A 69,093-nucleotide genomic window follows, 5' to 3' on the forward strand; every position below is an offset into this window, starting at 1 on the left:
TAATCGAAACTCAACAAATCCAAACTTGAATCGAGAATCAAGTATAACTAGTATGCAATTTGAGTATGAGATTTTCCAATATTTCTCAAATTTCGTATTCATTTCTGTGTATTGCTTAGTGTGCATTTTAGTTCATGTCTCATACACAAGGTAGATTTCCTTGACATCGAGAACTGCTTTGTACATTCAATTTTTGTCCATGGTTTGATTTTTACAGATTACATGTATAGATTTAGTGGTAAAGAGGTTAGCAAACTGCTCTACAGAAGCCAGTACGAGTGGGCAAAATATGTGGACTTAAAATTTTAATTATTTTTAAATCCGTCTAACAACAAACGCTTTCTCCATATCTCAGTTACCAATGGAGGCGAAGGTTCAAATGACCACGATGGCCTGCTAACTCAGTCGGTAATGTAACATTACGACATCTCCAATAAGCGAAAAGCATATTATGCATTCAATATTTTTCAAGATATTTTGCCATATGTACAATGAAGATAATTGTTCTTAAGAAATGCAGAAATTCAGATGGTACTTCGACATAATTGAATGATTTTTTTCTTAGAAAGTTTCTCTTCTAAAAAGTGGTGTTCATGAGCAGGCTGAATTAGATTTTTCACCATAAATTATGTTAAGTGATGGTTTAATATGCTTGCAAAAATGTCCGCTGTAGATAGAAAACTAGAGCCAGTTATCATTTTTCTTAGTTTCCCCTTCCAGCATGTAGGCTGAGAGCCACTAGCAGTTTTTCTTCAATGTGATTAGCCAAATGAATTTGGGCATCATGATTATCTTTAACATGTCAAGTGTGTTTTGGTCATAAAATTTTGTTTTGGCGATTCTATTGGTTACCAGATAAACTTATGATTTGATAATGAACATGAAGTTTGCAGAAAATGGGAAGAAAAAGAGGTCACGGCCTACGGTCTACGCGCCGCTACACATGCGTTTTCAACGTAAGCCTGACCAGGACCTCCACTACGCATCGCATCAGGTTATCATGAGCTTGCTTGTTATATGTCAGTAGTTCTTAGATCCTGTGATTGCTGCTGCTCTAAGTTTGAGTCTCTAATTCTCCAATATCTTTGATCATTTGGCAGCAACGAACACTGCCTTGGTGCCCAGCTGTCGGTGTTTTACCGTCGGGTTCTCCGAGGGGTATCCCGAGGAGAGTGATTATGAGTAGGGACTTGCCGAGATCAGAACACGATGGTGCAAGAAACATAAGAATTTAGACAGGTTCAGGCCGCCGGAGCGTAATACCCTACGTCGTGTGTGGTGGTTTGTATTTACTTAGGTGTTGTTCGATGTGTCTCGTCCCTTTTGAGGGAGTCCCTGATCGCCCTTATATAATCTGGGGGAACAGGGTTACATGAAAAGTCCTAGTCGAGTTCTGTTAGGATCCTAGTCCGAGGGGTTTGGCTGGTTTCCGAGTACGTCGACTAGTTCTACTCCAATTCAGGTAGATACAAAAAAGGTAGGGCATATCCATGTGCTACTCCCTACTCTAGAATATTCCGTGCCCGTGGGCAGTCTCACTGTCCCGGGTCTGACAGGGTGTAACTATTCGCGATGAATCTAATGACGATAATTAATTCATGATTTGCTACAGTGATGCTACGGTAACCATACTCTAACCGTGCGTTAAATGCCTTATTAGATTGGTCTCGTGAATTTACCAGGAGTCCTGAAGGTGGTTTTGTAATTAGACTTTATTTAATACTCTAAATTGGTGGTCAAAGGTGCAAAAAGTTTTCGCGAAATTTTTTCACCCCAAACCAAACAAGGCACATAATTCTTCTTTATGTTGAAAAGTTTATAATGCCAATGATCGTGCCATGGAGGTGGAGGATAGAGTAGATTTAGAGGGGGGAGGGGCGGTGCCATGGAGAAGTTGGGTGGGAGGGCCGGGGGAAGAAACGGAGGAGGAAGAAGAGGTGATTGTTTATTAAGATGAGTCGCGCCACGCCACACGGCGCGACTCCTTGAAGAGTCGCGCCCTGCCGGATGGCACGACTCTTTTAAGAGTCACGCCAAAGCATGTGGCGCGACTCAGCCTTACCAGATCAGCTGAGTTGCCAGCGTGGCAGGTTGGTCACGCCAAAGCATGTGGCGCGACCCTTCAGTGAGTCGCGCCACAAGTTTTGGCGTGACCAAAAGGACTAGTTCTTGGAAATTTAGATCCATGTAGGTTATTATTAAAATTTTAGATTAAAAAGAATTAAAATTTAAAAAAAATCCACGGAGAGGGCCGCCCAGCCGGAAAACCTTAGAATAATTCACAGCCCTTTGTCGGTGGACGACTCCAGCACTGACCTCGCCGGGCACACTACACACATTACATACTCCCTCTGTTTTAAATTATAAGTCATTCCAAGAATTTTGGAGAGTCAAAATTTTTCAAATTTGATTAAATTTATATGATAAGATAATAATATTTATGATATCAATTAAGTATTATTAGATTTTTTATTGGCTATATTTTCATAGTGCACCTATTTGATGTCATAAATCTTTATATTTCTCTTTATAATTTTGGTCAAATTTTGAGATGATTTGACTCTCCAAGATTCTTAGAATGACTTATAATTTGGAACGGAGATATACTATATACAGGCATATGTTTTGCATGCACATGATGCAAAGCGTACTTACGGCCGGGTATACCTAGAGGTGGTAATGGGACATGGCCCTAGTGGTCTCTTCACAGCCCAACAAGACCCTTAAATTATTTAGTTCAAAATTGTATAAAATTAGAGTCCAGTCCTTAGATTTTCTAGTTCAAAATCTTGGACCCTTTACCACCTCTAGGTATATCAGGCGGCCGAGAATCAAAATCAGCTGGCAGATCCCACCAGGACAAGCGAACGAACCACCGCCGCCGATCGCCGGGACCGGAAGTAGCATCATTTTCTGTCGCTGTTGCATTGGGCACGGACACCGTTTCCCAATCCGGCCGTGCGTCTCGACACTGTGCCGCTGGTGCATGCGCGTTCGGTGCCGACCAACCCCCCGGCGGCCCCGCCCGGCACGTCACGTCGGCTTCGGACGACGCCGATCGAGTATTCGAGGGAACGGTCGCGCCGCGCGGACCGGCCTTTCGCTGGAGAGATCAAGAGCGCGATAAGGCTGGGCGGCTGGGTGGTGGGCAGGGCAACAGACTGACCGATCGCCCGTCTCCCTCTTCCTGCGCGCCGGGCGGCGACCGGTCGATCGAGCTGGAAAGCCAGCGCTGGCTGGGGCTTGTGTGGCTGGCTCGTGGGACCGGGGGAGGTATACCAGCTACGCCAGCGCCCAGCTCAGCCCAGCCACCAGCCCAGCCGAATCAGCGCATCCGAACAGGGCGAATGGCACACACGCTGTGCCGTCCCAATAATTGTGCTGGTGCAGGTGCGGCTGGTGGAAACGGTAGGCTTGCCCGCAGCGCGCTTGTGGCATTAGCTTGTGGGGTCTTTATATTATATAGAAATTAGACCCTCGAAAAAGTTGTGGGAGAGCTAGGCGCAGCCCGTGTATTATATGGCACTATGCTCATGTGCTGGTTCAGCAAAGGAGATCGCCGTATCTTCCTGCCTGGGAGCACATATATTACTGTAGCACACTGTAGTATTTTTTGTTTGTTTGTGATAAATATTGTTCTACCATGACCTAACTAGGCTCAAAAGATTCGTCTCGCAATGTACATCAAAACTATGCAATTAGTTTTTTTATTTAACTACATTTAGTACTCCATGCATGAGTTATTTACTATATTTAATATTTCGATGTGATAGGAGATGTGATGGATGTGATGGAAAGTTTAGAAATTTGGTGGGAACTAAACACACCCCCTGCTCCGCGAACGCTCTGGCGGACTGGCGTTCTTGGCTGCTCCAGAACGCCCGATTCGAGCTCTCTCGGATGGTGGTGCGGCCTGCGGGCCCTGTTGGATTAGCGCGCTACTCGTTTTACCAAAAAAAATCTTGCATGTATGGAGTACTAAACGAAGTTTATCCGTAAAATTTTTTTTACGGATGAACATAACTTTTCGCGATGAATTTAATGACAGTAATTAATCGATAATTGGCTATAGTAATGCTACAGTAACTAACCTCGGATCGTGCGGTTAAAAATCTCATTAAAAAATCTCATTAAATTCGTCTCGCGAGATAGCACAAAATTATAGAATTAGTTTTAAAAATTGACTTTATTTAATACCTGTTATTATTGGTCAAAATTTGTGCTACTCCCTGGCTAGCACAGGCAAACCAAACGGGGCCGCGGATGCCGAGCACCCTAGCAGGCTAGCGCACGCACAGCAGGTGAAAAGAGAAAGATTCGACCACTGCTGGCTAGCGCAAGTGGTGGAGGGTCCAGCGCAGTACTGTATACCGCGTGCCGTAGCTGGAGCGCAAACCTGCTTCTTCTGATCGACACCCTCTCGTCAGTTGGGGTGGGGGGGGGGGCATGTCAGAGGAATGCCAATTTCTCGTTCGCATTTCTGAGAGAAGCACAAATTCATGAACATTTCTGGCATAAAGCAGTTTACATAATGGTAAAAAATGGGACAGCACCATATTTTGGTACGTCAAAATTGATAAGCTCAAATGTAAGAGCATCTCCAAGAGTTTGGCAAATTCAGTTGCCATTTTTGATTTTTGGCAAAAATATTAAAAATACTCCTCCAACAGTTTGTCAAAAGACTTGGCAATTTTTGGCAACTTGGAAAAAACCAGCCTCCAGCGCGTAAATATAAGCGCGCGGCGCGCGGTTGGCATCGTGGTTTCTAGTCAGGTGGGAGGGTGAAAAAAGAAATAAATAACAGAGAAGGGTTCCTGATTTAAGTTTTCAAGAGGTAGAAGAGCATAAATATAATTTTGTTTCTCTCTCAGGGTTCCTGATGTAAGTTAGATCTGGATTTGGCAAGTGAATTATGCCAAACTGTTGGAGATAAGTTTTTTTTTTACTTGGCATATCTTTTTAAAAATTGGCAAAACACAAAATATGACAAGTAAAATATGGCAAACTCTTGGAGATGCTATAATCATCCAACATTTTTTAGCGGCTGCGTAAACGAGTCAATCCTTCAAGCAACAAAACAAACCCGTTGCACACGTGCGCCTTAGCAGGGCGATATGTTGCAGTGGTCTAAGTGTGCAGTTGGAACAATTGAGAATCTGACAACCACCTCAGCAAGACTGGGGAGCAAAGCGAAGGAATAATGACAACTCATGCAACAACAAACCCCCACCCCCAACACGTTAAGCACGCTAGTGGCACCATCATCCTGTAATCCCCATAGGGAACAAAAACTGAAGAGAAGCAAAAACTCCTCGTTGGCACAACTATGTATTTGGTTCACTTTATCCTAGAACTATTCTCCACCCTGGCAAAAAAAAAAAAGCAACCGCATTTCTGATGATCTTCAATATGGAGTGCTTGACATCTGAGAAGAAAAAGGCAGCAGTCAGACGACCACAGTTCTATCTGGTACCGATATTAAGTACAGTTACATGAAAATACCACCATGACAGATTGACTGAAAAAGTTTTTTTTTGCTTTGGGAACCTGCAAACATACTCAAATAACTTTATGCTAAGCAACATTAGCATATGTTGTACTTCTAAAGTGGGCACAGTTTATGCGTGCCACTGAATTACAGATAAACAGAGATATTCCACATGTAAAGGACGTATTAATGAGCACAGATAAGTATCAGATGGCAATGTACCTTACTATGGCTTTGGCTCACTGATGAATGTGCCCGCACTCTTGAACCAGCGTATGAGGTCGCGGTGCTCCTTTACATAAAGCCAAGCTTGTAGAAAAGGGAAGAGCTTCTCATTTATCCCACGGGCTTCAATGTAATGATGGAGTGCATCACGAACCTTCTCATCCAACTCTCTGTCCATTTCAAAAAAGTACAAAGTATTCCTTAAATCCTTCGTTGGCAGCCATGTATTTGTGTACTATTGAACAAACTTAGCACCACTACAAGAGCCAGATTTAGCAATCAAAAGTTAGATGGACGGCGTAAAGAAGAATTACACTGGAGTACTGGACCATCAATATTACATGTGACTTTTATGTGTTGCGCATTTCATACATGGTGCTAAGGAGGCACATGCATTTATCTGCTCCAAATCTTTATGGCATCAGTAACTTCACCAATTGGCCCATCAACAAACATTTCTGCCAACTAATCAGAGCAGTCACAACCACAAGACTCTTGTTTGTGGCAACTAAATATGCATTGCATAAATTGCTATTTTAGGAAAAAGGATTCATTTTATTTAAATACTCCAGAAATGCTGGAGTCTGGAGAGTGCCTTGCTACTGATGTGACTAGTGATTGGAAAATGTAATTGGCGACGAAAGAAAAATCAGATCCAGGGCATGCTAGTACGCCTTCAATTCTTCTATATTCAAAAGGGCCAAAATGAATTTACTCAGGGAAGAATATGTAGGTACTGCAGCCCAAATATATCTTTTCACCACCTTTAGGATATGAGTTACTCTTAGAGGTTATGTTAGGATCCTTCTATAAGTTCCAAATGTTCTATCTGAATTGTCAACTAATACCAGTTACAATGGGGGAATTCAGGATATGATACACAAATCCAACTGCAATTCAGAATTTGTGATAGAATGTCTCATTCACATGCAGGCCCTGAACCCCACATGTCATTGAGCCATAAAATCATAAAATTTTGAATTGCCAGTGAACAGTGCCATTTTATAAATCTTTCTCAAAATCCGTTGTTGTAGAAGTAACTAGGCAAATATGCCCGTGTGTTGCTACGGACAAAGTTGGTATAAGTAACAGGTTGTCCGTGCGTTAATTTGTAGGGATCTACGTAATCGAGTCGTGGATGGAGAGCTAGTCCAACTCATATATGGGATGGACTAAGGTCCACCTGTCAATGACACAAGCGGACCAAACCAAAAATTTAGGTTGAAACATTATGTGCTTTAGAAATAGGTATATACTAGAAAGGCTGGCGCGGCACGCCGCGCCATAACCTGTAGCCCAGTAATTGGTACGAAGGCTGGGAATGTTTTTCGCGAAATTTTAGGCTATGGATTAATTTATAGAAACTTTAGTGTATTATTACTTAGTTAGAATGTAGGGGCCGCGGGTTGATCGTCATGATTTTGGGAGCCTTTTTTGCAAAGTCTATGGAGCATGGATTAATTGCTGTAAAAAATGCATGGATCGTGGGTTGGTTGTCATAAAGTTACCTGAGAGGTAGTTGGATCGAGAGAGTTCTCGTAAAGTTGCTGAAGAGGTGGCTTGAATAAATGGTATTTATGAATTAACTGAGTGTGGGCTGGACTATATATTAATTTTGATAAAGTTCAAGGAGTTTTTTATAAAATTAAGTGTAGGCTGAAATTAACTGAGTGTGGGCTGGACTATATAAATGAGTTGAGTATAATTGACAATAAATTTACTATGTTTTTTTCCAAAGGTAGGGATTATCTGGTATATTCTATTATAAGCAGTGTTATAGCCCATTATGCAGTGTGTAAATGTGTGAGGCGATTTAACCCGTCAACGATATACATTAAGCGGGTTGGTTCTGTAGAAGTCTTGGTGTGTTTTCTGTGGATTTGTTGTTCGTGGAGTGTAAATTGATTTCACCAAAGCTCATAGGGTTTTATGTGGAGCGACGTAGATAGAGTGCAAGTTGATTTTATCAGATTTCAGAGGTTTTTTTTTTAAACTGTAGTAGGCCAAACATATAATTGGTTCCGTGGGCCCCACATATGGTGGGACCCACTTTTGGGTCTCGTGAGTCCACAGTGGGGCCCACTTGTGGGTCCTGTGGGTGCACAGTGGGGCCCCCTTGTGGGACCCACATTGTTGGGTCCTACGGGCCCACGGTGGGGCCCATAACCCACTTGTGGGTCCCGTGAGTCTACAGTGGGGCCCACTTGTGGGTCCACAGTGGGGCCTATTTGTGGGACCCACATTGTTGGGTCCTACGGGCCCACGGTGGGGCCCATAACCCACTTGTGGGTCCCGTGAGTCCACAGTGGGGCCCACTTGTGGGACCCACATTGTTTGAGCCTACGGGGCCCACGGTGGGGCCCATAACCCACTTGTGGGTCCGATGAGTCTACAGTGGGGCCCACTTGTGGGTCACGTGGGTCCACAGTGGGGCCCACTTGTGGGACCCACATTGTTGGGTCCTACGGGGCCCACGGTGGGGCCCATATGTGGGACCCATATGTTGGATCAATCTGAGCCATTCACGCGCGATCCGACGACCGAAATATTTCAGCCTATGTGGCGCAATGTGGGGGCAGAAATCCCCCCTTTTTTAAAAAAACTGTAGTAGGCCAAACATATAATTGGTTCCGTGGGCCCCACATATGGTGGGACCCACTTTTGGGTCTCGTGAGTCCACAGTGGGGCCCATTTGTGGGACCCACATTGTTGGGTCCTACGGGGCCCACGGTGGGGCCATAACCCACTTGTGGGTCCCGTGAGTCCACAGTGGGGCCCACTTGTGGGACCCACATTGTTTGGTCCTACGGGGCCCACGGTGGGGCCCATAACCCACTTGTGGGTCCCATGAGTCTATAGTGGGGCCCACTTGTGGGTCACGTGGGTCTATAGTGGGGCCCACTTGTGGGTCACGTGGGTCCACAGTGGGGCCCACTTGAGGGACCCACATTGTTGGGTCCTACGGGGCCCACGGTGGGGCCCATATGTGGGACCCATATGTTGGATCAATCTGAGCCATTCACGCGCGATCCGACGGCCGAAATATTTCAGCCTACGTGGCGCAATGTGGGGGCAGAAATCCCCCCCCCTTTTAGGTCTTTTAAAGATTGTTAGAAGCTCAATTCTAACTCTCATTGAGCTGAGAGGATGACAATGAACTTGGGGCGATTTTCTGGGTTTTTCTTCATTCACAAACTCAAAGCCATGCCTTCCAACGGGAGGGGTGGCCACGCTTTTATACAAGGGCTGCAGGGCAGCCAAAACACACACCAAGGACTAGTCTAAGATGCTGTCCTCTAGGTCCTAACTGTTGTCCTCTAGATGCTAAAGCTAGTCTAAGATGCAAATGTGCTGCAGCTGCAGCAACCACCACGCAGCAAGGACCATGCAAGGTCTGAGATGCTGGTCAAAAGAAAAACTGAAACCTGTCCTAGGTGGAGACCCACAAAGACCGAGATGACATAGACTTATTCCTTCATATATAATCAACCAGTGCAAACTGCAATGTCAACATACATTTCACAATATTCTGCACATTGCATAAAGACACTGCACGTGCACTTATAAGCATTACCATTTCCCTTAAGACATCAATAACTTCACCAAGAGCCTCATCAGTCATTGCATTACATTTAGAGCAATAGTAGAAGCAGTGAAACAGCCATTATTATATAAACACAATGTTCTTAGCTATCATATCTAAAATATCTGTAGAGTTGCAACTTGCTGCAGGTACTTCATTTAGCATAAGGATTTATTGCCTTTAGTTTCACCCGACAAGTAAAGTTGCCTACAAACATTTGCGATTGGGAGTTGTCTCAATTCATGGTCTAGCAAGTATTCACTGAAAAGTGGAATTGACAAGAAGCAGAATGAACATACCCATGGTGACCTTAAATCCTTCACACTTAGTGAGAAACAGCCACTAGAGTCATATCATATTTTAAAGTACTGGCAAATTTTAAATGGACCACATTTGGACAGGGGATATGCAATCTTTCTTCCAATCAATTTTGAAACTTAAAAAAGCATCAATACTAAAGCCACTGGCTAGTGGCTACCTGAATTGTCTACTGGAGTATCGATTATGGTCCATCTTAAGATTAAAACTATAATATTCGAGCTCAAGCCTTAGCTAGATATCAGAGAAATTGCTCTTGAGTCAATTCTGATTGCCACAAACAAGCTACAGTGACTAAACATAATTTGTCCTTAGCCCCAACCATTCTGTTATCTAAATTTTCACCGCCTGTATGGCATCATAGTTCACCCCCTCCTAATTAATCCTACTCGAGAAGTAAATTAAATTCCTAAAAAAAAAATCAATGCCCGGACATCTTGTACACTCGTGTATAAAAATTAAAGAAACGTCTAAATTTCTCATGCATTAGGAAGAACAACTCACTGGAAGATGCGCCCCCGGTACTCTGCACCACCCTTCGAAGCCATATTTCCCTCCCACGACTTGGCGTCCTTCGACCTGAGGCAGACCGAATGGATCCCAACGGCGTCCGGGTACAGCCCGCAAAGGAACTGCAGCGACTTGCCTGCCCCGGGATTGGAGATGTCGACGTGGAGTAAGAGCTGGCTGATGGACGCGCTCATACCGCCGTCCCAGCCGGCGGCGTCGGCGTCGGCGTCGGAGTCGGAGTCGGCGTCGGCGTCGGCGTCGGGGGGCAGTATGTTGGCGAGCCTTGCGACGGAGATGGAGATCTCCTCCCCCGCGTCGCCGTACTCGCGGCGAAGCACGGGGCCCGATGCCTGGTCCAGGGAGCCCTTGACGATGGTGAAGGGCTTGGGCGGGCTGGTCTTTGGCGGCGGCGCCATCTTGGAGACCTCGAGGTAGTGCTCCTTGAGCGAGCGGAGGAGGATGGAGTTCACGGCGGAGGAGGAGGCCGCCGCCGTGGCCGCTGCAGTGGAGTAGGGGGACGCCGAGGTGGAGGCCGCCCGGCGGTAGAGGGCGGCCGCGGTGGGGGCGGCGCGGCGGAGCATCTTGGTGAGCAAGGCGGGGAGCAGCGAGGGTTTAGGGGTTGGGGGGAAGGGATGGGGATCAATCACATTAACAGGTTCGTTCTCGTCCGGAGAATGTAATTAAAGTTTGCTAAAAAAATGTAATTAAAGTTGATAATAACATGGTATTAACACCTAAGGTCATTCTCAATAGAAATTTCATAAAGAGTTTCATAATATTAAATATTATAAACTTTGCTGACATGGCAAGAAAAGAGAAAAATAGAATTTCATGGGACGCGAGGATAGTTTCATCATTATAAAATTCATCTGACACAGTTATTTAGTTTCCAGTGTAGGTAACTGTGCTTATGAAACTTCCACTAATACTGGCCTAACCCTGGTGGTAACAGCGGAGATGTTGATAGGGTGTCCGGGTTTCACAATTTTACTAGGGCCTTGTCTAGTTGGCTTCAAAATTTCATAATTTTATAAGATTTTACATCACATCGAATATTTCAACACATGCATGAATTATTAAATATAGTTAAATAAAATAACTAATTACACAGTTTGTCTATAATTTGCGAGACAAAATTTTTGAGCCTAATTAACTTATGACGGAATAATAATTACTAAATACAAACAAAAAAATGCTATAGTACTTTACTTTCAAAAATTTACGCATCTAAACAGAGTCTAGATCGTACTCGTAGGTATGACATGTGAGTCCCATTGCAACGAAATGTGTTTTCCCCTGTATATTTACCTGTATTAAAATTTTCATGTACCCCAGGGTTAACCATTTCGTTTTCCGGTCAAATCCCGGTGTTTACCGGAAACGAAATTTCGTTCCGAAATTTCGGTAAATTTCGGCGAATTTCGGTGAATTTCGGTCGAAATTTATTGAATTTTGAATTTGAAAACGAAATTTTCCGAAAAATACCGAAATTTCGAATCCCGGTAACTAGCGGAAACGGAAAATTTTCCGAAATTTCAGCGAAATTTCGCCGAAATTGTTAACCCTGATGTACCCACGCTCCTAGGACGCGGCGCCGGCGGAGTCGGAGACGCTCCGCTCGAGCTCCGCTGAGCAGCGGCGTTCAGGAGCTTGTCTACGACCTGTGTTTGAGAAACACCAAACCCAAATATATAGATCGGAATTAGGGTGGTTTCGGAAAAATAGCGTGACCAAATAGCGTCTCTTGGGCCGGATTGGAAAAAAAATTCAACAAATAAAATTTAATTAAGTGATAAGAAGAAATAGATTTTATTCGAGTGATGTTTAAAATTCTAATTTTTACTTGATTGAAAGCGTTCGCCCAGTAAAGTGCACGCGTTGTCCAGACAAACAAGACCCTTCCACATCCTTCTAGAGCCACCCAGCAGCCCACGCCGCCGATTGATGATTCTAAAAAAAAAGCATGCCACCGATTTCCTCCGCACGCTGGCTGGCTTGGTGGATTGCTCCCCAAGACAAGCCCCCCAAAGCCGCGGGGTCTTTTTCATTTTTATATTTAAAAATAAAAAAATCAAAAATATATGTCGGTTTGGAAAAATTACGGAAATGGGGATGTCGCCTCGATGGGCGACAGGGACATATATGTAAAGAGCGTAGCTGATAGGGATCTATATGTAAAAAAAATAATTACATAATGGTAGATGGAGCCGGTCGCCCGTTCAAAGGGCGACAGGGTACCGGGTGATGGGGGTGCAGCGTCGTGCTACTGTGACGAGCTGAGACAGGTGTTGTCACATCTGCCGCTCCAATCCATCCATCCATCAGAGGCCGCTGCTGCGTGACCTCGTGATCTTTTTTACTGCGTGGCAGGGGCAGCAGAGCAGACGCCGGGACTTTCCTGTGACCTGTGACCGTTGGAGACGGCTCTGTTTGTTTTTCTCTAGCATAGCATACCACACAATTCTCGAGAAAAGAATCTTATATGTATGGAGCACTAAACGAAGTTTATTTGTAAAACCTTTTCACGGATGGATATAACTTTTCACGACGAATCTAATGATAGTAATTAATCGATGATTGGCTACAGTGATGCTACAGTAACCATCCTCTAATCGTGCGGTCAAAGGCCTCATTAAATTCGTCTCGCGAAGTAGTAAAGAATTGTGGAGTTAATTTTGTAAATTACTTTTATTTAATACCCCTAATTATTGATCAAAATTTTATGCTATTTGTGCTGCTCTCGTCCAAACAGGGCCGAGATGAAGGCGCCTTGCATTACACACATGCTGCGGTAATAATAATAATAGAAAAAAAAACGGGTTGTGGTGAGTGGTGTGGAGCCAGCCTGCCCGTGGACTTTACCTAGGCGTCCGTGAGCGGCAGCTCGGACGGCCGTATGGTCACTGCTGCAGCGTTGCTCCACTAACGTACTGTACTTGTTCCTCTCTTTTGCCAATGTCCCTTTCCCTTCTCCTCCAGCAGAAACGGGGTTAAAAAGCTTCATCGTTGTTGGGCAGCCTTAGCAATAATCAATCTCCGGCTGCAAATCCCCGGTCCTTCCTTGTCTCTACTCCTATAATGTGGGAGTGGTTCGTGCGTCGGCTAAGCCGCGCGGCAGTGCGAGCCGGACGAAGCCGCCGCGGCACGCGAGGCACGAGTGCACGACCCGCAGCCCTCGCCACAGCGCCCCCGCCCACGCACCCAACCGTCTGTCCCAGCACGTCCCTACCTCCACGCTGCCGTCCGCCCGGCCGCCGGCAATCGCATCGGCGTGCGCACCCGTCCGTCACGCCACCCCAAGTCGGCCGTCTCCCCCTGTCGCCGCCTTGCCCCACCTGGTCACGGTGCCTAGTCGCCGCAGGCGCGAAGCCCCGCCGCCACCGATCGACACTCCGCCCGGCTGCTGCCTCCATCGGTCGCGTAGGAACTTCGCGACTCCTACACTGGTGACTGGCGACCACTCTGTGGTGCACCTCCCTTGGATCCAGGTACGCCTCGGCCTCCCCCAGATCCCCCCTCTCCTCTTTCCTTTCCTCCCTTTCCCGGCGAGCGCGGCCGACAACCACTCTAGGGTGCGCCTCCCTCGGATCCCCCTCTTCCTCTTCCCCCTCCCTCTCCTTCCCGGCGAGCGTGGGGCAGCGGCCGGCCTGGCCTCGGGTGGGCGAGCGTGGCCTCGTGCCGGCGGCGGCGATGGGGTTGCGGCGAGCGTGGGCTGGGGCAGGCTGCGGCGAGCGTGGCCGAGAGCGGGCCGGTGGTCGGCCTCGGGCAAGCGTCACGCCGCACCGGCAGCGATGGGGCGCGGCCAGCCCAGCCTCGTGTCGGCGACGGCAAGCAAAGGCCTAGTACACTTTAACTAGCTTCTTTTTTTTTTGAAAGGTTACACTTTAACTAGCTAGGATCTATTTAGTTCACAGAAAATTTTGGGGCAAAAATTTTTAGCAATAGAATTTTGCTATTTAGGTACTCCCAAATAGCAAGATTCCATTGCTAAATTTTTTTACATTATTATTATTATTATTATTATTATTACCGCTCACTGACGCCTAGGTAAAGTCCACGGGCAGGCTGGCTCCACACCACTCACCACAACCCGTTTTTTTCCATTATTATTATTACCGCAGCCTGTGTGTAATGCAAGACACTTTCATCTCGTCTCCACCGGTCACAGGGAAGTCCCAGCGCCTGCTCTGCTGCCCCCTGCCACGCAGTAAAAAAGATCACGAGGCCACGCAGCAGCAGCCTCTGATGGATGGATGGATTGGAGCGGCAGATGTGACAACACCTGTCCCAGCTCGCCAAAGTAGCACGACACTGCACCCCCCATCACCCGTTACCCTGGCGCCCTTTGAACGGGCGACCGGCAGGGGCCGAAACAGGGGGCTGGCCCCTAATGATCCCGTAGCACTATTATAGTACTATTATCAAAAATGAAATTTACGGCAGCCTGCGGCAAGACTGTTGGCCCCTCAATCACTGCTTGGCCCCTCCAATGATCAAATCCTGGCTCCGCCCCTGACGACCGGCTCCACCCGTCAACATGTAATTATTTTTCCTAGGTCCCTGTCACCCACGCTCTTTGTATATAGATCCCTATCGCTCCTTGGGTGGCCGACAGACCCCGCAATTTTTCCAAACCGGCATATATTTTTGAAATTTTTAATTTTTAAATATAAAAATGAAAAAAAGGCAAAGCCGCGACCAGAAATAAACCGCAGCGGCCCAAACCCAGGCAGACTCCGATTCCCAATTCCGATTCGCCCCCATGGGTTGGCGTTGGCACGACGACGCCGGCGACAGCGGCTGGGGCCTCGCCGGCGGCGGGGACGAGGGGGCGCAGTGCGCGACGCGACGGGTGGTGCAGTCCCGCTGCCACACGGAGGAGGTCGAGCCCGGCCGATTCGTCCGCAAGTGCGAGAAGACGGAGCAGCTCCTCCGCGACTGCGTCGGCAGGTGTGTAAGCCGAGGGCGCGCTTCCCCTCGATCCGTTCTGGTCTCCCTGCAAGATACGCGTCTTCGGTTTTATTATGTGTTGGTAGTGTTGATGTCCCGTTGTCTTGGTGGTTTAATCGGTGGCGATTGTGATCCTGCGGTATCACCGCACCGTGTGAATTGATTTGCGTGAGATGCTAGACCTGATGAGGCGATGCGTGGATCAGGAGATGATCGACACCATTAAGAAAGCAAAATTATGTGCCTGCAGTACGGTTGCGGTAGTCCTGCTATGTTGTGAAATTTATTGGTACTTCTCGTTGTATGTAATGGAAGTATGGAACTAGCATCTTTTAGGCTTACATACAACTGGGGATGTCTATGCCTGCAGTTTTAGGTGCCAACTCGTATGTGTTATAGGTTAAAGTTTTAGTGCTAGTGGCTAGTTTTGTTGTGCTCTACTTCCATTTCCTAGTAGGTTCTGTTGTTACTATAACTTTTGAGAGTTGTAAATTGTTGTTGCTAACTTAATGCTTGCATATTTCTTCCTGTATGTGTTATGAGCTGTTTTGAATTTTACAGTGCTCTATTTTATGTCTGCTCTAATTAGCGAAAGTTAGGAACTGCCTGAACTATTGTTGTACACGCTTCTGTGGTATATCAGCAGGGGCGGTCAATGCTGTTTTAATTCACCAAAGATATAAACATCTCTTGGGAAAGACATAAGTGCAGTATAATATTGAAAATCACCTCAAGTTAGCTTGTCTTCAGATTTTTGCACTTTGCCTTTTATCCAAGACAAAACAGTGACTTGAAGTTTCCTTTATTGCTCTTTCATGAAGGACTATTTCCATTTCCTATTTTGTATGGCATTACAAACTTCTTTGTATCATTTTCCCAATTTTGTTATTTGCATACAACAACAACATAACCTTTTTTCCCAAGCAAGTTGGGGTAGACTAGAGATGAAACCCGAAAGAAATAAGTTTAAGGTTCAGGCACATTGATAGCTAGTCTCCAAGCGCTCCTATCCAAAGCTATCTCTTTAGAGATATTCCAATCCTTAAGGTCTATCTTGACCGACTCATCCCACGTCAGTTTAGGTCTACCTCTACCCCTCTTTACATTATCGACCCGCTCAAGAACCTCATTACGTACCGGCGCCTCAGGAGGCCTTCGTTGGACATGTCCAAACCATCTCAACCGATGCTGGGTAAGTTTCTCCTCAATTGGTGCCACCCCGACCCTATCCCGAATAACTTCGTTCCGGACTCTATCCCACCTTGTGTGCCCGCAAAACCACCGCAACATCCGCATCTCTGCTACACTCAGTTGCTGGACATGCCGTCTTTTTGTAGGCCAACATTCAGCACCGTATAATATCGCCGGACGAATTGCTGTCCTATAGAATTTGTCTTTTAGCTTTTGTGGCACCCTCTTGTCACAAAGGATGCCAGAAGCTTGCCGCCATTTCAACCAGCCAGCTGAAATTCTATGCCTAACATCTTCATCAATGTCGCCATTCTTTTGTAGCACCGATCCTAAATACCGAAAAGTATCCTTCTGGACCACCACTTGCCCATCTAGACTAACGTCTCCCCCCTCATGCCTAGTCGCGCTGAAATCGCACATCATGTACTCGGTCTTGGTCCTACTAAGTCTGAACCCTTTCGACTCTAACGTGCGTCTACACAGCTCTAACTTCCTATTAACCCCTGCCCTACTCTCGTCAACTAGCACCACATCATCAGCAAAGAGCATACACCAAGGGATCTCACCTTGTATATCCCTTGTGACCTCATCCATCACTAAAGCAAATAAATAAGGGCTCAATGCTGACCCCTGGTGTAGGCCTATGCTAATAGGAAAGTCAGTGGTGTTGCCATCACATGTCCGGACAAACGTCGTCGCATCCTTGTACATATCCTTAATGAGGGTAATGTACTTAGTTGGGACTTTGTGCATGTTATCCACAAATTTCTTACCCCCTGGAATGCTTTATCTTTTTTTTAGGCCCTCTGAACTGGTGGAATCCAAAACTGAGAACACCGAAGAAGATGTCACAGAAGAAATGAAGAATGGTTCACTTTCTCTTGGCTTTCCAACAAATGAGCCCTTTGCATTCCCAGGACTTCGCAGTGACATCGAAGCCCTTGAGAAAGGGTTGTTTGGGAGCCTTGGCAGCGTCCTAAATGAAGCCGAGCGGATGACCAACGATTTCTTCAAATCTTTTGGTTTTCCCTCAACCCAAGACAGGCAACCAAGCCCATTTCCAGGACAGCCTGCAGAGAGGCATATTGAGGAAGGTACTACAAAGAAGGCGAAGGAGGGTGACTACTCAGAATTCAGCAGCCAGATTTCAGATGTGTAAGCAGCTGCAGTTAGCTGGCATGTGTCTTCAGAGCTGAAACCTGTGAAGTGAGAGCTATGCTTGACAATCTTAGGTTCCTAATATGTTTCTCTCTGGAACAAATCGCGTACTTGGGAGTGGCAGGTGCAGTTTAGACTCGCTTAATATGAAGCAATTTACCTGACTCTGTCAGGACTAGTTCTTCTGGTATGGTCAGTTTGCAAGGCCATTTTGTACAGCACTATTTGCAGAACAAGTTTGCATTCTCGCGCGCAGGCTGTGTTTTGAGCTGAAGGTTATCATGAATTTTCCTACTTCACGTATATGATGTATTACTGCTACCCACCCAGCCCTCTGGAGCCCCCCCCCCCCCCCCCCCCGGCCCCGAACGTCGTTAGCTTTATCGGCTGGGGATTCACTACAACTGGATCCTGAAGAAGCTTTCCACTTATGGTTATGATGCCGCTCGCTCAGTTTTTACAAAAACACGAAATCCCCTGTAAACAGTTTGATCACAAAGAGAAGCGCATCATCGCTGAACTGCAACTGGTAATATGTCCGCAGGCCGTAAATGAGCCCCCTTTCGAATAATCGAATTCCTCTCTACCTGAACATATTTGCTGACAGAGAGGGGTTTATTTTTATATCTGTACAATGTCCGGTCCTTCGGATGTAAAACAGCACAGAATGTCAGCTAACTGGAGCTCCGCCCCGCTACAACCGCTTAGAGTATCCAGAACCAGCACACTACTTGCAGAGTATCAACCCTGCGTGAGAAATGTAGAAAGTCAGAATAGATGCTGAAAAACTTTTCAAAAAAGAATAGATGCTGAAAGAATATGTGCTGCGACCCCAACTTCAGTTTCAGATTTATTCCCGTTGTGCTGTGTGCTGATCAAAAGGCTGTGAAACAAGGGAACATGAGAAACCTGCTCCTCTGCAGACACGGCACTCGGCGACCCCATTCTCCACCTTCATTTTTCCATCGTTGCAGAACACACACTTCGTGCCCCCTTGGTTAGCAACACAGAAGAAGTTATTAAATACGTCATACATACATGTGCAAAAGATTATAAGCATGTAACTATAAAGTGCTGTTGCTGGACTACATCTACATTTAATCAATAATGCAAAAAGGGATCATTTGTCTCAGTAAAATCTTTTAAAAAAAGCCTATAATGTTTGAAATGTTCAAACATGTCTTTTCTATCCAACAGTAAAGCGATGATGTTGTAAATGTGCATTGGCAACTAGCCCGAACATTAGCTACATTCTTGTAATGGCATCAAACTAACCATTTCCATGACCATTTTGCTAGCCACAATCTAGCAATGTATGCAAAAGAATTACATGTAAACTGATTATTTCCACCAATTTGTAAAGGGCATCGAAAGTACTAAGAAAACAACCAAGAAAGCACCGATCCCATTTGAACTATATAATCATCTAGACATTGTGTTATTAGCAGACTAAACCGAATAACTCACAAGTTGGGTCATTCCCATAAGCAAGTGTCTATATAAGTATGTCAGGCTGTCAGTGAAAAATTTGATGGAGCAAAGGTGAACCCCCAATTAGACAATGTGGCATAAGGAACTTACTAGCCACAAATAGGACTATATATCCTAACATGCATCATGGAACAGGCATGCACCACATTAGCATCCATCCCTCTGTTTTGCTCACATTCCAGACGAGTTACCACCCATCAGCAAACGGAAAAGCTACTGTTTGCTGTAGGATTCGGAACAATCATACAGCAATGCGTTATGCGTATCAATGGGCTAATTACTAGACTAGCACCCACCCATTCACCCCGACCAGCGAAACAAGAACATGATGGAGGAGAAGGCGAGAAGCTGTAAAAATACCATTTCCAGCACACCGGTCGCACGGCACCGGGTCCCCCTGCAACGAGGCAGCAAAGAACATCACAACCGGAGGCCATCAGCCTGCCATCCAGCAAGAAGAAAGAAATGCCTGCAGCGGAGACCTTGAGGCCGAGTACGAGGGAGAGGGAGACCGCGGATATGACGGCGGCTATGATGATCGTCTGCGTGTCGATGGGCCTGAGCAGGTCGCCGCCGTAGCCGTAGGATGCCGCGGCGAGGGCCCGCGGCTGCGGAGGAGGAGCGACTGGGGACGCGAGCGGGACTGGCGATACACCTCCTTGGTGCCGCTTGGAGGGGAACGGCGTAGCGGGAGAGGCGGCGCGGCGGCGGAAGGAAGCTGAGCGGCTGGGCAGAGAAGGGCAGCCATGGGCTGGGAGAAGAGCGGGAGGACGATACGGTGGCGTGGCAGCGTTAGGAGGGCTTTGCTCGGATAATTTTTGTATTCCAATCCCTGGCTTTCCACCGTTTTCGAACAATTCAAATCACTACGTGATGGGAGAGATAGGGCCGACTTCGGAAAAGCAATAGGTCGACACAAAATCATACTCTCTTTTACTTTTTTTGCCAAGCCTTTGAAAATCATTATTACTCACGGATAATAATTTAACATTTCATGTAACATTGAAATACCATTTGGGTTCCAGAAAATTTCTCATGGTTAATTGTACGATTTCAATGTCCCTTACAATCCAACTAGCATGTTATTAGTTTCCTTTAGTTTTCCCCCTTCGCGTTCTTTCCCCTTGCTACAGTCGAGAGCAAGCGGAAGGGCGACAGCGGCGCGGAATCGCTTTCCGGCTGCGATTTCGCCAGCCCTCTTCCTCTCCGGCGGCCAGCTTGGCGCCGGAGAGGGAGGGTGGCCGGGAAATCAGGGCTCGGATGTATATAGACTAGATAGATTAGTGTCTAGGTCTAGGGTTTGCCGGAGGAAAGGTGCGAGTGCTTCCATTCGCATACGGATGAAGGCGGCGGCGCTTTCTTCTCGTCAGCCAGTTTTCCTCTCGCTGGCTGCCGGACACGGCGGCACGCCGAGGTGGATCTTCTTCCTTCCGATTGTTGTAGGCGTTGCCGGCACGACGGAGAGGATTTTGTACCTCCAGGATATTCCGGATATTCCGGGTGAGTTAAACCGCTCGGATCTTTCCTGGGTGGTTGCTCGGAGCCCTTCCGTCGGTGTGTGGTTGGATCTCCTCGTCTGAGGTCTCTTCCTTGGAGTTCTTGTTGGCGCTGCCTTCGCCGGGCTTGGGGTGGAGAGGTCTCTTCCTTGGAGTTCTTGTTGGCGCTGCCTTCGCCGGGCTTGGGGTGGAGCTCTGGTCTTCAGGGATGGTGGTGGAGGGCGGTGTCTGGGACCGGAGCAATGGAGCCGACGTCTGTGGTTATGTATCGCGAATTTCTTGCAGCTTACCAACGTTGGAGTCCGCTCTTTGGTTCGGCACGGCGGCGAAGCTTGGGTGCCGGCAAGATTTGGGGAAGAGAAACAGTAGTGGTCAGGACCTTGATGTAATTTTTGTGTTTCTCAAGGACCTTTTTGCAAGAAAGGATTGTACTGTGTCTTTGCTTTAATATAAGTTGCAATCCTTCCCGCAAAAAAAAAAGCATGTTCACATAGTATGGGAATGTAACACTGTAATCCGTTTAAGATCATCAACATGACAACATCAGCCAAGCTCCCTACGTCCCAGTAGAATAAAATTCCGTGCACAAACAGAATGGCATTATTCTTCCAACAAAGGGGGAGTTGGGCAGGTCCGACCACCCTTGGCCTCTGCATCTAGAGATCAGAACCTTCCTCTGGATTAACAGTTTTGACAAACGTGACTACATAGCAATAGTACCAACAAACGATGCAAACCTGTTTATCTAGATAAATTCATCTACTCATTAAATATTGTGTAATATGAACTGGTCAGAACAATTCAAACGACAGCCAGCCACAACTCTAAAATTCATTAATTCTACTGTAACTAGGTACCACTAGATAGATAAAAAAGGTAACAGCCAGAAGAGTGACATAGGATAAAAACAACAGACAACATCCAATCAATTGTATTTAGACCTGAAACAGGTTCCATCTTCCATTAGGCTAATGTTAACAGCTCCCCACAGCACTGCAGGGGAACGCAAAAAAAACATGGTAATCGACCCCGCTTCCAGAAACTTCCTACAAGGAAAAGTTGCTATAAGAGCCCTGTACATCCACCCAATGAAAATTCTTTTGATAAACTGGCCACAGATCTAATGCAAAGCCTCAACCCTGTACATGACCAAAAACATAAAGCTACTGCTTTTGGAACAAGACAGCGCACCCATATCCAGTTCATCTGCGTTTACAAAGCAGCACACCAGAATGACATATTGTGAGACATACTTCAGGACATACCTAGTTTCAAAAGATGTTCATATCAATTCATTATCACAATTGAAACAAGGAGCCACTCACCATTCTACCATGACAAAATATTGCCAACTTTAGTTGTAAATCTTCACTGGCTTCTCAAAAGAATGACGGTTCTGCACTTGCTTCAATCCATTATCAGAATAGGCCCAATATTAAACAGTAAGCCTTAATGAGCATTCTTCAGCATAATACCTGACTGGCTAAGAAAGACCTTTTTGGCGTAGTGGCTGTATGCTCCAATCCAAGATGATGTTCCCACGCCCCATAAACAGGTTTCTGTTTCTTTTAAGATACAAGGAAAAAAATATCAAAGAACTCTTCAATATTATTTTCTTTCAGAAAAAGTGAAAATTTAGCTAACCTGGAATCGGCTCAATACAACATCTGAATCTTGGAGGTATTCTGTCTGACTGTATGTAACACAAGCAAATTTCCACTGATGAAAGAAACATAAAACATCAGAAATTATCCAATATAAGAGGAAACAAAAAGTAAAATAAGAAATGAAATATAAATATTACACTACACCACAGCAAATATTACTCGAGCCAAACCAAGATGCCCATTCGAATTAAATTTAAATAATTAAAATCAGCAAATGTGCCATAGGAAAGCAGCAATGCTATCTGTAAGACAGAGGATAGGAGAGAATAATGGCTTGTATTCCTCAAAACCCTAGAAGGGTGGGATATATAGATCCTATACATGGGCCTCTAGATGGGCCTCTATACATGGGCTCACATATACACCAACACTATCCTCATTCAGAGATCGACCATATAACAAAGGTTGAAACAAGTACCTTTAGAAACTGCTCATCAGGGATTCTAAGCCTCTTCTGAATCCGGACTTTGATATCCGCCAAAACCTCACCATCACGAATTAAAAAGAAGAAAGGTTCTCCAAAATATTGATTATGCTGAAGAGATAAAGTGGTTAATTCAATGAAAGTAACAACTGCTGAATCATGATGGCTTCTCAAAAGGTGTCTAAGCAAGCACAACAGTAGCATTATAATACATCAGAGAAAGAGGATTTCCTAAGGAAAAAAAAGACCTAGGTACAGAAGACATTTCATAAGTGAATCACAGAGCCAAATGAAATGGTTTTAGCAGGTCAGATACCCGCAGGTAGTCAGAACACTACATAGCGGTCCCCAGTCAATTTGACTACAGCAGTAAAATCGTATGATCTGTGGTTCCTCTACCAATTTTATAACTATTTAAAATTTCAATCTTCCCAAATGCATGTGGCGGCTATTAATCAGTTTGTAGGATAAAATGAGCCTTCAAGCTCAAAATGCTTAAAGACACATACATGATTATCTTTGAAGAAGTGATAGACATGAACCAAACGATCTTGAGGCCCAGCATTTTTCTCTTCCTCAGGAACCTGGGAAAACAAAAGAAAAAGAAAAAGAAAAAGAAAAATGTGTGAGTGAGAGAGGGAGGGAGGGAGAGATGTTGATTGCAGCACTAAAAATAATATTTAGGGAAAAAACCATCAAAAGACCAATGGAAAACCAGGCTACCATTGGTGGTGCATACCTCTTCAATACGAAGGGGTCCATATTGGTCATTAACTGAATCAATCGTATCTCCTGGCTGATACACCTAAAATTATACGAGGCTATCAATTGATCAGTATAAGAGAAATTGTTAAAGTAACATCATCTTGATCAAACATCAAAGGGAAAGGCAACTTTCTAAAAATGAGGCCAAGGGTAAAATGTAATGGGTGTACAACCATAACACATCATGTTCTTCCTCCGAAGCAAACAAAAAGAAACACAGACAAGAACCACAAATTCACCCACATGCAAGCTCAACCTCGGATGCACCAAATTTTTGGCACCATTAGCAGGGACTCTAGCCTCACATCCCAATCTGTCAGCAAAAGGTTTTACATCTTCAGTGACACCACATAACAGGTGGATTGCTATCAACATACCCACCAGTATCTATAGTTGAGAGAGTGGCATAAAGAAAAGGGGGCAATGCAAGGACATGGAATTTAACTCCATCTATTTTGCGATAAGCCGATAATTGCCCGGTTCACACACCTAAGTGGCATAATATTTTAGTAGAATTGTACTAAACTTGCACCCATTAGATTGGTCACTTGTGTGTCCATCTAACGAGATCAATAACGAACCAATAAGAAAAAAAAATTACTGAGCTTTTGTGTATCCTAGGTATGTGATGGACAAATTAAAAACAGAGGTGATATATGCGATTAGGTCCCCTCAAAGGAACATAACATTTACGTCTAGACAGTCCTCAAAAACATCTAGTGGGATCTTGCCATGACTGGTGCAATGCCTTCAGCAATAACATGCAAGTTAAACGGTCCTCTGGTCTCACCCATCTATGAGCCCCTCACCACCTTTGATGCATATAATCAGCCTCAAGTTCCACCTCCTGAGCTGCCAGCCAAAGGTACTCACATCTTCATTAGCCCCTAGAGAGTGCACAATTATCTAACCTCCCATAAGCAACTGGCTTGGGCAAAACCGCAAAAGGAGGCTAGGCAAGGATCGGAATTCATAAATTTTACTAATATTGGTGAGGTATGGCTACCATCCAGAAACTTACATGTTTAAGATAAGCATGCACTACTAACTCAAATGACATCCAAATTAAACGAATCCTTGATTGTAGACTGAAACCATTCATTCACTCAAAATACTCAAGAATAAATAAATAGAGAAGGATATCTTCCATTCAGAAATAGGACTACCTTGCATATCTTGTGAAGGTAGACTTCGAAAAGCCGGAATTCAGCGTGATTACAAGAAAGTTCAACCTAATAAAAGGAATGAAAGTATGTGAAATGAAATCACTATGCCAATACCACATCCAAAGAGATTTTGTAATTACTGCAGTCAACACACCTTTGACTTTAAGTCTTCAATCAAATCAAAAAGAGTGTTACTTTTTGGTGACCGCATGATGTGAAATGACACCTGACAAGAAAACTGTCTTAGAATATGGTCGGAAAAATATAAGTAGCCGCATAAAATGTAGAAACTGACCTCATAGTTTGCAGCATTTTGAAAAGCGACTCTAAGTGTTTTCAGACCTTCCAGTTCAGGCAATGGAATGTCCAGTGTCTCATAATATAATATGTCACACATCTGCTAAATCAAAAGAAGCTAGATAATCAGATAAGAAATATATATATAATAAAACACTCCAAAAAAGGACTTCAAACCTGAGTGTGATGCTGTAGCATGTCCGAAAGATAATTAACACCTCTGTATTTGATATGGTGAGGTTTGGGTTGATGAGAATATGGATTGTGTTGAGTAAGCCGAATTTTAGAAGGTTCATCCAGACCAAGTTGATGAGCAACCTTCTCAACAACATCATCATATGTGAAACGCTTTGAACTTCATGAGAAAAATTTAAAATGTCACTTATTGGTACAATATCATCAATAAATGGATGCAGGCTCAACAAAAATAATAACACATACAGCTCCAAAGAAAAGACATCTTCTTTTGGCTTCTCAAGCAATCTGAAACGGACAACCTACAAATAATAGGAATCAATTCTCAGAAAAAGATAAAGCAACTAACCATTCAGACTTAAGTAAATCTAACATCACACGGGCAAAGAAACATTTGCCAAATAAGAAATTGATGGCACATGACATGATATGTTTTAGTCAGAATTTTAATTGTTAGGAATAGCAACTCAAGTCTATTACCCTGCCCAAAGGGCAGATATGAAGATGTACAAAGTGCAGAACGCACCCTACACTAATGAGTAAATACACAAAGTATAGACATCTAAGCATATACATCTAACATTAATGACCAGAATACAGTTATGTCCTACGCGATTATGTCAGTGCCCTACTAGGAACAAATAAATGTAATTTCATTTTGCGACCAAATTGAGCTCAGGCCTGCATTGAATTGAGCAGTAAACAAAGTTCTCCCCCTTTTCTGTTACACAAAGATGCAGTATATTATTTTGGAGTAGTTTTGACCCCATTCATTTCTCAAAAATCAGAAACTATTTAGAAAATGCCAATAGCTCAGAGTCTGCCCACAAATTGACCAACAAAAAAATTTCATACTACAAAAACATTTCAGTAGCATTCATTCATATAAAAAAATCTTTCATAAGGACCAAAAAGTGCCTAATACCTAATTACTAAACCATGCTAATTAGGTAGGAGCTTAAAATACAGGAATTAGTCGGTTTCAACCCAATAACTAGGAAAAAAAGTTGAGAAACAAATAAAGGTGTTGATGAAACCAGAGCAGCAGCCCAAAAAGAAATATCAATCCAAGAAGTGGCATTTCTGTTGCAATCTAGAATTAAGTACTACTTTGAAGATTCTTGACATCTTTACATACATTCTGAAATATAAAAAGGCTAAAAATTGGCCACATAAAAACTTTAAACATATAAGTAGTCAGTTTTATACATATATTATAGGTTTTTTAAGCAAAGATAATGATTGCACATAAATTCAAAAGAAATCTGCATGTCTTATGATTCTTCAGTTCTTTTCTAGAGATTTTTTGCTGCAACCTTGTCTTATGGTAACATTAAAGCATCTAATAAATTTATCTTCTCAATCATTCTACCTTTTTCATATAACACTATACCAAATCAGAGCTTTTATCTTTAATGAAATCTATATAAGCAACTTCTTTACAGCAAAATTCAAGTCAATTATGCAGTACTGACAGCTTATCAAACTAACAAAGTTTATACTGGCCTCATTTTCCTTGTATATTTATTTTTATGTCTACAGATAGTATGGTCAATGACCAATGATGCATTTCCAGTTCGCAAGATCCACAAATAAAAAAAAGCAAGATGTCAACAGTCTAACCAACCACCAAAAGACATATCGTAGTTGACATGAGACTTGTTCTTGACAAGCAAAAGATAAACAGACGGCAGAATATGCGAGAACAGAACGATATTCAATTGCAGATGTTATCGGCAGATGGCACATGAACAAAAGGATCATGTTGTTAAACAGTATGCAAGAAGTATGAGACATGAAGTAATTCAAGGTAATCGAATGAAATAATACACATATGCACTAAGCCTCATGTCAGGTAACTTACCTGTTTATCATGAATATATTCAAAGAAAGAAGAGACAGTAGGATAGCGATATTGATCCATTTTATCTGGCAAACAGCGTTTTTGGTAACATATTATATCACCATCAGAAATCTGCCGGCATCAAATAACAGAGCATATCACTTTCTCAAAAAATAACAGGGCATAAGTAAAACAAAGTTAATAGCAACAAGCATCAATATTAAAAAAAATCGTACAAACCTGGCTTGAATGGAAAGAAGCATTACTGTCAATTGGTTCGCACATCACAATTGGTTCAAACTTTATCTCCTAATGAGATTTAAGGAAAATAAGTAGGGAGCACAGGTACATCCTAAAGGCCATCAAAATTTAATGAAAGTTCAGATGCTCCAGCAAAACCATTTCAAACCTCATAGAGCTCAATATCTTCATCAGACGGAAATCCGGCAATCTCATTCAGCCTTTCTACTATATCAGATGGTTTTCCTGATGCTTTCACAAAAAAATTTCCAACATATCTGTTCATAATAACAATTAGCAATGATAGTACCTAATCAGTCTGAATGGTTGAACTAAAGAAACAGCTTATAGCAGACTAGCAGAGAGATAAAGAAAACCTTAGGTATTCCTTTTCAGGATCATAGAACTTGAAGAAAAGTAATATATCTTCTTTAGTCTTCAAAGGACGAACAATTGGTTCATTCTCCTGTATGGCTTATAAGCTATGTTAGATGGTAACAAAATAACCAAGACATCAAAGTATCGCTATTTAGACGAATTGCACTAAGAAAAAAACTTAAGGGCCAAAAGCAAGAAAAAGTATTTAATCATCTAACCTGTCTGCAATGAAACTCCAAGAACAGCCTTACTTCAGAAGTCTGTAATTTGGATATAGTTATTGCATCTTTAAGCGTGCCAATCTGCAGAAAGGAGAGAACATTACTTTAGCTGTGAATCAACATAACTGACAGATACAAACAATAAATGAAAGGAGAAAGAAACCAGCAGGATTCAGGAATATCATTACAAAAGTTAGGTTGATAATAATCCATAAAGGAAACAAATACTTAATAGTACAAGGATTTGGTATGTCATTGTCCAACTGTATGACAGAGAACATATATAAGACCTAATTGATTAGTTGCATTTGCATTAGCTTAGCTATGAAGCTATATATCGTGACACAAGGCATACATCCACCAGTATAAGCTTCTGAACTTGACATTCCTATTAATATCACAAAATGGTACAAAAAGGGTAATAATTGTTCAGTCGATCTTTGTTTTAGCCAACACAACATCGAGAATGGGGATTCCTCTTACAGCAGCTCTTTCCTCCTGCCAGGTCAATGGCCGACTGGGCCTGTAGGTGCCGTTCTGCCGCTTAGCCCACACCCAAAATATTTGGGATTCTACTGGGATGCCAAATTCTTTTGAAAGCTCCACCTGCCAACAGAGCATCATGAATCATGAAATAAATAAAAAACTGTTCTTGCCAATACAAAAGATAACAAATAAGACAATGTTCTGATTTTGACATAACAATTATGAATTGTATCTCAAACAAATGCAATGGTTTCAACAGCAGTCCATAGTGTGGTTGCTAGAAACTTTCGATAGGGCGTGAACTGGTGCCCAGGGGTAATTGACCATGATTTAGGCCTTGTAAACAGCTTATATCCATTGACATTTGCAAAATTTTGCTGTGCCCAGGTACTCCAGGACACCCACCTGACCATGCCACTGGCAGTTCAGTAAATCAGTTACACTTAGACTAGTTGCCCAGCCATAGTCTAAAATGTTATTTTCACGGGACAAACCTAAGCAACTCATCAGTGTATTAGTGTTCGAATTAAAAAGATCCCACTGGGCGCTCTTTAAAAGAATATTTAAGCAAGAGCAGCATGAGCTCCTGGAAATAATTGCATTATAAATATGCATCTAGATTCATAATAATTTGCTAATTATTATTATTACAGCACTTGACAATCAGTTGAGTCATCAAATTATTGTTCTTCATGCCTAATGCAAGAATCCTCTGGTCACAAACTCCTCAGCAGGTGACTTATGTTGGTGTAAAAGGCCCTGTTTGGTATGTGCCTTCATGAGCAACGCCACTGTTGTGGCCGCACTGTGCACTGTGCTTTCATGCGCAACGCGGCAGTTGTGGCCACACCAGAAGTGCGGAGGACAATTCATACACCAAGCTTTCAGCGACTTGCGGCATAAAATATGAACTAGGCGATGTGGCCGTGCTGCATCCCACCCAAGTTTGGGAGCAAACCAAACAGCTGCCGCAGTTTAGGCGCAGAAGTTGTGGCGCAATTTGGCGAAACTGCGGTAGTGAGTGATCCAACCAAGTCAACTCTTCTACCATTGGATAAAAAAAATCCAATGACTCCCATTACCCTACTACTCAGCTACTCTACAGCCTCTCCACCCCCACCCCCCAACCCAACTCTATTTCTTCTCTATACATGACTCCCCCCCACCCCCAACCCCCGCGCGCACACTGCCATCACTTGCCCCTGCCTCTTCCTCATTGCTACCAGCAGTAGTCTCCTCCATCCCCTGCACGCCTCCTGGCTCCTCCCCGACTCACCTGGCACCATATTATTCAATACCGACCATGCTCCCCCATCGCCACACACCTGAGTCCTGCGGAGCAATTACCGTTGCCACCGCTAACCACTCACCCGACACCCTTTCTGCACAGTGGCTTCCCATCACCACGGCTGTCGGCACTGCAGGCACCTCAGCATTCCAGCTCACTGCATGCAACCACTGCTGACTGGTAAACCTCCACAGTGATCCTCTATAGCCATCGGCACAAATAAATTGAATATAAAACCTAATGTTCAGTTATTTTAAATGTTGGTGACTTATGGATATTCAAGGTTTCAGTCCCCTGCTGTAGAGAAACTTTTAATATAAAAACTAGGTTCAAATAAAACTGTGAACACTTGAAACAAGAGGGGAACTCCTAATGTTGCAGTCAATACTCAGTATTATAATAGAAGGTAAATGGAAGGATAAAGGGTAGTAAAGTACATAACATAAATCAGAATCAGAACAAACCATAAGGCCCAGTGAATTACCTTGATGTCTTTGATTGAGATGTCCTTAGGTGCACGGTAGCTATTAATTTTGTCAAAGTCCACGAGATCAAAGTGCACATGTCTTCCAATTTGCTCTTTCAAATCAGAATCTCGGGCCACCTAAGTGATTGTTTAAATTTAGTAAAAACTGAGAAATAGCTCCATCAGATATTGAAAAGGGCAAATTTAAGTCAAACCTTCAATGCTGTGAACATGTGAGCCTCAGCTTTCTCCTTTTTCTTGTATTCCTTCTCTTCCTGCTCCTTTCTTAACCTAACCTGCGAAGATTTCTGTAATATTAAAACGAACTCTATGGATTTTAGTATTTAATAAATGAAATTGAATACACAAGTATTACCTTAAGGTGTTCTGATATGTCTTCCTCGTCCAAATTACAGATAATTTTCTCTTTATCACTTTCTCGAATGTAAACAAGCATGTAAGCATTTGAATGCTTAGTAAATCGCAGTGGTGTAGTATTCAGTCCAGGGTTGGTATGGGGGAGCTGCAACAAAGGATTCTCAGAAGAACATGTACTTAAGGCCAACTGAAGCAGTTTTAGTTTTTGAAAGTGTTACCTCTTCTTCACCACCATATTGCTCCTCTAACGCCCGCTTCATGTCTTCTTTTGTCACCCGTTCATCATCAAACTTGTACCTAAATTTCAATTTGCGAAGTAAATGAATTACAAATAATAACAAATCCCTTCAGAGATTGTACAATGTAGTGCAGAATATCCTTAGATAGGACACCCATCTTATTCACCTTAAAAATCTAACTGAAATTTCCTTATGAAGATTGCAGACCTTTCAATCATGAGGTTGTGAATCATGAGTCACAATTATATCAGTGACAAAAAAAAATCAATAAGGATCTACAATATGCATAAGTACATACAACAAGAACAACATAGCCTTTTGTCCCAAGCAAGTTGGGGTAGGCTAGAGATGAAACCCAAAAGAAACAAAGGTCACGGTTCAGGCAAGTTGATAGCTAGTCACCAAACACTCCTATCCAAAGCTACCTCTTTAGAGATATTCCACTCCTCTTTAGTCTCTCTTAACCGACTCGTCTCAAGTCAGTTTAGGTCTACCTCTACCTCTCTTTACATTATCGACCCGCTTTAGAACCCCACTACGCACCGGCGCCTCAGGAGGCCTCCGTTGGACATGTCCAAACCATCTCAACCGATATTGGGTAAGTTTCTCCTCAATTGGTGCCACCCCAACCCTATCCCAAATAACTTTGTTCTGGACTCTATCCCTTCTTGTGTGCCCGCAGAACCACCGCAACATCCGCATATCTGATACACTCAGTTGTTGGACATGTCACCTTTTTGTAGGACAACATTCAACACCGTATAACATCGCCGGGCGAATTGCTGTTCTATAGACCTTACCTAGCTTTTATGGCACCCTCCTGTCCCATGCATAAGTATATGAAAATACTTAATTGTGTTTGCTTAAAAAAAAATGTGTACGGACTTCATAAAATGTTTACTGTACAGTTATTACTTGAATCACCTTATCAGATGAGGTTAAAACAAGAACATGATTTAGTACCAGTGAAACATATCTGCTAAGTAGTAAAATAAGAGTCTCATTAAAATATCAAACTGAACAGTACCATTGATCAGACAGTGTCGGGCGAATGAAGGCATAGTAGTGTCCTCCATGAACTCCACCGCTATGAACTAGTACACTGCATTGAGAGACTATAAATATTACTCTAAGGATCCAAACTGCTCCCAAAAACAAAAAACATTAGTCTGCAACTAGCCAGCAACTATGGAATTGCAAAAGTGTGTTAATCTCACGAGCAGGTGTTTAAAAGAAACACACACACCTTCAGCATATTGTTCGTTGCTCCACTATCATTCAATCATTGTTAACAAATGAATGAGAAAAATAAACAGTTATCTAAATGAGATGAGCATAATTCATTTATGTAACCTGTAAATCCTATCATACTTATAGTATTTATCAACCTATTGTAAGATTTTTCATTTTTCAAGTGACAAGAAACAAAACAAAATAGTAACTAACCTGTGAAGAGTATATAGGTTACGCACACTTCTATCTGCTTCTGGAGAAAGATATTTTCCATCATCTTTGTCAAGATCCAATTGAAGTGGGAACACATAGCGGTCGTTTATCTACATCATGCAATCAATTTAATTAAACAGAGCAGGATTGCAACAAAAAAAAAGACATAACCAAAAAAAACATCTTGAATGTGTGCCTCGGATGATAAATGTTTCCATCTGAGAATTACATTAGAATATCTCTACAACAGAACTTTTGCCTAATCTAATCCTCCAGAAAAAATTGTGCATGGCATTTGCGTCATTGATCTTTTTACGTTTAAGAAGTTCAAGCCAATGAGCCTTAAACATGAAACAGCTGAATGCTCAAGAGTGGTTCTAGGCTCATATATGATATAAATATAGCATTGACATTTGACAGCTCTAATTTTACCATATCCTAACATATTCAAAAACTTAGCCTCAATAGAACATTAATGTGGACTTTTCTCATGTGAATTATAATCACCAAAATGTAAGTACAAAACATGGAAAAGGAAAATCCGTTGAGAGGCTAAGACAAAAACTAAGAGGCCAAGTACAGACCTTAACCATGGCATCCCGCACAAAATCGTATTCAAACCGTTTTAACTGAAGTTGCAAGACTGGAGGGAAGTCAATAAAAAGCATCCCTTTCTTGGCATCCTGAAAAAAAAATGAGAGAGAATCCTTTCAAACAGCAGAAATAATCTAATGATTATCTTCAACTCTTTTCTATCAGTTCATTGCTGCATCTAACTTAGCACTTAACCCACAATGACCCAAATAACAATAAAAAGAAAGCCTAAGGTTAAGTTCAATAATAATTTGAACCTGGAGGCAAGCCAATCAGCAAAACCTAGATTACCATGCTACACCTAATACGATCTAATTATACTGTGCAGAGAAAATCTAAAATTCAAATAGAAAAATCATCTAAACTTTGATACGTCATTTGAAAGTTGTAGATATCAATGCCAAGTTGACCTGACCTGCAGACCATGTTCCTCACATTGGTACTTATTATCGCCTTCTAACCTCTCCACTGCAACATACTTATCAAATGATGCATAGACATCAGAACATCCCTTTACATCAAGTGCAAGATCTGTGGGGGGAAAAAAGGGTAAAGAAATAATCTATTAACTCTTGTCAACTAAAACACTAGAAAGAAAGCCCATATTTCCTGGTTACCTACCATAGAATGACTCTTTTCTGGTAGATTTGTAGTCAACATTAATACACTCGATATAATTCTTATGGTGACCCTCAAATAATTTTTGTATTGCTCCTTCCACGGTGGTTCCCTGAGAGAGAAGAATAGATCATTTGAAACAGTCAGGGGTTTTTTTCTCAACAAAGTTAGATGACAAACCTTCATCTTGTTCTCCAGCTTTTCACAGAGAATCCTATTCAATTCTTGAACATCATGCTGCATGAATGAATCATAGCTATCCCATCCAAAAGATTTGGTAAGCTCTTTCGTAGCAACACTATTGTCGCTATGCTGAAGTTTGTAAAAAAGACTTTGCAAAGCCAATGGTATGCTCCCTGAAGGTGTATCATTCTCTGTAGTAGGCATATGATATACAGCCTATAAAATATTAATTTCAGTATCAGCACCACACGGAAAGGTCAACTATAAGATAAAACTAGAAATGATGTCCCACCTTCCGAAAGTATGGAATGTGATACAAAGTCTGAAGAAGAGAGTTCATGTAACAGGTAGCTCCTTGATTCTTCAGGCCAACATAACCAGTCATCTTTTTGGAGTCATGGTTCCAGACATCAAAAATTTTACGCACAGCAACCTCAGCTTCAATAATGCATTTATCATTAACAACATATCCTTTACTAAAATCACATAGATCCATCAAAGGCATAAAAGATGTAAAACCCCAATCACTTTCTCGGGCATTGAATTGATGTGTTGCTTCTGTGGGGAAAAAGAAAGCATGTCAAATGGAAGTGTTAAGTAACATGCTTCCCTAAACCTGTTTATAGGCATAGAAACATTGGAAATATAAAAAATTAAGTGTTTGTCTTCATAAATAATCAGAGTCAAGTTTATGCTGAATTGCGTACTTGATGAATGTACACTTGCACTCATGAAGAAAACTAAAAAACAAGCTAGTAATATTGCTAGAAGCACTAAAGAACGTACTGTGCATTTTAAGGATGTATAATCAGGACGAGCCAGTGAGAGATAACAGGAAATACCTTTTCTTATCGACATTTTGCTGTCTAATTGGTTTACCACAGCAAGACTGAATTGTGCATACCTACTCCAGCCAGGAGGCAACAAGTGTGAATCAGCAACATCCAAGTACATTGAAAGGTGATCTGTGTTATTTCCCCTAGGAAAGACTAGCACTCGCCTGCAAGGAGGTAATATAGAGCACTGAGGTAAGCTTTATCACTGGCTAATACACAATTCGAAGCAATGAGCAGTTGCATTTACCCACCATTTGTATCCTCCGACGACAAAATCATCAGAGTAATGCTTTCTAACATTGCGTTTGAAGAAATTTTCAATGGACCATGTAAATCTGGATGTAGAGGGATCTGGCATGAGTTGGTTTTCAACGGTGGATGCAGATTCTGCAGGGCAACCAAAGAAATAAGTGATCAGTGAAGTAAAGAGAAAACAAGAAGTAATGGGACTCATCCTTTAGGCTTCATTGTACTTCACCCACAATATCAATTGTCAAGAAAATTACGACATTTGTACCAACTATGCACACACCTAGCATTTTGATAGTCACTCTACATTGAAAAGACACGGTGACCTATACAACTAATAGCAGACACTACTTACAACCAGAACTAGCACCAATCATGTAACCTAACAAGCCCACAAAAGTTCACATAGTGAACATAGGTAAAACACTCACTACTACCACAGGTGGCAAAATGACAATAATGCATGCAAGGCTGCATAGAATGTCTGATCTGACACTGTTAAATAACCCTATCAATTATCATCATAGTCTCAGATGCGTGAGAATAGCTGTAGGAACCACACTTACAGCAACTGAGCATACACTTCACAATATTCAGTCTGAAATTCCAATGGCACATTTTAAAATAATCAGCAAAAGTTACAAATGAGCGTGAATTGTAATCTTAATGATGTCGAATATTTATTTCCTTGAACATTTTTTGGTTAAATAATTTCTGTTCCTCTAAAAACACAGCAGCGTGACAACACCCAACATATAGGTTACATACATCACAATAGACACAAATATTGGAAGATGTCACAAAAGATGACAAAAATATTTATAAAAACGATTAATCATTTCTTTCTATAAGGTTGACCAAACCAAACACGTTGACAACTATTTCAATACCATGATTAAGTGTAAAGTAGTTTTTTTTTCAGAGTGGCCACCAGCAGGTATAAAAAATTATGACCATGAAAGAGCAGCGCTACAGCCCTAATCATGTCTCACCATGGAAAATAAGAAAGGGCGCTATAAAGGCAATGCATTAGCCAAAAAAAAAACAATAGATGCAGCCTACATCAAACTGTGGCCAAGAAGACGACAAAAGGCTAACAAAAAAACTCACCTTCCATCGGCTGGGGACCCTCGACGACATCCTGCTGCGGACCCTCGACGACATCCTGCCGCGGACCCTCGACGACCTCCTGATGCGGGGTCAGCATCTCCTCATCCTGGTCCGGCTGTGGCAGCTGCAAAAAAGTAGCAGCCAGTCAGTTCAGAACACGGAGAAGACAGAAAAAACAGGGCTAGAACCCACAACACGCAGCACCAACCGAATCGAATCGAATCAAAACCACCCCAGATGCGAATTCCTTATATCCAATGGTAACGGAGCGTCTGGGCGTTGCAGTGGGCGAGCGGAAATTGGGACCGGAGGTTTACCTCGGGGGCGCGCGGGACAACCATGGTGATGAAGCACGGCGGCTCCGGCGCCGGTGGACCGACGGAGGGTCAGATCGCTGCGGCGATCGCCCTGAAGAAAACGGATTTGGGATCCCTAGGCTAGGGTTTAGGGAGGGGCGAAGTGAGGAGGAAGCTGAGGGGAGAAGGGGAGGAGCAGCAGTGGCCAGGGGGGAATAGAAAGGGTTTTCGCTATAAAGGCTGCGGGCGCGGCTTTCTCCTGAGGAACGGTTTGCCGTCCAGGGGCCTTTGGGCTTTTGGAGATTGATGAACCGGGCTGGTTTGGTCCTCACCAACATGGGCAGTTGTTTACGGCTTATTTTGACTGTGCTCCCTAAGCTAGAATGGTTGAAAAAAATCAGATATGCAATTTAATATTATTATACTTTCAGTGGTAGCTGACATTTCCGTCGACATCGAGATTCTTGTAGTGACTTCATCAATCTCGAGATTTTGCCACCTAAGTCTTTAAAAATGCTCGTAGAAGTATAATTTACATATGTATGCTCATAGAGGTGAGTGTATGTACGTCGTGAGTTTCTGAGGTGAACTGTGTAATCTAGAAAAAAAATAGTTCACCCAACTATTTAAACCGCCATTGGTTTTGCATGTGTAAGCGCGTGAAAAAAAGCAGAGTCTCACATAGCGTTTTTTTGGATCGTTTAAAATGGGATGTGGGATAGGAAAGGACTTTTTTTAACAAATTTCTAAGACGCATTATATGAAGAGATTTGTCAAACAATAATTTACATAGGAGTTATGATAAGTAGATTTTGTAAAGCTAATCTTACAATAACTGCAGATACAAGTATAACAATGGTTGCTACTCATATGCGGGGTTATCTTAACCGCTGATCGAAAAAAACCGAAGGTAGCCAATAAACGTGTTTATTGGATTTCTTAAAAAATTATCGGGTTCAATATTTTTCTTTCAGATAATTTTTTAAAATCTCTCAAATTGTACATAAAATAATCTACATTATCCTTAAACAATCTAACATGAAAAATTAAGACATCACAGTGCATAGATGAGAAGACAAATGGGTTAGGAGAAAGGGGTGAGCTGTTTTTCACTGAGCTAGTATTCTTTGGGCATGAATTAATTCAAAGTGGTCAGAAATTTTGGACGATGAGAAGAAAATGGCCACCACCGATAAACACATTTACTGGTTTTCTCATTTTTTTCATCACCAAATCCCAACTCATATGTTACTTTGGATGCGTTTAAGACATAATCGTACATATAGTAGAAGGTCAATGATATTTTATATTGATGTATCTAAGAATTCATGTACCTTAATTGATGATTGAAATAGTCTTGTTTGTTTTATTTTTATTGAGAAGAAGTATTTGTGTTGGAATTTGGAAATGGTGCCCAAGTACTTTATTTCTCTCTATTATCATTTAACTCCTCATAAAAAGTAACGGCACGAAAAAAAATACTTAATAAAAAGGAAAAGGTACATTTTCTACTTTGCTACTTCACTTTGTTTAACCTCAAATAATTTTAGTCTATTGCAGATAGTTCAATCTCCTCTTTAATGATGTTTTTTCTCCTGTACAAGCCGACATTTAAGTTTACATTTTTTGCGAGATAATATGATACCTTGTGCTACAAAAATACTTTATAAAAATAAACCTTTGTAGATTGGTTTAATTATTCTTTGCACGGCGCTTGCGCTTTCCTGTCCCGAAATTTGTGGAGTCAAGATTTCTGTGTTTGGATTCTGATGACTTGTACAACCTGCCAATGTGTTACACGAGTACTTTACATGACATTAGGGTATGGGGCATGCCCATCCCTGTGACATCCCGACCCAGAACTTAATAGGATTAATAGAATATTCATACCAATAAGTTGTAATTTTTTTTCCGGAAGCCGGTCTCCAAAGAACTCCGAGGTTAAGCGGAGCAATTTGGAGATGGGTGACCGAATTGGAAGTTATTCATAGGTGCGCACGAGTGAGGACAAAATATGCAGAAAAGACTTGTGTTGATCTGTGAGGGCAGTCTATGTTCTAGAAAGCTGCCAGATGTAAGCGGATCCGCCCTCGAGGAGGCGGGATGTTACAATCCCTTATTCTGTTCAGATATGTGCCATTTGACGTGGCTCCAGATCTGGTAATATACTCCATCCGCCCGAAAATAAGTGTTGTTTCAAACACATTACTCATCCTAAAAATGACTTTGTTACCTCTAATTACTTCTAGAAACTGGATTGAAAACCGTGTTATTTATTTGGTTATCTGAATCATCATTGAATGCATATGCATTTGAACTAGAAAAGTAATATCTACTATTGATTTTGGCTCTATAAGTTTTCCTATACTATATTTTTCCAATACAATATTTTCTTAGTACTTGATAAGAATTTGGCTAATATACGGCCAGCCGTTGTTAACCTGCCGTACAGCCACTCTTTTGGGGAAATTCCTAATCATGATGTCCTATTTTGGAAGTTTTCTCACTCCGCTCAACTTTCGCATTGTGTTTAGAAAATACACGATTTCAACGAAAAGAAAAGACCATAGTTTCAGTATCGAGCGCCGGTGATACAATTGCACTTATTTCAATAAAAGCTTCAAAACAAGATCCTACACCACCGTATTTCAAAGATATAATTTTTTGGGTGAGAAAATACCTTTTAGTGTATTCGAATATGCTTATGAATTTTGCAAAAGTTGCTCATAGTTTTACAAATTGTTGCTTGACTCGCATGAGTTTAGTTAAGTGGATATTGATGTTGATATTTAGAAGACAATTTGATGATGTGATTAGAGGATGATGGCAAACAATTGTATTGGAGTAGGTGGCTGTAAAATGCACGATTAGTGATAGGTAACTTTATCACATTAATTGAGCATTTTACTAATTTATTTATGTTGGTATTTTTCTAATCTCCGTAAGCAATTCATATGTATTTTAAAAATATTGTTGAAACAAATGCAAGTGACGTATTATTTTGAATGTCTTTTCAAAAGAAATACATCTATGTAATCAGAATTTGACGGTTGGCTCAAGAACTACAATTTTTTTAAGAGAGAGTAGTAGAAATAAAAATGCTTCTTCGTGAACCCTTCCCGTTCATGTGATTGTGGGACCGCAGGCAATAGGCCAGCCACGTGGGTTGACCTGAAACGTTACCTCCCACAGTAAAGCCTTGGATCGAATATACGGAGTAATCGTCAAACAGAGGCGGCTATCTGAGATGCAAACTTTCTTTAACTAGGTTTTACCATGCTTTTATTAGATGGATCTTAGCAGGATGGCTAATGCTTTCGCAACGCACTCCTGTTCCCACGGATGCTTCTCCATGAAATCCTGCTGATCATCATCTTCCAAGAGGCCGGCGGCAGCGGTGAAGCCCTACCAAGCCATGAAACCGCCGCCACGATGCATGCGGCCGGGGCCGGCGGCTGCTGCTCGGCTGCATGATGCTCCCTACATACTATCTGTCGAGAATGAGAGGTTTTTCGTGCCAATCTGGCCGGACAACCATCACTGCAGCCGTGGCCTTGCTTGCTCTCGGCCGGTACCTTGCCATCGTACGTCCTCATGTTGGCCTGACGTACCGGCGAGCCCTCCTACTCTGTCGACCTCACCGGCTACGAGGGCACCGTGCGGCCCGGGCCGCGCCGCTCGCCTTGTCTCGCCGCCGTTCACCCTCACGCTCTGGATGAACGAAACGACACATGCGTCGACAGCTAGCGCTCGCGTGGCCGCGACGTACTCGGGCGTGGCGCTCGGCTGGGCCCGCGTGGAGTGGAGCCGCGGGACTGCACGGAGGGGCGCTGGGCTGAGGACGTCGAGGCGGTGGCACGGATGTCCTGGTGGGCGTCTATATTTCACACGTATGCCGCAGGGGCCGATCCAGCACCGGATCAGCCGGGACTTGAGCCCCTCCGCCCCTTCTACCCATCTATAACTCTTATAAAGATGATCCCCACTAGGAAGCATTAACTTCTATTTCTCTGCAACCAGGTTAAGCCACGTCACCTCAAATTATTATCACCATTAGATCATTACCTTTTGTTGGCATCTACCTGTCCATCTGGATCTCTAACCCCATGCCCATCCAGAATGTCCCTCCACCATCGTGGGTATCTGGTAACATTAACTCATGTGGAATGGAAACTCTCTCCACTACCTTGCAATCAAGAGGCCACACTCGCATATAGCTGTTAAGTTTGCCCATTATACAAACATTAAGTTTTGTGGAAACTCTCTCCACCATCTTGCAATCAAGAGGTCGCAGTCACATGAAGAGGCAATCCAATGGTCTATATATACAAAACGAAGAGGCAACCAGGTGGTCATGCCCTTGCGCCGAGGGTACCTCTTCTTGATTTAGCTGCATAGAAATACTTGCTTTAATCTGGTGTTGCTTTGGCATGGTCATTATTTGCTTCCCTGTGCTCCAGAGCTCAAACACATGGTGGATTACAATTTTCTTTGGGTTCCATTAGTAATCATCTACTCAGCAGTAGGTATTTTATATTATCCAAATCACCAAGCGTGTAGTACTACTATGTTGTACACCTTCCTTTTTTTCTCCTTTTGCCTGGTTCTAGCGTCACACTATCTACTATATGCGTCAATATTTACATATTATATAATGAGTTACTGCAAATTTAACTACCGCTACATCAACAGGTTATGTATCATTTTTATTATCCACATGTTTGATTCGAATCCTATTTTGAGTTGCACTGTCACATATGGATTTTGTTCAACTGTCCAAAAGAGGATTAGAAATTTAGAATATATATGCTCATCAACTCATGTGCTCATCCATATGTGGCATGGACATGAATAATTACTATTGTACGCTTTTCAAAATAGATGTTTTCAGAAGCTATTTTAAATATAATTGCTTAGACTCCCGCAGCAATGCGCGGGGTGTCACCTAGTGTTATTAGAAGCATGAAGCGCTTTTTAAGTTTTTTCTATAAATTTGTAGTCATTGAAGTTTGAAAAAAGCAGCTATAGGTAGAAGATGAAGGAAATAAACCTCTTTTAATAATTTTTCTAGATCCGCCACTGCACGTATGCGAGTTTCCACTCGCTGACGCCGACGCCCCTGCCTTCCCTCCCTCCCCTGGTCGGCGCCTCTGCCGCCACCGGCACCGCTGCCACCGCTAACCACTCCGCTGCCGTGCTGTCTGTCCATTGTCGCGGTCTTCTCCTCGCCCCGCTGCCGACCACTGCCCACCGGAGATCCTGCCCTGCTCAGTCAGCGACACTCCACGCCGCCTTGCCTTCTGCTAGCCGAACTGTCAGGCCACCGCCACCCCCGGCCCCCTCCCCAGCAACCCAAACCCAAAAGTTCCGCCGCCTCCCTCCATCACCCCGGCCGGTGGCGGCCACTCCGCCCACTTCCCACTCCTCTCGCCCCCCTCCCCTCCATTAGCTCACAACCCCACCAGCAACCCGAAGTCCATCCACTGGAGCTGCCGAGGAAGAAGCACAGTGCGTGTGTGACATGGCATGGCATATGTGATGAATAGATTTACCGTTGTCCTGGCGCCTCCACGACTACAAGAAAAGAAGTCTTGATGCTTTTATATGGCCCCGTTTGGATACCTTCTTCTAAGATCTTCTACGAAAGAATCTTATATGCATGGAGTATTAAATGAAGTCTATTTGCAAAATTTCTTCACAGATGGGTGCAATTTTTTGCGACGAATTTAATGACAGTAATTAATCGATGATTGGCTACAAACCATGCTCTAATCATTCGGTCAAATGTCTCATTAGATTCCTCGGGTTCCTAACACAAGGATTCTAGAGTTGGTTTTGTAAATTGTCTTTATTTAACACTTCTAGTTAGCGGTCAAAATTCTATTTTCTAGAATTCTAGACTAACCAAACGGGGCAAGAAAAACTCTAAACTTAAGGTGTGTTTTTGCAATTTTCGCTCTCCCTCCCTCTTCTGTTCCCATCTTCGTCCGCAACGCTCCTTGCAGCCAACTTGAGAGTCAAGACCCTCCTGTCCTTCACCGCCGCCTAGCCCAATGTGGATTTTCATGGCCGGGGAAAGCTACTACCGTGCTTATAAATGCAGGGGTCATTTCCGACGGATGATCTCGCGTGTTGATTTCGCTTCGAGACGGAGGCGGATGCTGAGGAAGGCGAAGGCGAGATGCGACTTCCCCGCGTTTCCAGGGCTTTCGCCCCAGTCAGAGCTCTCGCTCCTGCTCCTGCTCCTGCTCCTGCTCCTGCGCCTGCACAGTCCCAGGTTCGTCCCAGTGCACCCTGCTCCGCGACGCAAGTTTTCATTGACCGACTCGAAGCGTGTTGAACCCTAACTTTCCCCGACAAGTTGAATTCACGCCGCTCGTTGCTAAACCATCATTAGAAGGAAATTGCTAGGTTTCAAATAATCATTACCTCCAACAATCTCGATCAAAATTATTGTTGATTCGAATTATGCAAATCCTGTACCATTTGTTAGTGTTGGCCTGTCATATGTGCATGTGCTACGGATTGGTATAATTAACTTCGGGGCAGAGCCATAATTGAGCGCGAGGGCCAACCGCACGAGAGTATATAGCTTTATGTTTGTTTTGGAGAAAACGAATAGAGATTTGTTGCTTAGGCAGGGTGGTCATTGCAGTCACTATAAACAGATACAATTCCCCATTTTGTAGCAAAATGATCAGTTTGACAACCAATACAGTTCTATTTTTGTCTTTTGTTATGCATGTTATTACTCCATTTGCATGCAATTCGTAAATCACCTCACACAAAATTTTACACCAAAATTTGGGAGAGCTTGAATTCAAGGAAATATAGTACTGCTGTACTAGTAATGCCATGATCTATGGAATAGTATGTAAGAGTTAATCAGCTGGTACCTAGCATAACTGTAAGTACCTATGTTTCATCAGATCAGAGTATGTGATCATATTACTCCTTTGCACCTTCCTTTTGTTTCCCTATGCTTGATCTTCACGTCCTTGCCCTAGGAGAGCAGCCCTGCATTTCCTCTTGGCAAGTAACATTCCGGGCTGGGCTGTGTGGGGGACCAAGACCAACTAGTCTGAGTAGTGTAAACAATCAGTTCTTCTTTTATAGGCAAATGATTGGATAATGCATCATCTGGATTAAAAAAACTGAATCAGAACTTTAGGTCTTTAGTTATCCCCTCTTATTTTGCTAGGATAACATTAAGAGCTTGGAATAATTATTTATAGCAAAATGTTGGGGGGGGGGAGTGGCAAAAATGACCTATCCCCTTTTGTTTTTCGCAATATTGCATACTAATATATTATACCTGACTTTGTGATTGGTTGTGTTTCTTTTTTGAAGGGAATATTAGGACTGGTCCTGACTATCCTTGGTACGTAAGAAAACAATCTTATTGCAATTTGTCACTAGAAATTTACTCTTACATATTTTTTAAATGTTATTTCAGGGCAAACTATTTCATTTGTTATCACATTGGCTTCCATGTAAGTATTTAAACTTTTCCATTAAGAATATATCTTGGTGTGTCCCACCATATCAATAGTTTAACTTATATTACTGAATGTAGACAACAATGAGATATGCATTACATGGGACACACTAGGAATTTCTTCACTGGTCACTTACCAAAGTTTTAAATCTAATGTTTCATTTTTTTTGGCTTTTATCCGTGGAAAGGAATCAATGGAACGTCCATATTATATATGATTTGGCCCTTGGTTATGTTGTCATGGATGTGGACATATGAACTTATCGTGGACTTAGGAATACAGATTTACCATGACTTCAACATTATGAATTTATGACGGATTCAGGAATTTGAATGTTCACCACTTTGCTTTTGAATGCTATTTCGTTATGGGTCTCCAAGGATATTTTTATGGCTTTCAAGCATATGGATGTTAATTTAGTTTGCTAGCATTGCTTTTTTTTGTAATACTAGCAATACAACTAAAAGAGCACCACACGGTAATTATATGGATATATGTTTCCATTTTCCTTTTACTGATTACTCAAGACAACCTTGTACTTTGGTTTGTTGGCATGATCTCCCACTAATGGCTTTATGTGTTTGGGGGGGGGGGGAATGCAATTTTTTTTCTCAGCCCAAGGGTGTGGAGACTTAGACAGTTGGCAATTGCAATTGATCACTCCCTTTTGGTGCCACTTCTGCACATTCCCAATCATGATCATGCTGCGAGGAGGGTCCAGTCCAGGCTTTTTGCTTCTTTGGTCCACAGTTTGACCTTGATTCTTCACAAATACAAGGAGTTCGATATTTCTGGAGAGATGGGTTCGTGGAAGCTGTTTCTCATATGTTCCAGTCCTTTGTTCGCTCTTATTCTCAGTGCTATACTGCTTGCCATCTTATTGAGGCACTACCCTATTTCAGAGGTAAAAAAATAGCACTACAGTGTACTACATACAGATGTCATATATAGAATTCTTTTCTTTTGGTCCACAAGGGTACTAACTAACAACCTCATGCTATTATTTTGCAGGATGTTTGCATTACTGGAGTCATTATTTGCCTTGGTGCGATTGGCTATTTGCTACTTGTATCTACGGCCATGATGTATCTTCAGAGCACAATCACATTAGAGATTATCCTTATTCCTATTACTATATGCATGCAGACTTTGCGCTTCGCAAGTCAGGTAAGATTGATTAGGTTTAAGGTATCTGCCAACAGCTCTCTACATAGCTAATGCAAGCTTGTAAGGGATTTAGTTGAATCCAAAATTAATGTTGAGGCTTCTTTTAAAAAAACTATGAAGAACAGACAATTTATGTTTGGATAAGTAATAGAATCTGGAGGTATTGTGCCATCAATTGCATCTGTACTACATAGTAGTTTTACAGTATTAATTATTTGCATCCATGTAGTGATTTATACTATTAATGCAGGATACCTCCACACAATTTGAGATTATACCTTTCACAGTAGCAGCTCTTGGTGTCACTTCTGGTATTTTAACCCTCATTCCACCGAGAGGTGAAGTTTGAGAACATCTGATGCAACACCCAGCATTTAATGTAAGTACCAAAACTTCAAAAGTAGCATAAATTTGAATTATGGTGCTATTGTGAGCTACACTTGTTGGGGCCATTTTTAGACTAGCAGATGTCATATCCATATGTTGTATCGCTACAGCTACAGGAGATGCAATAAATTACTTTCGAAGCAGGTTACAATGTTGGTGTATATTGAGCCCATGTATAGAGGTCCATATAGAGGCCCATGTATAGGAACTATATATCCCACCCTTCTAGGGTTTGGAGGAATACATCCATTATTTCCCTGCTACATGGTATCAGCCTAATTTTTTTTCCTCTCCTCCACCCTACCCAGCTGCCGCCGTCGCTCCCGGTGCCGTCCCTCCCCTTCCTTCCTCCCCTGCTCCCGGATTCTCCTCCTTCCCAGCCGCCGGCGCTGGATCCTCTCTGATCCAGGCCGCCGCCGGCCCCTGGCGCGGCCCTGTCGCCGCCCTGGCGGTCCTGCCCGCTGCCGCAGGGGCCGCGGGAGCCACCGCCGCGGGCGCCGCCGGCGCTGTGGACGTCGCTGCCGGCCCCCTGTTGCCCGAGCAGGGGCCTCCCATGCCGCGCCCAGCAGCCCCTGCAGCTGCTCGACACCGCCGCCGCTGCGGGTACAGGTGCGGGGCTGCAGGACGCCGCCGCCCAAGGTCCCCTGCGCCGCCCCCTGCAGGACGCTGCACAGCAGGGCCCCCTGCTGCCCGCCGCCGCCGCCGATCCGGCTGCCCTGCGGGCCGCGGCGCAGCTGCTGCAGGCCGCGGGCACCGATCCGGCCGCCCTGCAGGCCGCCGATGCCGCGCCTGATGTCACGTGGTCTAGCCTCGGGATGTCTCCCGCGGATGCGCCACTCGCCGCCGCCGCTCTCCGTGGGTAGCAGGCCAACGCCGCTCTCGCCGCGGCCCTCCTCGCCGCAAAGTCGGAGGCTTCGACGGCCCAGGAGCGGGTCCGCGTGGCTGCCCTCGCTTGGGAGCGCGAGCGCGCTACGGCCGACGCCCTCGCTCTCCGGGTCACCGAGGCGGAGCACTTCTTTCGTGCCTTCTCCGGCCAGCTGCCTGTCGTCCCCGAGCACGGCGCCTCCTCCACCCACTAGGCCCCGCCCGCTGGATCTAGACCCCGGTACGACCCGACCGACCCCATGGTCGCCCAGCTTCACCTCCAGGCCGCCGGTGTCCAGAACATCAGGGCCTTGGTCACCGTCCTCCTCGACCCCACGTCCTCCTCCTATGGACGCTAGCAGGACCAAGTCCTCCTCACCCTCCGCCGCTATGCCCTCGACGACCACGTCCTCGTCGACTCGCTAATCGAGACGCGGGACGTGGTGTGGCTACGCCTCGACAGCGTCGCCCTGTCCTGGATCTTTGGGACCATCTCCCTAGATCTTCAGGACCTCGTCAGGACCCACGGCGGCACTGCGCGACAGGCCTGGGTGGCGCTCAAGGGGCAGTTCCTCGGCAACACCGAGTTCCGCACTCTCCAGCTCGACGCCACCTTCCGCACCTTTGAGCAGGGGGACCTCTCCGTTGGTTAGTTCTGGCGGAGGATAAAGGGCATCGCCAACGCTCTTCACGACCTCGGGTGTCCGGTGTCCGATCGGGTCTTGGTGCTCAATGCCCTGCGGGGCCTGAGCAGCACCTATGACCACCTGAAGAGCTGGATCGCCTGCCAAAGGCCCTTCCCCACCTTCCTGCAGGTCCGCGACGACCTTGCCCTCGAGGAGATCACTAGGGATCTCGCACCCGGATCGTCCTCGCCCACCCCCACCGCGCTCGTCGCTGCTCCATCGGCTTCCTCCGCCGCTCCTGCCACCTCCCTCCTTGGTGCTGCTCCCGCCGGGCAGACCGGAGGTGGGGGGGAGGGGGCCGTGGACGTCGTCGGCGGGGGGGGGGGGGTGGTGGGATGGGGTGGTGGTGGCACTGGTGGCCTTGCTTCTGGGGGTTCTGGTGCTGGTGGGGGGCGTCAGGGCGCGCCGACTCCGGCTCCCGCTCCTGCCCCTACGCCTGGAGGTATGCCCTGGCCATCCTTCAACAACCCATGGTCAGGGCGCATCTCGATGTGGCCATTCCAGGGTCCGGGCGGGTGGCCTCGTCCTCAGCTCCAGCCGGCAGCCATGTTCACCGGTGCTGCTCCCCTCTTCGCGCCGCCCTAGACCCCGCCCGCTCAGCCCAGCCAGCAGTCGACCTGGCCTGGGGGGTGGGACCAGGCCGCTCTGGCGCAATCCTTCAGCACCATGGGACTGACGCCGCCGCTCAGCACCGAGTGGATCGCCGACTCGGGTGCCTCCTTCCACACCACCCCAGATGCCGGTATCCTCTCTTCTGTCCGACCCCCACACCCCTCATCTCCTTCTTCCATCATGGTTGATGATGGGTCTTGCCTTCCTGTCACCACCGTGGGTTCTGCTCCTGGCGCTTTTCGTCTTCTTAATGTTCTTGTTGCTCCTCAGATGGTTCACAACATTCTTTCCATTCGCCAGTTTACTGCTGACAATTCATGTTCCATCGAATTTGACTCTTCTAGTCTTACTGTGAAGGATTCGGCTTCCCGGCATCCGCTCCTCCGATGTGACAGCCCGGGGCACCTTTACACTCTTCGGCTTCCTGCTTCCGCTGCTCCGCCTTTGGCTTCTTCTTCTTCGTCTACTGCTTTTGCCGTGACGCCTTCTTCTACCACCTGGCACTGCCGGCTTGGACACCTCGGCCGCGACGTTTTGGCTCAGCTCAGTCGTAGTACCGATGTTTCATGTACTAGGGCTCCTGCTGAGCACCTTTGTCATGCGTGCCAGTTAGGTCGTCATGTTAGACTTCCTTTTTCTTCTTCTTCGTATGCTGCGCATGCTTTTGATCTTGTTCATTGTGACCTGTGGACATCTCCTGTACTCAGCATGTCTGGCTATAAATATTATCTGGTCGTGGTGGATGATTTCTCTCATTACTCTTGGACTTTCCCTTTGCGCGCCAAGTCTGAGACCTTTCCCACCCTCCTCCACTTCTTTGCCTGGGTGTCCACTCAGTTCGGTCTCACCGTTAAGGTCGTCCAGTGCGACAACGGGCGTGAGTTCGATAACTCACCTCCCGTTCCTTCTTCCTCTCTCGGGGTGTTCAGTTGCATATATCTTGTCCGTATACCTCTCCTCAGAACGGTAAGGCTGAGCGGATAATTCGCACGACGAACGACGTCGTGCACACCCTTCTGATCCAGGCCTCTCTGCCCCCGCGCTTCTGGGCTGAGAGCCTCCACACCGCCACCTACTTGCTTAACCATCTTCCGTCCTCTGCTTCTCCTGCTCCCACTCCACACCACGCTCTTTTCGGTACCCCTCCTCGCTACGACCACCTTCGGGTCTTCGGGTGTGCGTGTTACCCTAACATCTCCGCCACCACTTCTCACAAGCTGGCGCCCCGCTCGACTCGTTGTGTGTTTCTTGGGTACTCCCCTAACCACAAGGGGTACTGATACTTTGACCTCACCTCTCGCCATGTTCTGATCTCCCGACACGTCGTCTTTGACGAGTCGGATTTCCCCTACTCCACATCTTCCGCACCTTCTCCTGACCCCGAGTTGGATTCACTGTTTTCGGCTGACCCGGTGGTTCAACCACCGTTACCTGTCTGTCCTTTCCCTGCAGGTTTTTTCGGTACACCGGCACCACTTTCGGTGACCCCTGCCGCGCCGAGCGCGGCCCCGGTGCCCGCGGTCGCGCCACGCGCGGCCTCCGGACATTGTCCCTAGTCCTTCATTGTGGTCAGATCTAACCACAACAAAACGGAGAAGAGGCCGGAGAAAATTATTCCATGACGGCGGCATCATCTCCACCTTGATGTCACCACCCGGAAAACCAAATCTCCATGTCGTTAAATCGATGAAGTTGTTGACGTCGGTGTCGCCCTCATCTTCAACAGATCCGCCATGGAGAAGACGAATGCACCCTACCCCCTTGCTATCACCGGAGAGGAGGAGGAGAAAATAAATCTCCAATACCAAGAGACTTGGCATGGAGAGACTCTAAACCTAGAAGACTTTAACTCTAGATGACTCGATCTACTGGAAAAACTAGGAAAAAACGATGGATTCCCACTCCCTTCGGCCTCCGGCGAGACACCGAAGGAGAAGGGAGGGGGACCAAGCGGTGTTGGAGGCGGGAGACGCCGGCGGCGGCGCTAGGTCTCCGAGCGAAGTTGGGAGTCGAAAACTTTTGTACTGAGGAGTCTGTTGCGACTTGGTTTCTGGATCCTCGAATCATCCTCCCTATATCCATGGGCGCCGGCCTCCTAGACGATGATCGCGGCTCCGTGGCGAGGCGCAATGGGAGTATCAACGTGGCTGCATTCGCATTGTTTCTCATCGTGCTATGCTCACCGTTGCTTCTACCGATGGTCTACGATTTCTCGCCGCTGGAGTTCTGGGTGAAGCTGCCCGCCGCCGAGGGGCTCGACCGGAGCGCCGACGCGGTGACCGCGCCCACCTTCCACATCACGCTCCGAGTCATGTACGACCTTGGCAGCAACCACGGCTTCTGGCCGCTCTGCGGCAAGGGGGGCCGCGTGGACGTGGCGTACGCGGGCGTGCCGATCGCGCACGGCGACCTCCCGGAGTTCTGCGTGACGGCGGGGACCGTCGGCTCCGTCCCCGTCGTCGCCACGAGCCAGGGGCTGGGGCTGCCCGACGAGCTGTACGAGCGCATGGAGGGCCAGCGGCGGCGGCGCGAGCGCGTGAAGCTGGAGGTGCGTGTGCGGATAGGTGGCTTAACCGGCAGCATCAGCGGGTCGCCTCTGGTGCTGTGGTGCACGGCGATACTGCATGGACAACCGAAATGGCCGTTCATATGCCCAATGGTCAAGTAGCCACATGTATTTGTTTTTTTTTGAGACGGCTACCATTGTGTTAATTATTTGTAACGCACGGTGACTCCTGAAATACAAGTAAGTGACTTACGCTATGGCCAAATAGGTTAATTACGGTCATGGTTTATTTTTCTAGAATCCAAGTTTACTTAGTATCTTGACTCCACCTCTTTGGAATTTTTTGTTGCGATTTAACACTTTTAATGACCTCATCAACTATAAAGATTGATTTATCCTGACTTCATATGAAAAAGTTTCAAAGGCAACAGACATATGAAAAAGTTTGTCTTCATGAGTATTGAGTATAAGTATGATGGTAGTGTAATTAGCATAAATAGGGAACATATTAGGTGCAAACCAACCTCTCCGTGCAAACTATGAAAATTTCAATCTGGATCATCAGATCAACATCCAAGAGCATGGGAAATTGGGTAATTTTATAATCTGGACCCACCCTTGAATTGGGTAATCACATTTTTGCAAATTCCCCCTCCCACTCCCCTGCGCCCCTCCCCTTGGATGCTGATCCGATGATCTAGATTGAAGTTTCCATAGTTTGCACGAAAAGGTTGGTTTGCACTTGATATGCTCCCGCATAAAAATGACAATTAACTTATATATAAAAATCTTAAAACATGCATGTCAGTTTCAGCCCATTTTGAAAGGCCAACTATCCACAAAAGAAGTATATATAAACTATAAACGATGTAATGCACCTATATATTGCCTGTAACGAGGCAAGAGAGATTTGCAAACTAAAGATCAGAGAGAACACGAAGAAATGCGTTATACATGAAGATACTTTATCTGTTTATCATCGTCAAGATTCAATAACCGATCGAACTATTTGTCATGGATCAATTGCTGTGGGCATATACCACGCACATATTTCTAAACCGGCAGTATAAAAGGGTTAATTGCATCCGTATCATTGTAATTTTTTTATTTTTGAAGCACACCATTACTATTTAAGAAACTATGCCACTGCCATTATAACTCTACACGTGTTTGAGATACGCTCGGAGACAATTTTGGCTGAGTTTCAGACATATGGCGGGTACCGTATATCCATATGAACAAAATTGCCCCCTTCCTCTTCTCTCTTGCACTCACTGACATAAGGGCCCAGTCCTCGGCCGTCTTCCCCACAATATCTCTTCCTCACCTCTGTCTTCTCCATCTCCGATGCTAAACGTGCTTGAGAGTAGGGCGACCTGACCGTGCCGCCACCGCCGGAGCATGCGGCCGGGCGCCGACATTGAGCAAGCCGTGCCGCCGCAAGCCAAGCGCGTGGGCGGGTGTCCGCATCAAGCGACACACGCCATCGTTGGCCGAGCGTGTGGGCGGGCATCCGCGTCGAACGAGCCGCGCCGCCACCAGCCGAGTGTGTGGGCGGTCATCCGCGTCGAACGAGCCGCGCCGCCACCAGCCGAGCGTGTGGGCTGTCGGCTGTCGCGCCAGCGCACGCGCAGGGGAGCCGGCTGTGGAGGCATGGAAGATCTTGGACTAGCTCCTTGTCGCCGGCGAGGCCTACACCGGCCGAATTGACGAAGGTTGTGCGCGTGCTGTGTTCACTAAGTACTAGACCTTCCCGGTCCTCTCGTACTGGGGAAAGGTCCTCTCAATACTCTAACGCCCACACCGGATATGGACCGAACTGTCTCACGACGTTCTGAACCCAGCTCACGTACCGCATTAATGGGCGAACAGCCCAACCCTTGGAACCACCTACAGCTCCAAGTGGCGAATATTTCGTCGACCAACTCTTTCTAATTCACATTTTTGTTGAAAAAATTTCTTTTGTAATTCCTCGGGAAATTTTTTATGTTGTTTTCATTGCAAAATGATGGATCTCCTTCCGTAACTTTCCAATTACGAGTACGAGAATTGAAAGACATGAAAATTCTCATTAATAACTTGATTATTTTTAGATAATAGTAGATAGAAAAAACGCTCGTAAGGAGTTCTATTGAAACCAAGAAATATAGGCAACAGTACTAAAGAAGGTTCGTTGTATTCAATATCCTTATGGGGAAAAGGCCCATTCTATTCTGCCCTAAGACTATGGATTAATCCGTTAAAGGAATTTACTCCTAACAAATTCTTATATGATTTCTAGTAGAATTGGAGAGGTGCGCATGCTGTGTTCACTAAGTACTAGAGAATGGAGAGGACATAGGAAGGTGATGACACATTGGTGCTATCTATAAGTGAGATAGAGTGGGAGGGCTTTTAGGTCCATACGAAAATAAAATTGCTCATACACCTGCACATGGGCCCGAAGACGCTGGAGGCGTATATAATAGCATATTTCAGGGTTGGCCAGAACTAAAATGGTAGTGGCATAGTTTCGCGAATACTAATGGTGTACTTTAAAAACAGTAAAATTATAATGGCTCATATCTAATTAACCCCAGTATATAAGGTCATCATGTGGCTGCCCGAACACTTGGCAGAGAAACGACCCCTTTTGGTGCCCGTGCAGTATCGCCGTGCACCGCAGCAGCAACGGTGCCCCGCGGTTGCCGGTAATCTCATGCATCCGTACTTCCACCGCCAGCTGCACGCGTTCGCGCCGCCGGCGCTGGCCCTCCATGCGCTTGTACAGCTCGTCGGGCAGGCCCAGCCCCTCGCCGGTGGCGACGACGGGGACGAAGAAGTCGGAGCCCACGGTTCCCCGGCGGCACGCAGAAGTCGGGCAGGTCGCCGTGCGCGAGCGGCACGCCCTCGTAGGCCACGTCCACGCGGTCCCCTCTGCCGCAGACGACCCGCCAGACGGCTTTGTTGTTGACGCGGAGGGTGATGTTGAAGGTGGACGCCGCCACCGCGTCGGCGCTCCGCTCGAGCCCCTCGACGCCGGGCACTTTGACCCAGTATTCGCTTGGCGGGAAGTCCTGCTGCTTGGCCAAGATACAGAAGAAGAGCACGAGATCGAATTAAGCAAGGCCCGATCCGGATAATATTGATGGCGTATTTGTAAAGTTTCTTCTTCGATTTCTTGGTTTCTCGCTCGGCCCTCGCCATATCTCGTTTCCGCCGACAGCGAGAGCCATGGCCGCCGCCGGCCTACCGGAAGACGATGACCAGCCGGGTTTCGTGGAGAAGCATCCGTGCATTGCGAGAGCATTAGTCTTCCTGGTCTGCTCGCCGCTCGTGCTCTTCTCTCGATGTACGTACGTGTCCTATGACAACTCCAACTCGCGGAGTAAACTCCGAAACTAACTTGGAGCGCCGGAACATTATTAACAGACTTTGAAATAAGAAGCCGACGACGCCTGCATATATAGTGCGGCCTCTGGATCCCATCGACGATCCTGGCCCGCTGCTTCTCCTGCTCACAGTACAGGTGCGCGAGCGTGGTCGGGCTGGGCGCGCGCGGTGCTCAGGAGCAGAGGAAGGAGAGAGGAGAAGGGAGGAGGAGGGAAAAAGAAAAAGAAAAGGAAAAAGAAAAAGGGGATGGAAAAAGAAAAGAGAGAAAGAGAAAGAGAGAGAAAGAGGGAGGGGGATCGCGCCGGCGCCGATCGCGGCGGGCGGTCGCGCGTGGCCGACAGGCAGCCTGGCAGCGCGGGATGAGACGGCGGCGAGGAAAAAGAGAAGAAAAGGTGGAACAACGCTTGAAATCGGGTGTCGGGACGGAGATCTGACGGGACGGTTTCGGGGGAAGGGGCTCAGAGATTTAGGAAGGTTTGAACTCAATGATAAAAACTTTGAAAAGAAATATTTTAGCGCGTGGTTTAATTCGGTAAATTTTTGGGATGTCACAAACCTACCCCACTTAAAATGAATCTCGTCCTCGAGATTCGCCAAGCTCCTAAACAGATGGGGAAACTCCTTCAGAGCGTCTTCGCGTTCCCACGTAGCTTCTTCTACTCCGTGTCTGCTCCACTGAATTCTGCAAATCCGTACTTCGGAGTTTCTTGTCCTCCTAGTGACCGTGTCCAGAATCTTGACCGGTATCTCCTGATACCGCAGGTCTGGCTGCAGATCTATCGTTTCTACTGGCACGTGTTCTGCCTCGGGTACCCTCAAACATCTTCTTAATTGAGAGACATGAAACACCGGGTGTATATCTGACATTTCTTCTGGTAGCTCTAGACGGTACGCTACTGCTCCAACCTTCTTCAGAACTTGGTACGGTCCAATATACCGAGGGGCCAACTTTCCTTATACCTGAAACCTTCGGGTTCCTCGAATGGGCGAAACCTTGAGATAGACGAAATCTCCTGGGTTGAAACTTATTTCCTGTCTTTTCTTGTCCACGTAGCTCTTCTGTCGAGACTGGGCTGCTTTCAGTTTTTCTCTAATCTCGGCAACTCTTTCTTCTGCTTCCTTTATGAGTGCGGGTCCGATTAGGGCACGTTCTCCAACCTCTGACCACATCAGGGGAGTCCTGCATTTTCTGCCATAAAGAGCTTCAAATGATGACATTACTAAACACGCTTAATAACCGTTGTTGTATGAAAATTCCGCATAGGGTAAACTTTGCTCCCAATCCTTGCCATAGGTAAGGACACATGCTCTCAACATATCCTCCATGATCTGATTCACCCTTTCTGTCTGGCCATCCGTTTGCGGGTGATAAGCGGAGCTAAAATCCAACTTGGTGCTCATGGCTTTATGTAGACTTTTCCAAAACCTAGAGGTGAACTAGGTCCCTCTATCTGAAACAATTATGCTAGGCACACCATGCAACTTTACTATGTTTTCCACATAAAGCTTTGCTAGCTTTTCTCCACCGTAATTTGTCCGTACGGGTATGAAATGAGCTGATTTAGTGAGTTGGTCCACTATTACCCATATAGAGTCGTGTCCTTTCTGTGTTTTGGGCAAACCCACTACAAAGTCCATTCCTATCTCATCCCATTTCCAAACCGGGATGGGTAGGGGTTGCAACAGCCCTGCTGGCTTCTGATGTTCGGCCTTGATCCTTTGACAAGTGTCACAACGGGCGACAAATCGTGCAATATCCGCCTTCATTCCTTTCCACCAATATTTTTGTTTTAAGTCCATATACATCTTGGTGGATCCTGGGTGGATGGAGTAGGCCGAGTTATGGGCTTCATCCATGAGTATTTGTCGGAAGTCTCCTTTCCGGGGCACACAAATTCTATCTTTATACCATAAGGTTCCCTCATTATCCACTCTAAAATCTGGCGCCTTATTTTCTCCAGTTTGTGTTCGGATTCCCATCAAGTCCTTGTCCGAACTTTGATCCTTTCTGATTCTGTCTTCTAGTGTGGATTGGACATTCAGCACGTGGCTGGAGCCTCGAGGGACAATGTGCACATTCAATCATGCCATTTCCTCTCGCAGATGATCATCCTTGGGTCCATAGGATTTCCGGCTTAAGGCATCGGTCACTACGTTTGCTTTGTCGGGGTGGTAATGGATTTCCAAATTATAATTCTTAACCAATTCCAACCATCTTCTTTGCCTTAAGTTCAAATCCGGCTGAGTGAAGATATACTTCAAACTCTTATGGTCGGTGTAAATCTCACACTTATTTCCAATCAAATAATGTCTCCAAATCTTAAGGGCATGCACTACGGCTGCAAATTCCAAATCATGGGTTGGATAATTTTGCTCATGAGTCCTGAGTTGGCGGGAAGCGTATGCAACAACTTTCCCGTCTTGCATCAGTACACAACCCAATTCTTGTCGGGATGCATCACAATAAATGACAAAATCCCGATGAATGTCCGGTAGGGTCAGTACTGGGGCGGTCGTCAACCTATTCTTCAGTTCTTGAAGAATTCTCTCACATGACTCTGTCCAGGTGAATTTCTTTTCCTTCTTGAGCAGCTCGGTCATGGGCCGGGCTATCTTGGAAAATCCTTCAATGAATCTCCGATAATACCCATCTAATCCAAGAAAACTTCTGATTTCACTAACATTGGTCGATTGCTGCCAGTTGGAAACTGCTTCGACCTTCTCGGGGTCCACTGCTACTCCTTCTGCGGTTAAAATATGTCCAAGAAAAGCCACTTTCTCTAGCCAAAATTCACACTTGCAGAATTTTGCATAGAGTTTATTTGCTCTCAACTTTTCCAGAACTACCCTCAGGTGTTGCTCATGCTCCTGGACACTCTTCGAGTAAATAAGTATGTCGTCGATGAAGACTACGACATACTTTGGCGTAAGGCTGGATATCGAGCCGGCTCGGTTCGGCTCGGCTCAGCTCGAGCTGGCTCATTAAGATAACGAGCTCGGCTCGTTATCAAAGCGAGCTAGAAGCCAGGCTCGGCTCATTTGACAGCTCGAGCTGGCTCGATTAGCTCGTGAGCCAGCTCGGCAGAGCCATGACGGGGGCGTGCGGATCCGCCAGCCATGGTCGTCTTCTCCGCGGCGCGGAGAAGACGACGGGGGGGGGGCGTAGAGCGGCAGGACAGGAGCGGGGGCGGAGCGCAGGGCCGTTGGCCGCGACACGAAGCCTCAGGACGAGAGCGGGGCGACACTAGGGTTCGCCGGCCGCAGCATCGAATTGCAGGAGCAGGACAGGGGCGGGGTGGCGCACATCGCCGTCGGCTGCAGAGCGGAGCCTCGGGACGCCTCCATCGCAACGTTGGTGGCGGCATGGCGCAGCGGGAGCAATGTGTACATGGTCTTCCTCCATGGCTTCGCGAAGAGGGGGCCTGGAGCATGATCTACCGTCGGCGTAGGGGTGCCGGCTGTCGGCTGCGAGGCGTGCAGGGGCACCGGCTGCGGTGCTGCCTGCTCGCGCCGGACGGCTGGGACTGGAGGCGGGTCGTTGGAGGGGCGGCCAGGGATGGCAGGACGAGCGAGGTGATGGGGCGAGATTGGGTCTCGGCGAATCGGGGGAGCGGGATTGGAGTAGCGACTCGCGAGCCGCCGCGCAGGGGAAGGGACAAGGAAGAGCCAGAGTGGGAGTTCATGGAGTCAGGTGGGCCACTGGGCCGGCTAATAGATTTGGGCGTTGGCTCGTTTTGGCTCGCGAGCCGGCTCGATAAAACACCGAGCCAAAACCTTGGCTTGGCTCGTTAATATTTTCCTACGAGCTGAGCCGAGTCGAGCTACTAATGAGCCGAGCCGAGTGAGCTATCGAGCCACGAGTTTTTCGTCCAGCCTTACTTTGGCGTGACTCTTCAGTGAGTAGTGTCGTGCGGCGTGGCGCGACTCAACTTAATAAACATCACATTTTCTTCCTCCCTTCTCCCTCCCATCCCACCCGACTTGATCTCCATGGCACCTCCTCAAGATGCAAGCGGGCCCATCTACAGCGCGCAGGGCTACCCGCCTCACTTGTATGCACTAATTAATGGCTCTGCAGGAGCCCGCCAACTTAGGTTAGGTGTTCTGCAAATCTCCTCAACTTGCAACCTCACCTTGTTGAGCTCAAGAATTAAAAGACTCTCCATTTTCAGATGAGATGAGTATTCGTTGTACAAACTTCTTATAACTTTACCTACTTAATCAATGTGAACACTAGCTATGTCTCCAAAAATCTTGTTTAAGCGAAACTCAACAAATTCAAACTTGAATCGAGGATCAAGTATAACTAGTATGCAATTTTGAGTATGAGATTTTCCAATATTTCTCAAACTTCGTCTTCATTTCTGTCACCATAAATGCAATAATTTGGTTTTGACATGATGTTTTCTTGTCCAATACTTTTTTCACACTCCACATTTCATGAAAATAAAGATTAGAGGTGGAGTATTTTGAATCGGAAACAACATTGGTCGCTTTTTCGAATAACTTTAACAAATTGCAAACTACTTTAGTGCTTTGTCATTCTTCAAGTGATGGGAAGTATATGTAGTTGTGGTCCTGCCTTTCTAACTCATAAAAAACTTATCTAAATGCAAAGCTGACTCCAACATATCACACGTTGTGTTCTAATATGTCGGCACATTTAGTGTAGGATGACTCCCATAATCTATGCCCATCACTACTATTACCTCCTCAAATTTCTCTTTTGTAGATGTGGAACACTAAATGTACTTCACACTCTCTTATATCATTGATTACTCCATCAATCATTTCCAAACAATTTTTTACAATAAAATTATGGACATGAGCTGCACAACAGACATGAAATAGATCTCCATTGCAATGCAACATAGATTTTGCTAAGAGATTACTTTCGCAACATAATAGAGCCAATAGTTTCAATTGATATCCAGTTTTAATTGAAATTAGTGTTTAACTTCAGTTATTAAACAAGAGTTGCCAGAGAAAATGCAAGCGCAGTCGCCATAATAACCTCAACCAACTCAAATCCTAGACGACACGACTGCTTTAAGAGTCGCGCCACGCCGCATGGCACGACTCGCTGAAGAGTCACGCCAAAGCATGTGGCACGACTCAGCCTTGCCAGGTCAGCTACGCTGCCAGCGTGGCAGGTTAGTGGCGCCATAGCATGTGGCGCGACTCTTCAGTGAGTCGCGCCACGAGTTTTGGCGTGACCAAAAGAGCTAGTTTTTGGAAATTTAGATCCAAATAGATTATTATTAAAATTTTAGATTAAAAAGAATTAAAATTAAAAAATTCTTAAAATTCATAGTATATGAGTCGTCCAAGGAATTCTATTATTGTTCCGCTTTTATATTGCCGCTTTCATGGCCTAGTCATTTGACGTTGCTGTCGGAGGGAGGCCCTGCATGTAATGTACGTAGTTACTCCCTCCGTTCACTTTTGATAGCTATATTTCAAAAACTTAAATGTTCAAAAATGATAGCTATATTTATTATTAGTATGGGTTGTGACAATAAATAGCACTAGTTACAAGGAGTTTCCAGTTAAAACATTGGAGGACCAACAAAAAAGTCTGTTGTATTTATTAGATTGATAAGCACACTTGTGGTGCACTTGATCATTGTGCTATATGGAAATATATCAATCAAAACTGAACGGAGGGAGTATTTAATGTTGCTGTCGGAGGTAGGCTCTGCATGTAACAGAAGTTTGCAGCACTGTTAGAAATCTCTTCTCTATCTCTACTATTTCTATATATATCTCTATATCTATTACCTATAAGCGAGTAAAGTTTCTTTCTCTCTCAGACTGCGCGGACGGGCGCTGGCGCTGGGCCAAGGACCTCGAGGTGGTGGCCCGGGGAGGCGAGGTGGGGCTGTCGCGCCGCCTCCGCGACCGCACGGCGTCTGACTGGCGCTCCGGCGAGGTGGAGCTCGGTGTTAGCGTGATGATGTACCGCCTAAGCTGGGGCCCGCCTAGCACACAAATTCCTTGGACGTTCGACGGCAAGGTTAAGATGATGAGGGAGGGAGGTCGCACGAACGACTTAGCTAAGCTAGAGGCCTAGTGTTAGTTGTGGTCCTTTGCTCAGCGTGGATGATGGACCTCGCAACATCTGCTGGTGTAATATCTCAATTCTCGTTTAAACCGAGTCTAAAGTACATGATGTCATATGCATAAAATATTTTGGTTTTTTTTTGTTTTTTCATGAGTAATACGTCTCATATATTATTGAAAAGTACTCTGAATAACTTAGCACTTTACTGCTGAAAAAATGTATTATTAGATGTCAAAAGCGTGCAACGGAAATAATCATGTCGCCGAAAGAAAAAGTACAGGTAATATAGAGTATATTTTTCCTCAAAGGGCACATACAACTTTGTGAGTTAGTACAAATCTGGAACTGAAGTCTCGTGTTACAGGTAATATAGAGTATATATGTTTCTCCGTTTTCTATTTCCTTATTTTTTAGTCTAAGTGTGTGCTAATTATATGCAGGCATAAGTCTTATGACGATTCTATCACCTTAATGTAATGGACTAATGTCAAGATTACTATGTTTTTTTTTCTTTTTATCAGAAAAATAGAAAACAATACTAACAAGTACTAACAACTATCTTTTTTTTTAGGGGAAACAAGTAACAACTATCTTTGTACACTTCTGAAACCTTGGGCCTTTTTGGATACGCTAGCCCACTTGCAACCTTCTCCTTATATGGGCTCGTTTCCCAGGTACAGAACAGGCATACCACAAGTCGGTCCACGAGACGCGTAGCCACGTCCAGCCCAAACCAGTGGCTACCAAAGCACTTATTTATGATCTCGGCGTGTGTTCCTCCGATTTCTCTAGCGCTCGCCGCCTCCTGACCTCTGTCCTCTCCCTCCTTCGCCGACCCACCCCAACCGACCGGCGAAGCCGTGGTGCCCGCCCTCGTCGCAGGAACCGGCCCAGCTGAGTAGGCTAAACTCCGTGACGAACCTCACTCGCCGGAGCACCACCGACCCGGCAGCGATGGCCGAGGAGGTGAAGCACCTGGAGACGCGGGCGGCCGAGCGCCCCGTGTGGCTCATGAAATGCCCCACCGTCGTCTCCCGCGCCTGGCAGGAGGCCGCCGCCGCCGCCGCCACGTCCAACCAAGAGACCGGCGGCGCCAGCCCTAACCCTAACCCAGTGGTCGCCAAGGTCGTCCTCTCCCTCGACCCCCTCCGCGACGAGCAGCCTACCAAGGCAAGCCTCCTCCCCTCTCCGCTCTTCACATCCTCTAGTCTCGGTGTGGATATCTGCTCCGGACTGATTTGTATGGTAATGTAGGCCAAACTGTTGTTGGGATGGGGATGTGATTGATGAATTTAGTCCGCTATAGGTTATCTCGATGTTATGGGGAGGTTCGGCGGATTGATTTTGATGTGCTCTTGAGAAATATGATGATTTAAGTTATCGGACCTTTATATGATATCTGAATGGCACGTACTTAAATAACTTGTATTTCATTATCTGATATTCTGATTATGGTAATATGACCTTTGAAGCGACTCAAAACATCCCTACGAGGGCAGTTCATTTTCTGTGTATTCAGTATATTTTCACTCCCACAACAACTGATTAATTGATGCAATCATGCTAAGTCAGAATTCGGTCATCCTCTCGAAATAAAATCATTCTGAAACCTAGCTAGTCATAAGTTACCTTTTGTTTTGGTTACTGTTACGTGTTACATCATAACCCTCTTAAAAACCTTATTCCTGAACCCTTGGTATGGAACATGCAGTTGCCAGTTCTGAATTTACCTCAACGAATGATAATGGCAGCTCTTTTCATGGTTTCGTGGAGAAAAGCTTGTGCATTTTACTGCCATTAGAAAATCACCTGATTTTAACCCTCAGCACCATAAAAATCGTGCAGGTGTTTAGCATAATATATCTCTGCAATTAATTTGACATTGTTTGTTGTACCATGAATAAACAGCAGGGATAGTTGGGTTTGTGTGCTCAATATTTCTGTAGAACTTGACTGCCAATTTCTATGCCTGCATTCTTGTTGGAATTCAACAGCAGCGATAGATGGATTTGTGTTCACAATATTTGTATAGAAGCTGAATTTATAAGCCTGCACTCAGTGCCTCAGTGGCACGAGAGAATGAAAAGGATGGACTTTTTGCAGTTAATGTATTTATTTTAAAGAGATGGAATAAATTACTCTCATGTTCTTCATGAGTATGTCCAGCTATCCAGCTATTAAATCAGAATGTACAAGAGCATTCATTTTCAATGCTCCTGCTACTCTCTTGTTATGTACCTATGTTTCTTACACTGTGTTAATGTCATAACAGTTCAAGATGGAGATGGCTCAAACAAACAACAGCAATACACCAAAGAGTTACTCTCTGAATATGTACAATGACTTCGTGCCAATGTGCATCTTTTCTGAGTCTAACCAAGGTTGGAACTATATCATCTTTCACTTTCTTCATGATGTTTGCACGCATTTTTTTCACCTCTATCTGCATTAACTTTCATATAGATAATCTTAAATGTTGTGGCTGGCGTGCACTACTCATTTTGAGTACAAGCTTTTTAAATGTAATGTTATATGCTCCCTTCAGTAAAAAAGGTCCCAATAGAGTACATGCCCACTCACATGTTTTATGTTTATGATCATACAGGTTAACATGTGTTAAGTGATATGTCAATGCCTAAAGCTGTCCGGCATCATCTAATACGGTTAAATAGTAACTGCTTGCTAGCCAACTCTATCAAACCATCTTCAGCGTGGAGTCTCAGTATATTTCACTTAACAAGAAAATTCACACAACCTTTTCAATTTCACTATGTGATGACATATCATGTAGGTGTTTCTGTAAAGGTAGCATATTAAGCTTCGGTTAGTGCATGACTGTGCAGTAGTCAGTAAGACTTTATGTTACTTGTATTTCTGAGGCTCGCAGAATCTATGAATTTTACTCTGAATAATATTCAAATGACCTTTTCCTATATGAAACAATTGTGACATCACAGGGAAATATGCATGTGAAGGGAAAGTTGAGAACAAGTTTGACATGAAACCGCACAGTGAAAATCTTGCGGAATATGGAAAGTTATGCCGTGAGAGAACCACCAAGTGTATGGCTAAACCAAGAAGAGTGGAGGTGACTGATCAGATGATGAATCCCCCCACAGCCAACACTTGTGCACCTGTCTCAATAAAATTGCCCTTTTTGCCTTCACTTCTTGTAGGTACTTGCAGATGACCATGGAAGTCGCATGAGACCCATGCCTGGCATGGTTGGCCTGATGCCTTCTTCCGCTACAAATGCAAAGGTTAGGCAACTCCCCAACTATCAAATGCCTATTGCCTAGGTTACTAGTTTTAATACTGGTTGCTGTTCGTGTACTTCATATTTTTCTTAAAAATTTCACTTGATGGTTTCATGGGTCATGATTGTACTTGTAATTATTATTTTGTCTATCAGGAGAAGAAGAAACCAGTACCACCACGATCTTTTGAAACGAAAAGAACACGAAGGGGTCGTACAGAAATGGAGAACATCCTATTCAAGCTTTTCGAGAGGCAGCCAAATTGGTCGCTAAAGCAGCTTATGCAAGAGACAGACCAACCTGAGGTACATTTCCCCCTTATCCCGCCCCCTAATTCTATTCAAAGAAAGCATTGGTTCCCTACTAGAGTTGCTTCATTTTTGACATAAGGCATCACTTTCAAATTGTCTGCACTTGGTTTGATCTATGCAGCAATTCCTGAAGGAGATACTGAACGACCTCTGTGTCTACAATAAAAGAGGACCCAATCAAGGGACGCACGAGCTCAAGCCTGAATACAAGAAGTCGACAGAGGACAACAATGCTACTTGAAGAAGTTCTTCCTCTGATTCGCCAAACATGAGTTCCCCAGTCTCGACCGAAATGAACTCTTGCTCCGTATAAGCAGTCGCTGATGCTTGGTTGGGCTGCCCCTTGCAACGTACTTTGTACTACGTTTTTGCCACTGGCAGCCATATGAAACTATGAAAGACCTGAGCCTTTTCTGGATCTCTCTAGAAATAACTTATTTCAAATAAGGACCCAAATTTTGTAAATAGACCGAATCGGCAGAACCATCTAATCTGGGGATCAATGGAACAATGTTAACTGGTCAATCACTCATTTGGACGAATTCCTGTGCGCCTGCGTGACGTTATGTCTCTGACACGTGGGCCCAAACTACCCCGTCTGTGGGTCTCCTTCGAGATGCTCGGCGAGAGAGGTTGGCTCATGGAGGAATGACACTGGTACAGCCGTACAGACTACCCGCTCCTTCTGACCCGTCGGAGTCGGGGTCTCCGTCTCTCCGAGATGAGGAACCAGGCAACACCGGGCGCCGTCACCGAGTCGGCGGTGCTGGTCCTGCCGTTGCTACCGCCGCGTGACCTCGCCGCCGCGGCATCCGCTTGCCGCGCCCTCCGAGCGGCCGCGGCCGCCGTCACCACGCGCCGCGCCGCCGACGCGGCACGAGGCCTGGAGCCGCTCCCCATCCCGTTCCACAACCGCGTCGACTCGAAGCCCTATGCCTACTTCCTCTACACACCCTTCTCCCTCGCCCGGCTGTCTCCCGGCGCCTCCTCCTCCCCCAGCGCCCAGGCCCAGCCGTGGGGTGGCGCCTGGGCCCGGCCGCCACTCCCGACCTGGCCCCGCCCCAGCGTCGACGGCTTCACATCTGCCGTGTGCGGGTGCGCGTGCGAGGCGGGGGAGTGCGGCGGCCCCCGGTGCGCCTGCGCCGATGCGGAGGCCGACGCGGCCGCCTCGGGCTCGGAGGGCGGGATGGGGAGCCTCGGGGAGTGTGGCGATGGGTGTGCGTGCGGGCCTTCGTGCGGGAACCGGCGGACGCAGCGCGGCGTTGCTGTGCGGCTGCGCGTCGTGCGCCACCTGCAGAAGGGGTGGGGGCTGCACGCGGCGGAGGCCCTCGATCGCGGGCAGTTCGTCTGCGAATACGCAGGTAAAGCAGAACTCCGTCCCCTTCTCGGATTCTCTGCTCCCAAATCCTAACGAACACTGGATTGCCAAAGCGCCCAAATGGGCGACACCGTATCAACGCACACGCACACCAGAATAAGAAGTGGCATGCCTTTTATTTTTACATTTTTGCTAAGCGGCCATTATTGAATATAGGTAGGACTTAGTAATTCACATGCTTAGGATTGATGCACAAGTTCTGAGAAGAATAGTCTTTTTGTTATTTGTCAGTCGTGTCTTCTCTCAACATGTCATAGACACAGCCCTATTACCTGTCCGTGTGCTTTCAGTTGGTTGTGTATTTGTTCCCTTGCATTGGTTGTGTTTGTGTCAATGCTGGAAATAAACAGATTCATTTGAGTACATTCTTAGAGGTCAAGCCCATCGTACTTGTGTATTCATGTCGAAAACATTTGCAGTTAGGTAGATTAGTAGCCTTTGATAAAGGGACTAAATGAATCATGCCTTTTGGGTGTAAGATGCTTTTGAAATAAGTTGACTAGGTAATATCTTGAGGAGTTCATATCTAAATAAAAATTTGGTACTAGAGCAGGTGCACCAACTCTACGAAAGCATACTTCACGGATGCTTTTTTTGTGCTACACTAAAACTTTGCTATTGGAGAAGATCTAGTTAAGAAATTTAGCTCACAGGATCACTGAACTTTGTGTGCCCAGCACAGCTGCTGGCCTGTAGGATCGAGGACTTGTTTTGTTTTGGTCAGGACTTTGGTGTGTTTATGTTTGGCTCTTATAAAAGTAGCATGGTTAGTTGGTGACTAGATCGGCTCATTTTTAGAATAGCATGCTTGTATGCTAATTAGTTGGAAATACAGTATAGACTTTATTGTAGGAAGTATTTGAGGGCCGATAAAACATTTGGTTTCCTCTGTTTTCCTTGATTTCAGTTTGCATTGATATGTAACTGTTGATGTTGACAACTAAAGTCTCTGGAACTTACTTTCATAGTCATCTTTGTATTTGAGCTGTAGGTGAGTTCTTGACAACCGAAGAAGCACGGAGGCGGCAGAGGATATATGATGAACTTGCCTCTGCCGGTAAGCTTGCTCCTGCACTCATTGTCATTCGAGAGCACCTGCCTTCTAGAAAAGCATGCTTAAGAGTCAACATTGATGCAACCAAAGTGGGAAACGTGTCTCGCTTTATCAACCATTCATGTGATGGAGGCAACCTGCATCCTGTCCTGGTGAGGAGCTCCGGTTCATTGCTCCCAAGGCTCTGCTTCTTTGCTGCCAGAGATATTGTGGAAGGAGAGGAGCTCACCTTCAGTTATGGGGATGCTAGGGTTAGGCCGAAGGGTTTGCTGTGCTTTTGCGGAAGCTCGGGTTGTTGTGGTGTACTTCCTTCAGAAGAAACTTGAGAGCTGATGCCACCATCTGTAATGCCTTCCAAACGAGTTTTATTGTATCACTGCCTTTGAAAGAACATTGGCTTGAGAAGAAGTTCCATAGCACATTCTTTTGCGCACACCGTATTATGTGCAACAAAGGATTAATGAGTCAAATTTTGGTGAAGAACATGTTCGCAATGTGATTCGTTTTGGCCGTTGGACACGCGTTTCCTGCTCACAATTGCTTGGCAGACCCTTTGACTGTTAATGTTCTTCTGCAGGAGGCTGCCACGAGAGAGCCAACCTTTGCATCTCTCCGTCTGATGGATGCCGTCAGCCAAAACAGACTTCGATTTCCCTTTCCGTTTCTGCTTTTACGAGAACTCTTTGTTTCTTCTCTGTTCCTCTGGGGCTTCTGCTAACATGGACAAGAAAGATCTCTTGATTTCTGTATGGCCTGAAACATGAGGTGTGAGTTGTGACTGGGTAGGCCTGCAATGCCATCGTTTCGGGAGGATCAAGAATTTGGACTTCGGAGAGGCGTCATGTAACCAATGTGCAGGTTTCAATGTTTTTGACGAAGAATCCGAGAAGACACGAACCGCACTGGCGCCACGTCGGAGGGAGCGCAAAGTTCCAAACGTCTTCGAACTCTGAACGGCGGCTCAACGTTCCCGCCCCGTGAAATCCGCAGGCGCCGACCCGCGCGAGCAGCGTGCACCCACCCCGACCCCGAGCGACTCGGAGCTCATAAATCTTGCGTGCCCGCCCAACGAGCAGCAGCTAGCGCGCCGTCATTGCGCGCCCCCATCCGCCGCGATCCGCCAGTGCTGTGTGCTGAGTGCTTGGCCGCCCGCGCCTTCCTCCCTGAGCACCTTGCCCCGAGCGCGGGTGCACATGCATGTCGCGCGCGATGCAGCCGCCCGGCAAGCGCGCGGGCGCTGCTGCGCCCGCCGCGGCGGCAGGCCCGGCCCACGCGCAGGCTCAGGCTCAGGCCGCGGAGGAGGCGCCGCCCGGGGGCCCCGGGGCGCCGTGCGGCGCGTGCAAGTTCCTGCGGCGGCGGTGCGTGCCGGGGTGCGTCTTCGCGCCGCACTTCGGGGGCGGCGGCGTGAGGGAGCACGGGGCCGGGGCCGGCGCCGGCGCGGCGCAGTTCGCGGCCGTGCACAAGGTGTTCGGCGCCAGCAACGTGGCCAAGATGCTGTCGCGGGTGCCCGTGGCGCTGCGCCGGGACGCGGCCAGCACCGTCTGCTACGAGGCGCAGGCGCGCATCGCCGACCCCGTCTACGGCTGCGTCGGCACCATCCTCGCCCTCCAGCACCAGGTTAATACTCGCACCACGCCATCCTGATACATCCACGCACAGCGCCGACCACCAAGGTCCAAGGATATCTGTATATACTAGAGTGAGAAAAGATGCTTCTTCTAACCGGATCTCTACGCGACAACAGGTAGCCCTCGTCCAAGCCGAGCTTTCCATGGCGCAAACCGAGCTCCTCAACCGGAGGCTGGCCCTGGCAACGGTGAATCCTGCGTACTCTGCCGCGTCGCCGACGAGCCAAATGGTGAACTGCATAGAGGTCGAGCCAGCGGGGAGGGGCTTGCCGCCGCCTTTCCTGCTGCCATCGCAGCAGCCGCAGCGGGGAGGGGAACAGGACGGCGGCGGGAGTCCAACCACCGTGGACGTTTTCTCGCATAACGTCTTGGGGAAATAGAAATTCTTGTAACCGCAACTTATTATTTTTCATGTGTATTTAGATTTTTGTTTTGTATGCATCCAACTCATAAGAATATTGTTGTTGAAATGCAACCGACTATAGTCGAGTTATCTTTGCAAATTGACCATTATGTCCCTACCAGTGAGCAATAACAACCACGTCCGCAATTTCATCAATTATTCGGCACATTGCTCCTACGAAACAGCACGTGTACGGTTGCAAAGAAGCCGAGGTCCAATGCATTTGCCGTCTGGAAAAATTATGGATTTGACATTTGACACATCAACACGATGTCTCTGATCCATCCGCTTGTGCCGCTGCACAAATGAAACTTGGAAACATTAAATTATCTCGTTGTATCCAAACTGTGTTATGCCGATCCTTATTAGCAAGCTTGTCTTGATGCCTGACCACAACAATGAGATATATATACCATCGGATTAGATCCGTGGTTACAGATGTTATTGCCTGTGGATTAGATCCGTATCAATGTGTCTATCCGTTTATTATTTATTGTTAGCTCTTATTCAAACCGTGTTCCCTCTTCACATACTCTCTCTCTCCCTTCACAAGTAACAATCCATAACATACACTAGTATAATACCTCCATTTATAAACATAAAATCTTCTAGCATTTGAAATTTCTTTACGAGCATAAGAATTTTTCTACCCACCAAACCTAACCCCTTACATCGATTTTTTTTTCTTTTCATGCACCAATCAAAAGCTGTTAGCCATCAAAATTCCCGAGGTTTGATTTGAAAGGACATAGATCTTTTGTCTAAAAAATTCCACAATTTTTTCTTTTGAAAAAAATCACAGAATTCTAGTATTTGTAGACAGAGAAAGAAAGATCTGAAGCTAAGGTCAATCTCAAGGCATAGTTTTATTATACAATTATCTAGAGTAAAAACTAGATAACTAAGTTGGATAAGTTTTATGGAGACAAAATCTCTCGTATCCCATCAGCAAAATTAAATCCCATAAAACTCTGATGAAACTCCAGCTAAACTGACATACTCACATCGACATGCTCCTCAAGCTCGTCCGATCTCAGATAGGGCGCACTCTTCAGTCAAGGAGGGGGTGCCCGACATAAACACCACCCCCGACATCTCTCCCTCCATTGAAAAGGCAGGGCGGCAAGAAAGCGTGAAGGGAGCCAACCTGCCACACGGGCAAGAGCGGAGAGGACAGGCGAGGCACCCAACATTCGTGAGTCCCATCGAATCTAGCCCCGAGCAATTCTCAGCAGCAGCGAGGAACCCTAGTCACTTCAATCGGAGCAGAGACCAGCAAGCAGATCGCGCTGCAAAAATGTTCAGGTCGCGGCTGCAGGAGCTGTGCCAGCAGCGGCGGTGGGCGCCGCCGGTGTTCGAGCACACCCGCGAGGGCCCCGACCACTCTCCCCTCTTCCGCGCTACCGTCCTTGTCCATGACGAGAAGTTCAGCTCCCCCGACGAAGGAGCGCGGTCGACCAAGGAGGCGTACAACCTCGCCGCCATGGCCGCCTTCGAGCACCTCGCCGCGCTCCCGGCCGCGGCCGCGGCCCTTGTCCCGGTTCCGGTCGCTCCAGCGCCTCCACAGCCTGGTGAGTTGCCTGTTTGCTCAGTACGGTTTTTGGGTAAAAATAGGGGGTTTTGTTCCTCGTCTTCTCGGTAAGATTCCTCTCCATCAGTCCATCTAGGAACCCCATGCTATAGTTTTCCTCTTTTTCTAGAAATACTTTGTTCATTCCCTTTTAAAATTGAAAAAATTCCTTAGAGGGTCGGGTGGTAGCATTGGATTTCTGTACACCCTTCGTTTTATTTTATTTGAGTTCAAAATGAGGTACTTGCAATTGTTTCATGCTAGTGCCTGAGCAATGTGTTAAGAATCACTTCAAGGTTTTAGCCATTTAGTTGCCTAGCTTCTGAAAGTACGCTATCAGATGAACTGATGAAAAGTCGAACTTATTAGCAGATCAAAACTATTTACAGGCAAGCTTTACATATATTATGGTTGCAATAGAGGAAGATGATCCCTTTTCTCGTTTACTACTAGTACAATGGGAGTACTGGTAGCAGGCATTCATGTAGGCAGATGACTCACCAGCACACTGTATCTTTGATCTCGTATTGATAGCACTTG

At 45.5% G+C, this 69,093-nt stretch overlaps 7 protein-coding genes and 1 pseudogene across 13 annotated transcripts in view; 5 read left to right on the plus strand and 3 right to left on the minus strand.

Moving 5' to 3' along the window:
- Positions 1-5,021: 5,021 nt before the first annotated feature.
- LOC120708194 (uncharacterized protein At2g39795, mitochondrial-like) lies at positions 5,022-10,784 on the minus strand. 3 transcript variants are annotated; one of them, XM_039993321.1, is made up of 3 exons: positions 10,119-10,775; positions 5,711-5,883; positions 5,022-5,365 (listed from the first exon to the last, which is right to left on the minus strand). In XM_039993321.1, exons 1-2 carry the CDS (start codon positions 10,703-10,705, stop codon positions 5,715-5,717), a joined length of 756 nt encoding a protein of 251 aa, XP_039849255.1. In that variant the 5' UTR covers positions 10,706-10,775; the 3' UTR covers positions 5,022-5,365; positions 5,711-5,714. The 3 variants fall into 3 exon arrangements, with proteins under 3 accessions (XP_039849255.1, XP_039849254.1, XP_039849256.1); XM_039993320.1 differs by having other exon boundaries at positions 5,022-5,425; positions 10,119-10,773; XM_039993322.1 differs by lacking the exons at positions 5,022-5,365; positions 5,711-5,883 and adding an exon at positions 9,250-9,503 and having other exon boundaries at positions 10,119-10,784.
- Positions 10,785-14,829: 4,045 nt separating this feature from the next.
- Positions 14,830-17,726, plus strand: LOC120708195 (fra a 1-associated protein-like). The gene is made up of 2 exons (XM_039993323.1): positions 14,830-15,074; positions 17,067-17,726. Exons 1-2 carry the CDS (start codon positions 14,887-14,889, stop codon positions 17,422-17,424), a joined length of 546 nt encoding a protein of 181 aa, XP_039849257.1. The 5' UTR covers positions 14,830-14,886; the 3' UTR covers positions 17,425-17,726.
- A 184-nt stretch (positions 17,727-17,910) lies between these two features.
- LOC120710194 (protein BUNDLE SHEATH DEFECTIVE 2, chloroplastic-like) lies at positions 17,911-21,746 on the minus strand. The gene is made up of 6 exons (XM_039995847.1): positions 21,736-21,746; positions 21,602-21,675; positions 19,397-19,665; positions 19,275-19,311; positions 18,333-18,416; positions 17,911-18,170 (listed from the first exon to the last, which is right to left on the minus strand). The coding sequence occupies exons 1-6, from the start codon at positions 21,744-21,746 to the stop codon at positions 18,151-18,153; spliced, it is 495 nt and encodes a 164-aa protein (XP_039851781.1). The 3' UTR covers positions 17,911-18,150.
- LOC120708197 (ubiquitin C-terminal hydrolase 12-like) lies at positions 21,211-36,013 on the minus strand. Of its 4 annotated transcripts, none has more exons than XM_039993324.1 (33): positions 35,817-36,013; positions 35,500-35,623; positions 34,392-34,527; positions 34,147-34,304; positions 33,597-33,862; positions 33,302-33,520; positions 33,125-33,233; positions 32,919-33,034; positions 32,494-32,592; positions 31,910-32,019; positions 31,491-31,565; positions 30,443-30,521; positions 30,223-30,369; positions 30,062-30,142; positions 29,865-29,984; positions 28,090-28,212; positions 27,604-27,687; positions 27,385-27,473; positions 27,177-27,285; positions 27,008-27,076; positions 26,789-26,899; positions 25,171-25,226; positions 24,907-25,084; positions 24,728-24,829; positions 24,587-24,658; positions 24,433-24,498; positions 23,241-23,306; positions 23,011-23,085; positions 22,496-22,612; positions 22,055-22,129; positions 21,886-21,975; positions 21,736-21,806; positions 21,211-21,616 (listed from the first exon to the last, which is right to left on the minus strand). In XM_039993324.1, exons 1-32 carry the CDS (start codon positions 35,838-35,840, stop codon positions 21,765-21,767), a joined length of 3,387 nt encoding a protein of 1,128 aa, XP_039849258.1. In that variant the 5' UTR covers positions 35,841-36,013; the 3' UTR covers positions 21,211-21,616; positions 21,736-21,764. The 4 variants fall into 4 exon arrangements, with proteins under 4 accessions (XP_039849258.1, XP_039849260.1, XP_039849261.1 ...); XM_039993326.1 differs by having other exon boundaries at positions 21,219-21,616; positions 21,886-21,969; positions 35,817-36,001; XM_039993327.1 differs by having other exon boundaries at positions 21,288-21,456; positions 21,886-21,969; positions 35,817-36,001.
- A 23,715-nt stretch (positions 36,014-59,728) lies between these two features.
- On the plus strand, positions 59,729-63,052 carry LOC120708199 (general transcription factor IIF subunit 2-like). Its single transcript, XM_039993330.1, has 6 exons — positions 59,729-60,122; positions 61,225-61,333; positions 61,910-62,040; positions 62,129-62,212; positions 62,365-62,514; positions 62,642-63,052. The coding sequence occupies exons 1-6, from the start codon at positions 59,907-59,909 to the stop codon at positions 62,759-62,761; spliced, it is 810 nt and encodes a 269-aa protein (XP_039849264.1). The 5' UTR covers positions 59,729-59,906; the 3' UTR covers positions 62,762-63,052.
- Positions 63,053-63,137: 85 nt separating this feature from the next.
- On the plus strand, positions 63,138-65,432 carry LOC120708198 (histone-lysine N-methyltransferase SUVR3-like). Its single transcript, XM_039993329.1, has 2 exons — positions 63,138-63,881; positions 64,890-65,432. The coding sequence occupies exons 1-2, from the start codon at positions 63,242-63,244 to the stop codon at positions 65,276-65,278; spliced, it is 1,029 nt and encodes a 342-aa protein (XP_039849263.1). The 5' UTR covers positions 63,138-63,241; the 3' UTR covers positions 65,279-65,432.
- A 616-nt stretch (positions 65,433-66,048) lies between these two features.
- On the plus strand, positions 66,049-67,139 carry LOC120708201 (LOB domain-containing protein 20-like). Its single transcript, XM_039993331.1, has 2 exons — positions 66,049-66,569; positions 66,697-67,139. The coding sequence occupies exons 1-2, from the start codon at positions 66,150-66,152 to the stop codon at positions 66,958-66,960; spliced, it is 684 nt and encodes a 227-aa protein (XP_039849265.1). The 5' UTR covers positions 66,049-66,149; the 3' UTR covers positions 66,961-67,139.
- Positions 67,140-68,032: 893 nt separating this feature from the next.
- Positions 68,033-69,093, plus strand: part of LOC120708200 — a 6,611-nt pseudogene continuing 5,550 nt past the window's right edge. The window contains exon 1 of the transcript XR_005689261.1: positions 68,033-68,554. The product of XR_005689261.1 is annotated as a double-stranded RNA-binding protein 1-like (transcript). The remainder of the gene's footprint in view (positions 68,555-69,093) is intronic.

The sequence above is a fragment of the Panicum virgatum genome, chromosome 5K (genome assembly GCF_016808335.1).
Source record: "Panicum virgatum strain AP13 chromosome 5K, P.virgatum_v5, whole genome shotgun sequence".
Lineage (NCBI taxonomy): Eukaryota > Viridiplantae > Streptophyta > Magnoliopsida > Poales > Poaceae > Panicum > Panicum virgatum.

Coding starts and splice junctions, on each gene's coding strand:
- LOC120708194 (XM_039993321.1), bottom strand. CDS start 10,705: ATGCTCCGCCGCGCCGCCCCCACCGCGGCCGCCCTCTACCGCCGGGCG. Junction 5,884..10,118: donor TACCGGGGGCGCATCTTCCA/GTGAGTTGTTCT, acceptor TGAAATGGACAG/AGAGTTGGATGAGAAGGTTC.
- LOC120708195 (XM_039993323.1), top strand. CDS start 14,887: ATGGGTTGGCGTTGGCACGACGACGCCGGCGACAGCGGCTGGGGCCTC. Junction 15,075..17,066: donor CTCCGCGACTGCGTCGGCAG/GTGTGTAAGCCG, acceptor TCTTTTTTTTAG/GCCCTCTGAACTGGTGGAAT.
- LOC120710194 (XM_039995847.1), bottom strand. Junction 18,417..19,274: donor CGACCGGTGTGCTGGAAATG/GTATTTTTACAG, acceptor TTGCTAACCAAG/GGGGCACGAAGTGTGTGTTC. Junction 18,171..18,332: donor CCGTGTCTGCAGAGGAGCAG/GTTTCTCATGTT, acceptor TTTCTCACGCAG/GGTTGATACTCTGCAAGTAG.
- LOC120708197 (XM_039993324.1), bottom strand. CDS start 35,840: ATGGTTGTCCCGCGCGCCCCCGAG. Junction 22,613..23,010: donor ACTTCTTCAAAGATAATCAT/GTATGTGTCTTT, acceptor TTATCTCTTCAG/CATAATCAATATTTTGGAGA. Junction 22,130..22,495: donor CTGATGAGCAGTTTCTAAAG/GTACTTGTTTCA, acceptor TTCTTTCATCAG/TGGAAATTTGCTTGTGTTAC.
- LOC120708199 (XM_039993330.1), top strand. CDS start 59,907: ATGGCCGAGGAGGTGAAGCACCTGGAGACGCGGGCGGCCGAGCGCCCC. Junction 60,123..61,224: donor GCGACGAGCAGCCTACCAAG/GCAAGCCTCCTC, acceptor ATGTCATAACAG/TTCAAGATGGAGATGGCTCA. Junction 62,041..62,128: donor CTAAACCAAGAAGAGTGGAG/GTGACTGATCAG, acceptor CACTTCTTGTAG/GTACTTGCAGATGACCATGG.
- LOC120708198 (XM_039993329.1), top strand. CDS start 63,242: ATGAGGAACCAGGCAACACCGGGCGCCGTCACCGAGTCGGCGGTGCTG. Junction 63,882..64,889: donor GTTCGTCTGCGAATACGCAG/GTAAAGCAGAAC, acceptor TTTGAGCTGTAG/GTGAGTTCTTGACAACCGAA.
- LOC120708201 (XM_039993331.1), top strand. CDS start 66,150: ATGTCGCGCGCGATGCAGCCGCCCGGCAAGCGCGCGGGCGCTGCTGCG. Junction 66,570..66,696: donor TCCTCGCCCTCCAGCACCAG/GTTAATACTCGC, acceptor ACGCGACAACAG/GTAGCCCTCGTCCAAGCCGA.